Source organism: Vicia villosa, unplaced genomic scaffold (assembly GCF_029867415.1).
Source record: "Vicia villosa cultivar HV-30 ecotype Madison, WI unplaced genomic scaffold, Vvil1.0 ctg.000162F_1_1_1, whole genome shotgun sequence".
Taxonomy (NCBI): Eukaryota; Viridiplantae; Streptophyta; class Magnoliopsida; order Fabales; family Fabaceae; genus Vicia; species Vicia villosa.
In genome coordinates this window covers 428,500-500,588 of record NW_026705044.1, presented here as the reverse complement: position 1 = coordinate 500,588, position 72,089 = coordinate 428,500, and the positions used below count along the sequence as shown (strand labels likewise).

The window sequence follows — 72,089 nt, the reverse complement described above, 5'->3', positions numbered from 1 at the left end:
AATCATGCATAATGATGCAAGAAGGTTTTTAGATGAAGTGAGAGATAAAATTATGAGCAATTTAAAGTAGTATAGTATAAATTGCAATGAGTACCTTAGTTAAGTTCTCTTGTCTCAAATATTCACTTGAATTTCTATGTTCAACCTTCTTGATCGACTTCATCATTGATATGCATGACACTTTTGATCCTTTTCTTCTTTGATAATATTTGTCCTCATCAAAACTAGATATAAGATATTTTCTTCACAATCTCCCCCTTTTTGATGATGACAAACTCTTTGAATTATTGTTTTGATAAGATTGAAAATTCTCCCCCTAACTTGTGTGTGTCTCCCCTTTAATTTGTGAACTTTGTAATGACAAAGTCAAACTTTTTATGTCATTATTTTGGTACCTATTTTAATCCATGCAAAGATTTGACAAGCTTACACGCTATTTGTTCATTACCAGGAAGTATATAACTAGGGCCGGCCCTGGGCCAGGGCAAGCAGGACCACAGCCCAGGGCCTCAAAAAAAATGAGGGCCTCAATTTTGGGGGTGTATTTAAGAAATTATAATACTAAAATTATAAAATATATACGTTTCGCGAAATCAATAAACAAATTAGTGTTTATAGCCCAATGGCGCAGTCAATGCCTTGGGAGCTAGCTTTCATCAGTTCGATTCTTACTGGGGTCATCTAAACTTTCAATGTTTTTTATAGAAATGCTCCATTTTTACATAGCTTTCTCAAATTTTAATTATAATAACTTGTATATAATTAATTGTACATTTCTTTCTTGATACATTTAAAATCAAATTTTATACTTAATTTTGGTAACCCTTGTAATTTTATTTTAAAGTGATTTAGTATAGATTATAGAGACTATTTATATGTTATAATAACTAAGATTTAATATTTTTTATCTTGTGTGAGTTTTTTTTTTTCATTTTAAAGACGAGTAAAAAGGGCCCTATTTTTTTATTTGTCCGGGGCCTCTAAAAAGTCGGGACCGGCCCTGTAGATAACTTTCTGGTTTCTCCATAGAAATCTCCTCAACGAGATCTCCATTTATGATTATTGTTTTGACATCCTTTTGATGAACTATAAGTTCATGCAAAAATTAATGCAAACAGTACTCTAATTGTTGCCGTCTTTGCTACTATTGCATATGTGTTCAAATAATTTAACACATACCTTTTGTCTAAACTCTTGGCTATTAATCTAGACTTGTATGTGTTTAGTGTATCATCTTTATGATACTTCCTTCTAACATCCACTTGAATCCAATAGGTCTTGATCCTTTAGGTAGACCAACAAGTTCTCAAGTATGGTTCGACATCATTGCATTCATTTCATCTTGGATAACATCATTCCAAGAGAAGTCCCCTGAAATTACATCTTCATTGTAACTCTTTACGATCAACTTCCACTTGAAGAATAACAGGAATATTACGAACAAAATTCTAACACTTTTCTTTTACTGGATACAAGAAAATATGCCGACAATCAATTTTATTCGGTCCTAGATTCTTAGCCTTTAAGACTTTCTGCTTATTCTAAGTTCGATTTGTTTTTCAACAATCATTGACAAACTTTTGATTTGTGTTTCAACAATCCGCGGAGAACTTTCCTCACAAGGTTCTTCATTTGTCGAAAACTTGAATTCTTTATCCTCCACGATAAGATTCTCAAAATTTCACATCTCCGAATTTAATAATTATTTTAGACTCCAAATCCAAAAGTCTATATAAATCGTGATCCATCCTTTGATGATCTTTATGTCTTATAATAACAAGTCTCTTTGAATACAAACATGTTATTCACAACGAATTCAAATCAAAATTCAATTATATAGTTTAAAATCATAAACTTTAATAGATTTGACTATTTTAATAATCAACCAATCCATTCTTCAAAATTTTAAATTTTAAATTTATCCTTTATGGATTTACATATCACTACAAGATTATTATCCTTTATACAAATACAAATTTATTTTAGAAAACTCGTATTTAATTTTAAAATCATTTTCAAACAAGTTCAGTATCATGAAACATTTCTAACGGTATCCATGTTAAATTTTATGTCATTATTAAATGAAAAGTAACTGTGACATAACGTAACATTATCATTTCAACGGATGCTTCTTCAAAGACATTGACAACACTGCACCATGTATTGGTTTAAGATTACGCATCGTGCTGAAACTATAATCATGTGATGCTTATATTATGTGCACCTATCATTACATATCGATTGCACGTGCATTCTAAGAATGATCAGAATTGAAACTCATTTTCTTCTTACCGTTTGAAACAATGCGTATGCATAGCAGTATGGCAAATGATTTACAACAAACACTATATTATTACTAAATATTTTTAAATGTTTATAAAGTACAATTATAGGATACATATAGATATGTGAATTCATTTCTAATTAATCTTTTATTTAACCAATTGTTAAAAACAGTATATATATTTCCACGCAGTGTCTAAGTTAGAGCAATTATCTTATATAAAATATACTTAACACAGGTTATGAAGTATGTATATTAATGCAGCCAAATCAAGATTCAAACAAACAGAACCATGCATTTAGAATATTAGAAAAAACATAGCCGGATAGATTTATAATAACTATTATTTTTGTGTTTAGAATATGTCCACGATACAATAGTTCCTCATTTGATGTTTGAAAAGAAAGGCCTCGGTTGCCATTAAATTGAAATACTATAAGATTGTTAGAAAATTAATTTCAATTGAATGGAATCGAGGCTAGAATCGTGTACGGAACACTTTCTTTATAGTATTACAAGCACTCCCAATTTGTCTTGGAGTTTCTACGCAGGAATACCCAGGATAATTCAGCCTTCTCGAGTCTACACAAGACGGGTGAAAACTCGAATGTAGCGAAGAGTGTCTGGAATTTATTCCAAAAGATTTTCAATTTTTTGTGATTGTTATTTTCTGAATTCGGAATGAATTATTTATAGGCCACATTGGTATTGTTTCACAAGGTAGTGACCCTTGGTGAAACAATCTCTTTTACCAAAAGTTACAAAACTTGGCCAAGAGTTGCATGTTTTTATTCTGCAACACTTCATGAAGTATTGTCGACTTTCAAATTCAAAACTAATATATTTTTCTTGTCATTTTGGAACATTATCATATTATTAATTATTATTAATAATTTACAACAAAAACAAGCCTAATAGCAAAGCCCAATGCCACTTTTTGAGGTGTCTTTCTCATTATTACTATATTACACAACAATGTATTTCACCTCTACAATTATGTTTTTAGTAAACTAACACGCTTACTAATTGAATATCGATAAGCTTCGAAGTATTTGTTCAATTAGGAACTACATATAAGATATTCAAAGTTTTAAACTATATAAATTTCACAAACCTTATTGGGGTTAGTTACGCTAACAAATTCCAGCTTATCCACTAAATTTCCTTAAGAAAGATGCAACTGCATGAAACATATCATAATTCAATAACTTAATAAATAAGTCTTATATATACTCCATATATGATCACACAATCAATTGTATTGTCTAGGGATGTTTGCATTGAAACTGATCCAAATAAAAATAATAAATCGATTACAAAATACGATCTTTTAAAAGATTTTTCCGCTTGACTGTACTATCTTTAAGAATGTTCTTTCAATTATTATTCTTCCAATCATTGGTTTCGCATTTGAGATGATTTGAAACTTGATCTGAGTTCTAGGCCTTTGTCATACCCCAATTTTTGACCCTAAGATCATACATCATTTGCATTTCAATCATCAATCAAGATCACAATCTTGAGGTATCATTTTGTCTTTGAGGGGAATCATCAAGCACTTTTAGCTTTTTATTTGTTTTATACTAACCAAAATCCAAGAATATGTATTTTGCCTCTTTTGTTTATATTTTACAGGTAAAAGATCGGGCAAAAATCAAAACAGTGCAAGAAAACAATTTTTGGAAATTTGAAGGTGGAAATCGATTTCCTACAGAGGTAAATCGATTTCCTGAGGCGAAAATTCAAAAAAATTAAGGAGGGAAGCATGACATCACTTTGGCACCAATTTTCTTTGATCATTTTTGTCATTTTACCAATTTTTCACCTCACCAAAATTAATTCCCTTCATTAAATCCCATTTTACCATTTTTACCATTTAAATACCATTTAAACACCAATTAAACACAAGTTAATTACCAAATGCAAAAAGACCAAATTGCCACTACTCTTGCTCCCATCCTATAAATAGAGATCTCTACTCCCTCATTTCTCAAGCTTGGAGAGCCAAAAAATTGCTTGCAAATTCATTTCTCACCCTTTCCAAAACCCTCACCCAAAGTTCATTTTCATAAAATTAGTGAGATTCACATTGAATCTTACTAGTTTTGAACTAAACCTCCTACATTTCTCTCTTTTCTTTGTTTGTTCATCTCCAATTTTGAAGGATCTACACACTTTGTGCTTGTTCTTGAAGCTATTTCAACATTTGATTCAAGAATTGGTAAATTCCTAAACTCTAAGATGTAGATCTTTGTTGCTTGTGTTTAATGCATCTTTGATGCTATATTGGTCCTATTTGATGGTGAATTGATGGAAAATTCGTGCTCCAATTGATATGTGATCATAAGGTGTTTGTATGCTTGCTTAAGTCAAGTTTTATGCTTCATAATGCTGATTTTTTGAAAGCTGCGTGCAGGAAATCGATTTCCCTCTGTAGGAAATCGATTTCCACCTAGTTTTTATGCCAATTTTGAATTTTGCACTCAGGAAATCGATTTCCTACAGAGGTAAATCGATTTCCAGTGAGGCAGAATGCTTGTTTTTGCTATTTTTGACTTGTTTTTGGTTCTAACTCTTCTTCTACTCCATTCTTTTGATATTTTCTTTGAATCACAAGTTAGAGGCCTAATTTCTCTCTAATATCAATGGACTTAGGGCGTCGATAGGATGAGAATCCAAATCCGCAAAATTAAGTGATTGAAATTATGGATGAAATGAGCTTTTAATGTGGTTCCATCTTTTGCTTCTTTTTATTTTGATCGATGAAAGTCTTAATACCTTGAGAATTCTTATGGATTCTTGGTAAAGACTAGATCGCTCCTTATTTTTCTTTTCGTGCGGTATTGCTTTCGGAGAGTGATCTACATATCGCTTCTCTCGCATTCATTAGCACATAAAGTTTTGACCGGCCTCGTTGTAGGGTGATTTCTACATAAATCACTTGGCGATCTGCCTAACATAACGCAATATTTCGTGTCCTGAATAAAAAAAGATCAAACATGGAAGAGAATTGTATGCGGTTGATTTAAGACTTATGGAGGTTTATCGTGTAGTCGCTATGATTTTATCAAGCTTCTGATAAATGTCCATTGAATTTGAATCCGAGAACATCCTTCACTCACCATCGATCTTTATTACTAACTTTGATAACATACTTGACAAGTTTCAAGATGGTTATCTTTAACATCTAACGATTGACTTTAATTTCCGTATTTTTAATATATCGCTCTTTCCTTTTTCGCTTTATCGCTTTATTTTATCATTTCATCATGTTTATGTTTCCGCCATTTTCTCTTGTCCATTTGGACGTTTATATTCCGCTATTTTCTCTTTGTCCATTTGGACACTATGTTTATGTTTCCGCTATTGGTTACTATCCCGAGCATTATGGAGATTTGGACTTATAGTACCTCTGGACCCTTATTTTGTTGTTACTCCGTCGTTATTCTGTCTGTCTGGCATTGGATTGTTGTCTGTTTGTGCATGCAGGTATTTCCTTGAAAGCCCTTGATGGTTAATTCCAAGACATTGATATAAGGACTTTACCCGAAAACAGCCGTTACTCTGCCCAATTTCCGTCAGAATTTTAATGTGCTTAATGCGAAGTGGTGCTAAGATAATAACTTCATCTGAATCCCCAAGTTGTAATGTGTTAGTTTAGTGTTGATATTCCAAAGGATGGGAAATCTACCTTGACTCATAATGTCAAGTGTTGGCTTCTTATTTCGGTTAGACCGTTCTTTTCCTTAGCTTTTATTTTACGCATTAGGATAGCCTCTTCATCTCCTCCCCTTCTTAGATTTTCAAAATCTTCTCCCTTTTTACAAAACCTTCTTATGTTTGCAACCTTTTCAAAACCTTTCGTTTAAAAATATCTTTTGGCCCTTAGTGGCTTTTCTTCAAAAAGTTTAGACACGATTAATTGTTGAAAGAAGTGGCGATACCCCACGATTTTGAAATTGATTGATATAATGAGATCTTTTTCGCGTGAGAGAGTGTAATACGGTGAACTGACTTTTTATCGATCGAAATGTCGCAGTTAAGCATGAGTCGCCACCGACTTTTATTTTATCCAAACAAATTCAGAAAGGCTAAAAGAAACAGAAAAAAACCTTTTAAAGAAATCTAAGTTCGGGGGGTAATTTATGCAAAGGGAAGGTGTAAGGCACCCTTTGCATCCATGGTTTTCCATGGGCTCTTAATTGCTTTGCTTGCTCGTTTTCAGAAAATGTAGATGAAAGAGGAAAAATGGACTTTAGCTCGTAAATGAGCGTAGCCAGTTTTTTTGAAGAATTTTGAGAAAGAATATAGAAAATAGAGCATGGCAAGGCAATTAGGGGCAATTAACTTAAACTCAGATGATAGGTCTCTTTTTAGCCTTTCAGAATGAAAGGGTCTATCCTTGCCATAAGAGGGCAGGAAACCTTTCGTTTGGAGGTAGAAGGGTCATCGAAACATCCTTTGCCATAAGACTGTCCCATGCCATAGGAGGGCAGGTAGTCTAAGGTAAGGATCAGAATAAGCCTTATTCGTAGGCAGCCAGAAGATACCTCAGCCTTTTTCGTAGGCAACTTCCGAGGGTCGAGGTCATGTTAGTGTATCGAAGGCAGCATCATTTAGGGTTGCATGACCTTTATTTATCGAGGCAGCATGGCTGAGGTATCCTCGTATTCGAGGGACATGGCTTATTCTGCAAAAAACACAAAGGCAACAGGCAACACAGGCAACAAGGCAACAGAGAGGTTACCCCAAAAGAGTGCGTGTGTGCATCAATCATGTGGTTCAATTCAGTTATTTATCTTGTAATTAGTGACTCTAATCCAGTTTAAATTTGCACTCCCTAAATTACTAACCACGCAGTATATAAAGCAATAAAGGGGAGGGGAAAGTGAAACCAGCGGATCCCCGACAGGGTTTGGCACAAGTAATAATAAAAGCCATAAAATAAAATAGGGTTTAGGATTACCAACGACGTAGCTTTGGCATTTGACAAACCCTGAAAAGGAAAAAGAAGAGACCGAAAACAGAGAGTGAGTGCACTATCGGTTCGTAGGCGAACTTTATTAACCATAAAAGTAAAAATAATGAAATTAATAAATAAAATAATAATAAAAGACACTTAGCTTCGAATTTGATCTGATACGGTTGGCGGAAAGCCTCGGGAGTAACCCTGAAAAAGGCAAGGCAGAGATAGTGAAGGCAAGACAAACCCCTGATTTTAAAAGAAATTAAAATATGCTTTAAAGATAAGATACTTAGCTCTGGGTTTTTGATCAGGCGCGCTGTCGGAGCGAACCATGTTGATAACCCTGAAAAGGCACAAAAGAAATATATTCAGTGTAGGGTAAACCCTAATTGGGATTCAAATCGAGTGTAATGGTAAATTGATTTAATTAATTATTGGTCTCGCGACCTAATTAATTAAATTAAATGAAAGAAAATATAATCAGGCAAAAAACAATTTTTATGATTTCATGGATGAAAAAGAGAGAAATAGGAATTATTAAAGATATATATAATCTATTTAAAATAAATAAATAAAAATAAATATATTAAGAAAATAAAATAAATAAAAGTTTTTTAGAAGATAATTAGTTTTTATGGGAGAAAAACAAATAAACAAATAAAAAACAAATAAATAAAATATATAAATATATAAAAAAGGAAAAGGATTTATGTAATTAAATATATATAAAAAAAATTAAAAAAACTTAGCTGCTGATTCTGTGTGGCATGGTTGAGTGTGCATGCAATGATCCTTCAACCTAGTGTGTTGGATCTGGATGCTGATGATCTAATGACTGGGTGCTAAGGGCATACGGTGGTCTCGCGTTTGAATGGACCACTTGATCCGTAATCAAATGAGAATAAGAAAAATAGTGTCTGAGGCTAGAGTCGAACTGGCGCCCTCATCCCCAAACACTTTGGACGTTCATCTCAACCACTGGGGCGCTTTTGCTTTCCTGTTAATTATACATATGAACGAAATAATATATGAAAATTGTTTAATCAAAAATTTAAAACAAAACGCGCCACAAACTTCTTCTTCCTCCTTCGTAAATCTGTAAAATGGCACGCTTCTTGGCCACGGTTTTAGGCGTGTAGCCATAAACCTCCACCTTCAAATCCTGCGAATCACTATCAATAACCACAAAACAAAAACCCAGATCGATCATGTATCATGTCACGAACTCTAATTGAACAACCCAGAAAGCATAGGAATATCGACACAAACAAGAATATGCAGTCAAATTACGTTAATGATGCATAAATTATAGGATTGGATTATTGATAAAAACGTGCAAACCGTTGTGATGGGGGATGAATTTCTTTGTGCTTCGGTTGATGAATGCTATTGGAATACGTCCATGAAGCATCTGGAAATTGATTGGGATCCTTTGTTTTAGGTGAATCGAACCGGAATTTTGTATGCCATATTCACGATTTGTTTGAGTTTTGGGATCGGGTTCTGCTACCGAATTCTCCTCTCGCGACTTCGTCCTTTCCTGCAAAATAAAACTTTGTACAAAAGATTATGTCAATTTGTTAGTGAGTCCTGCGTCTGGTTTGAAAGGCTTAGGTTTGTACGAGCTTTGTGTGACAAATCAATGGTCTTAGATTTTGAAACAATGTTTAAATTTGTTGTGTCAAAAAACTGAACATGGTGATGATGGGCGTGAGAACAGTAAGGAGTATGGTTTTTGTGTTGACTTCATGCTTGAATCATACAAAGAAAAATACGGTTAGAAAAGTTAATGGAAAACATAGGTATATGAGAAAGTGGTGTTGACGGTGAAATTGAAAGTGGTGTTGACGGTGAAATTGCCAAGAATGTTACGTGAAAATTGGTGAAAGCGAATAGGGTTCCCCCCTCCCTCTCTCTTGTCAAAATATTGTTATATATATAGAGTAAAATGTTAGGTCTAATAAAATAGGAAATAATCAAATGATTTACACCATATAATCAAAAATTAAAATCAAATTCAATTTGATTTCAATTCCTAATATATTGGATCAATTACATTAATTTATTCCTAAAAAAAAATACAACATCTAAAAAATGAACAAATCTTTTTACATTTTTTATTTATTTATGATTTTTTTTGGATAAAAATGGGAAAACATAAAAAAATGATATTTAAAAAAATGCATGATTTAAAAATTCGAAAATTAAGAATTAAAATGATAAAAAATGCAACTTTTGATATTTTGCGATTTTTTTTTTGTAAAATGCATAATAAAATGGAGTTAGTAGCAAATAAAAGAAAAAATGTCAGTAAGTGAGATTCGAACTCGGGACCTCTTGCTCTTGTACCTTACTTCCTTACCGACCAGGTTATGTCAATTATTTGAAATAAAATGCCATATGAAAATATATATGCGGGCAAATTTTGGGGTATGACAGCTGCCCCTGTTCAATCTTCTTATACCTGAGGATGTAGATTGGCATGTGTGCCTGTCGGAATTTGAAGGTAGAAGAGGATTGAACACTAGAATACCCAGGAATTTGCCCTAGTTGGAGCAGGGACTTTTGTCGGAGATGGGCTTGAAGATGCCATCCAGGTGTTTGGAAAAGATATATGATTGAGATGGGCTTGAAGATGCCATCCGACTTGATATACTTGAGATTCAGAATGTGTCGTACGTTAGACTGTTTCTGAGGAATAGGCTTAGGTTGAGTCGTACGTTAGAGTGGGTCTAATTTGCATCCGTAGATGTCTGGAAAACTGTGCGTTAGGTCGAAGAATAAATCGTGCGTTAGACTATTCTCAATTGCATCCTCAGATGTCTGGAAAACCGTGCGTTAGGTCGAAGAATAAATCGTGCGTTAGACTATTCTCAATTGCATCCTCAGATGTCTGGAAAACCGTGCGTTAGGTCGAAGAATAAATCGTGCGTTAGACTATTCTCAATTGCATCCTCAGATGTCTGGAAAACCGTGCGTTAGGTCGAAGAATAAATCGTGCGTTAGACTATTCTCAATTGCATCCTTAGATGTCTAGAAAACCGTGCGTTAGGTTGTTGGATAAGTCGTGCGTTAGACTACCCAATTTGCATCCGTAGATGTCTGGAAGGCCGTGCGTTAGGCTTTGCTTTGAATAAGATCCGAACTTTTGTAATGTACCTGTCAGATAATATTCACTTGGTAACAATGTCAGTTTTATGCAATGTTTATGATGTATGTAATGAACGAGATGGAAAAATAAATGGAACGCTTTGTATGTTATGTATGAATTATACCCGTATTCAATGTATGAATATGCATGTGATGTATATGATGTATGACTGATGTTGTTCTGAGAAAATAAATCTCTGTATCATTGTGATTTGAATATTTGATCTTGTTTTGAAGAGGTGTAGCTGGGGATTTATGACTTCTGCTTGGGGATGAGTAGCATTTTGATGGATCCTGACTGGGGATGAAAGATATTAGTAAACCATGTTGGAGAAGAGCAAAGTGTTGGAGAACCGGTGGTGTTGAAGATGTAAACTCTGTTGGGGAGCCATGTCTTTGTTGGACGAGAGCATTTGAAGATATCTTCTTAATGATTACTCTGTGGGGATGTGATTTTGTGAACCTGGCTCTGTGGGGAGACATGGGTGTCTTGAAAGTTGCCCCCAGTATCATAGTAACTTACTACTTGATTCAGGACACGCCACTGAGTATTGATCCAGATGTTGGACTGGACTTGCATAGATTTGCCCCAGCTAGTAGGAACTTTGGAAAGATTCGCCTCGCGAGGACTTCATGAGATGTGTACTATGGGCGACATGCCCCTATAAACTTAGGGCGGTGCTCCTGAATATTTTTGCTTTTGAGAGTTTCTCGGAATCTTGACTTGATTGCCCCAGATTGATTGGGAAATAGTTTGAAACCTACTTGGGATGTATGCCTTTCGATTGTTTGGTATTTGAGAGATTCTTTGAATCTTGACCTGATTGTCCCAGATTGATTGGGCAAAGCGTGTCATGCCCCTTGTATACGTAGGAGACATTGCTTCTCGGAGTAATCTTGTCTGTCAGGATAACTTTCAGTCATTAGTTGTACCCTGTGCAAGTTCTTTCTGATGCTAACATTTGAAATTATGTAGCAAAATATGTTTAATAATGAATTCATGAGATGCAATGCATACGTTTGTCTTGAGTTTTTGAAAAACATTTAAAACAGGAGATGTGAAAAGCGTAATATTTATAAAAACATGATATTTGTAACAGCGTGATGTTTGTAAAAATGAAATATCAACTCATCATTTTTTGGTAAACCTTAAGGAGTCAGGATACCTTTTTAGTGACAGTATACTTTCGAACTAACCATGCTTCAGTTAGGACTTTCAAGGGTTGTAACGTGGCTTGGTTCGCGGTTTAAGAAACAAAGGATAAAGGCTCAAAGTTTATTTGTACCCACCCCTCTTCGTGATGATCTTCGGTCCTAAGCTCAGTTAATTCAACTTATGCCTTCAGGTTCCAAGAGACTTTTGGATTTGCACCTTTGATAATGACGATAGTTCACCAGCAAAGAGAACTTTTGAGATGGCAGTCACTTCTTTATTTTGGTAGTCGCAACATTGTGTTGTTCAGGAATTTATGGACTTCTCTTTTTTCATCCTTTTGATATCCCTACTTTTGCCTGAACTGTCTATTTTGAGCTTACAGTCAGCGGGATGCCTTGATTTTTGCCTAAGTCGTCTTTTGATTTTTGACTTAGCAGGCTTTTCTTTGTATGTATGTTTTTTCGTTTTTTTTTTGAAAGATATTGACTGCTTTGTTTGATGATTGATGAACCATCATTGTCTTTTGATTGACATCTCCAACACTTCTTTGATGTGTGTGGTTGAACGTTTGTGATTGAAACCTTTGTTGAAAGGTGTACTGAATGATTCTCTTAAAATAGAATGCACAGTCAAATTAACTGAGAACTACCCTGCCCCAGGTTATGATCAAGGGTTTTAATTAGTACAAGAAAGAAACTTCTACTTCTTAGGCTCAAAGGGGTTGACAAGGGATTAACGTCCTTATATCTCCACTGTTTAGGAATTGAAACAATGCCTGTACATCATCAGCATAGTCCACTCAACAGCATACTGTATGAGGTTGCGGTATCGTTTTCGTCATCCTCCCTCAAAAGGCTTACAACTTAGCAGGAGTTGAATATCACAAAAAACATATGCAGAATAAAGACATAATTAAAAATGAGTGATAACGAAATAATTTATTCAAGACAAACATATGCAATGCACTGATGATGATTATTAAAACAGATAATGTCTATCATAATTTGAATGTTTAAACAAACAGAATAGAAATTGCAAATGAAAGTAAATCTAATGATCTAAAGTTCATCCACTCTGACATTAATCAGTTTTGTCATGACTAGGCGTGGAAACGGTGATCGCCACAGGAGTCTTTGGAAGATTGAACTCAACTTCGCCAGCATCGATCATGTCTTGGATCTTATTCTTCAGTGTCCAACAGTTATTAGTGTCATGTCCAGGACTATTAGAGTGATATGCACACCTTGCATTAGGATTATAACGAGAAGAGGAAGTACTAGGATTCCTCGGAGGGTCCTTCAAAGTGATTAGCCCTTTCTTCAGCAATTGTTGCAACGCTTCGGCCAGAGTCATATTGATCTTTGTGAATTGACGCTTAGGTGTATCTGACTTGCGTCTTTGTTGTGGAACCATTGTAGAGATCAGAATTGTCCCCATAGATTGGTTATGTTCATCGCGACCTTTCCAGTTGTACGCAGCATGAGGTCTCTCAGGTGAGTGGAAATCAATGATCTTGTCATCGATTAAATCTTGAATTTTGTGCTTTAACTGCCAACAATTTTCTGTGTCATGCCCAGGGCTATTTGAATGATAAGCACATCTCGCATGGTACTTATACCCAGGAATGGGGTTGGTAGGAAATGAATATGGAGGCAGTAGAGTTATCAAGTTCTGATTGAGCAGTTGTTGGAGAACTTGAGACAATGGTATATGTAATGGAGTAAATGACCGCTTAGGCTTGGATCTCTGATTATCTTGACCACCTTGATGCTTATGTCGATTCTTCTCCTTCTCGATCAGAAGTGCCTTCAATTCTTCCTGCCCCTTGGCCAAGTGAAAGATTACTTTTTGGAACTGGTTATTCTGAGCCTGAAGATTTTTGACAGATTGTTCGAGATCCATGATGCTGAAATAAACAGCGAGGGAGGATGAGAGGCCCATTGTAATAAACCTGTTATGCGATGTTATGGATGCGAATGCAATGTTTTCAAGGATCTATAGGAATTTAGTTAGCAACATTAGAAAATGGTTTGGTCGCGTCTTTGCCTTGAAGAAATCTGAAATTTTGTCTTTGAACGTCTTTCTTTGAGAATCAAGCTCACCATATCGAGTGGGTCATCGCTTCTGATTCGGGATACTTCTAAATTTGAAGGTACGTGGCTAGAGGAAAATAAATCCTCTTGCCCCTTGCTAAGTACTGAGTCTTTGAATTGGAAGGCATGTGGCTAGAAGAAAATAAATCCTCTTGCCCCTAGATAGGAATTTAGTCCTTGATAAGAGCAACTGAAATTGCGCGCCCTAAATTCCTAAGATCCTTGAAAGGGTTAGTTAAATCATGTTATGCTTATGATGTCATGATGTCATGAATGTTATGCGAATGCAATTCATTAAGCATAGTGTGAGATAATAAGGGCAAACACGTCCTTTTAACAGAACCTGCAAGGAAACATAAGTTAGTATGTTATGCGAATGCAGCTCATTAGGCACAACATAGAATAGTGAGGGCAAACAAGTACTTTAACAAAAACCTGCAAGGAAACAGAGGTTAGTAGCAAACACAAACGAGTCACACAAGTGCCCTTAGGATTAGAGGCTTGCTTGAAGTTCGTAGGTAAGTACCCTCCCCACTGACGTTTAGTTGGTTCAACCTGTCCTATAATAGTAACCGGGTTCTATGGTGCTCATATCCCTGATCTTTCTCGTGGGCATTGTCTCAACATAGCGCACAATCGGCCAGCCAAAAGCATCCCTTGAGTCCAATCTCAATGAGTGTAGCATCGAGTATCAACCAGCTTCAGTCAGGAATCCAAAGCCAGCCATCTCGCTACTTCCTATAGGCCAAAAGTCAAGTTCAACTAAGGTTCTAAGGGCGAATTAGTGCTTATGACACCACGCGGTAGCCAAACGTCTCCTCGATCAGTTTCAAGGGCCATCAGGACAAACCAAAGCGTCGCACTAACGGTGGCAACCAGTTCAACCATAACGATACATGTCGTACAGCTTCCCTGGTCTCATGCCACATACTTAAGGTACACTAGATCCGGGTGTAGGACCTTTCACACAGCAGAATTCCCAAAACAACCTTGAAAATTAAAACAAGCAAAACAAACAATAGAAAACAATTAAAGTGAATCCTAAACTTTTAAGGTAACCCCTCTTTTATCGAATTTTATCCCCAGCAGAGTCGCCAGTTCTGTAATACGGTGAACTGACTTTTTATCGATCGAAATGTCGCAGTTAAGCATGAGTCGCCACCGACTTTTATTTTATCCAAACAAATTCAGAAAGGCTAAAAGAAACAGAAAAAAACCTTTTAAAGAAATCTAAGTTCGGGGGGTAATTTATGCAAAGGGAAGGTGTAAGGCACCCTTTGCATCCATGGTTTTCCATGGGCTCTTAATTGCTTTGCTTGCTCGTTTTCAGAAAATGTAGATGAAAGAGGAAAAATGGACTTTAGCTCGTAAATGAGCGTAGCCAGTTTTTTTGAAGAATTTTGAGAAAGAATATAGAAAATAGAGCATGGCAAGGCAATTAGGGGCAATTAACTTAAACTCAGATGATAGGTCTCTTTTTAGCCTTTCAGAATGAAAGGGTCTATCCTTGCCATAAGAGGGCAGGAAACCTTTCGTTTGGAGGTAGAAGGGTCATCGAAACATCCTTTGCCATAAGACTGTCCCATGCCATAGGAGGGCAGGTAGTCTAAGGTAAGGATCAGAATAAGCCTTATTCGTAGGCAGCCAGAAGATACCTCAGCCTTTTTCGTAGGCAACTTCCGAGGGTCGAGGTCATGTTAGTGTATCGAAGGCAGCATCATTTAGGGTTGCATGACCTTTATTTATCGAGGCAGCATGGCTGAGGTATCCTCGTATTCGAGGGACATGGCTTATTCTGCAAAAAACACAAAGGCAACAGGCAACACAGGCAACAAGGCAACAGAGAGGTTATGTAACACTCCACTTATTTTCATAATTTAATTTAATTAAATTAATTGAATTATGAGGAATTAAACAATTGGGCTTGAGTTGTGGTTAGTAAGGAAGGGGGTGCATTGGTAGGCCCTATTGCTAAGTAAAACAATTTTATTTCAATTTTAATAAAATAGGAGGGGTTGTGGAATAGAGAGGGTTACAGCATTTTGGGAAAAGAAGCCTGAACGTGAAAAGAGAAGAGGAGCGGAGAAGTGCAACCGAGGAAGAACGAAGAATCAACCTTCAGGTAAGGGGGGACTCTTCCGTTTATCTTCTATTATGGGATTATAGGTGGTAGGATAGGATTTGATCATGTTATTCGGATCAATTGGGTTATGCTTAGGTTGTGGAATTGTTAGGTTTTGGGAGGATTGATGCATAATGATTATATTGATCATGTGTTGGTGATAATTGGATGTTTGAACGTATTATGAATGTGTTATAATATGTGCTATTTCACTGTATGCGAAATCTGGTTGGGATGAGATTTGTATGGTAGTGATTCGGTGAAAGAGGGACGAAATCGCAGGCTGATTTCTGCTATTCGGAGCGCAGGAAATCGCCAGTTCGCGCCGCGTCCAGGAGTTGGCGCCGCGAACTGCGTGGCAGAAGGCCAGGAAGTTTTGTTGTGCTCAGTACGCGCCGCGAGAGTATGGCCGCGCCGCGAAGGCGTAGTTTTTATTCGTTCCGCGCCGCGAAACCTTGTTTGCGCCGCGAAGGCGTTGTTCCTATTCGTTCCGCGCCGCGAACCATGTGTGGCGCCGCGTGCTGTTAGTTGTTGCGACTGTCCATTTTGAAAAGTTTAAAAATGTGTAACTTTTAAACCGTAAACCGGATTTTGGTGCCGTTTCGAGCACAGTGAAGCTAATAAAATAATTTATATACTCAAATGGTGTTTTGAGTTGTGGCTTGAATTATTTTTAAAACACCGATGTTATTTGTTGTGGTAGAATATGTTTATAGGTACACTAATGAATGTCTTACCTGTATGTTGTTGTGGTTATAACTGGTGTTTATTATACATGTATTATTGGTATGAAATATGTGTTTTATTGATGATTATGACATTAATTGATGTATGTGGGTGATGAGCATGTTATGGTTGATGCATGCATTCATAATCATTCGTGGCTGGTCCTTGACGATGGTGGATCAGTAGTAGCTAATTCCCATTGTGTGGAATTAGTGAGTGGGTGTTGCCGTATCCTTGACGATGGTGGGTCGGTGAGTTGGGTTATCCCAGATTTTGGTACCACATGCATGTAGTTGCATTGCATTAGGCTGTTTTGGTGTTATAACATGAATGGAAGATTGTCCAATGTTATAATATGTGTTAATTTGGTTGTTTGCTTACTGATTGTATGTTTTGAATCTGATCATAACTGTAATTGGGTGAATTGCATGTGAAATGATATTTTATTATCTATATCTTATAACATTAGTTAAATGTGAATGAGACTCACCCTTACTGTTGTTATTTTTCAGATTAAGGAGTAGCTCTCGTATTTGGTGAGGATTAGCTCGTCAAGTAGTTCGTTAGAGTCAGTTGGGTCCGTGTCATGCTCTGGTCGTGTAACACTGGGGGCGTCGTTTAGAGTTACTTGTTAAACTTTTGTTTTGGATGGATTTTATGTTAACGCCTTAAGTCTGTGACTTGGCTGTTTGTTATTCAGATGTTAAAGATAATTCCGCTGTGTTAAACATGATGATCTGAATAAATTTGATTGACGTTCTCTTTTATGGCATGACATGAGTATTATTGTTTAATTATTTGGAAGTTGTAATGCCCTTTTTCATGTTTACTCTGATTATTATTTATTATTTATGCGGGGTATTAGAAGGGTGTTACAATAGTGGTATCAGAGCATTGTCGGTCGTTTGAGTCAGAGTCTTAGTGTCGGTTAATCCCTCGTATACGATTAGTGTAAGGTTGACACTGTCGATACTTCTTGTTCTAATAGATATTGTTTGATATTTAGCAGAACAATGGCCGGAAGAGGAGGAAGAAACGATGATGCTATCGCTGAGGCTCTGGGCATGATTGCTGGTGTGTTGGGAGGGAATGCCAATGGAGCTGGAATTGGTGCTGACAGGCAGCTGAATAGTTTTCAGAGGAACAACCCTCCGTTGTTCAAAGGCACTCACGATCCCGAAGGCGCCCAGAAGTGGTTGAAAGAGATTGAAAGGATCTTCCGGGTGATTGATTGTGACGAAAATCTGAAGGTGAGATATGGGACTCACATGCTGTCTGAAGAAGCTGATGATTGGTGGATGGCTAGTAGGGACGAACTGCAAGCTGCAGGTGTTGCAATCACTTGGGCTGTGTTCAAGAGAGAATTCTTGCGGAGGTACTTTCCTGAGGATGTTAGAGGCAGGAAGGAGATTGAATTTTTGGAGCTGACACAAGGTAACATGACTGTGCCGGAGTATGCGTCTAAGTTTGTGGAGCTAGCAAAGTATTATGTCCACTACAATAATGATGAGGCTAGTGAATTCTCGAAGTGTGTTAAGTTTGAGAATGGTCTCCGCGATGAGATTAAACAGGGTATCAGATACCAGAGGATTCGCAGGTTTGTCGATTTGGTTGACTGCAGCCGAATCTTTGAAGAGGACAATATTAAGCTGAAGTCGTCGCACTCTCGCGAGTTAGTCGACAGGAAAGGGAAAAAGCATATGGATCGTGGTAAGCCGTATGGTAAGGGTAACCAGAAGGCTGGAGGTTGGAAGAAGCCTAGTGGGGGAGACTCTAGTGCCCCTATCAAGTGCTTCAAGTGTGGAGAACCTGGACATCGCATTCACGAATGCAAGAGTGAAGAAAAGAAGTGCTATAGATGTGGGAAGGCAGGTCACATTGCTATTGAGTGCAAAGGGAACACTGTAACTTGTTTCAACTGCGGGGAAGAAGGTCATATCAGTCCTAAGTGTCCTAAGCCGAGGAAGAATCAAGCTGGTGGTAAGGTGTTCGCCTTATCTGGTTCAGAGACTACTCCAGATGATCGGTTGATTAAAGGTACGTGTTTTATCCATGGCACTCCTTTAATTGCAATAATAGATACTGGAGCAACTCACTCGTTTATTTCATTGGATTGTGCTAAACGTCTGAACTTGGAAATATCTGATATTCATGGAAGTATGGTCATTGACACTCCTGCGTCGGGTTCAGTGACTACTTCGTTCGCTTGTTTGAACTGTCCAATTGATATTTTTGGTAGAGAATTCGGAATGGACTTAGTGTGCCTTCCGTTGGAACAACTTGATGTTATCTTGGGTATGAATTGGTTGCAATTTAATCGGGTTCATATCAACTGTTTCACGAAAACGGTTATTTTCCCTGAAGACGTCATTGTTGAGGACTTAGAGATGACGGCTAGACAAGTGGATAAAGCAATGAAGGACGGAGCTGCCGTGTTTATGTTGATTGCATCCATGGAAGTGAAGAAGAAAGCAGTGAGTAGCGATTTACCAGTAGTATGTGAATTTCCAGAAGTCTTTCCAGAAGATGTAAGAGAGTTACCGCCAGAGAGGGAGGTAGAGTTTGCTATTGAGTTAGTCCCTGGGACTAGTCCTGTGTCGATGGCGCCGTATCGTATGTCGGCATCTGAATTAGCAGAATTGAAGAGTCAACTGGAAGAGTTACTGGAAAAAGAATTCATTCGTCCTAGTGTGTCACCGTGGGGTGCACCGGTGTTACTAGTGAAGAAGAAAGAAGGTTCAATGAGGTTGTGTGTGGATTACAGACAACTCAACAAGGTTACTATCAAGAATCGGTATCCCTTGCCGAGGATTGATGACTTGATGGATCAACTAGTTGGAGCATGTGTGTTCAGCAAAATTGACTTGAGGTCGGGATATCATCAGATTCGGGTGAAGACGGACGATATTCAGAAAACGGCATTTAGAACGAGGTATGGTCATTACGAATATACAGTGATGCCATTTGGAGTAACCAATGCGCCGGGGGTTTTCATGGAGTATAGGAATAGAATCTTCCATCCTTTTCTGGATCAGTTCGTAGTAGTATTCATTGATGATATTTTAATATATTCTAAGAATGAAAAAGAGCATGCGGATCATCTTAGGGTGGTATTGGAACTATTGAAGGAAAAGAAACTTTACGCGAAACTGTCAAAGTGTGAGTTCTGGTTAAACGAAGTGAGCTTTCTTGGACATGTAATTTCTAAGGATGGTATCGCCGTTGACCCAACGAAAGTAGAAGCAGTGTCTCAGTGGGAAGCTCCGAGGTCAGTTTCCGAAATCCGTAGTTTCCTTGGTCTGGCGGGTTACTATAGAAAGTTCATTGAAGGTTTTTCAAAGTTAGCATTACCGTTAACTAAGTTGACTAGGAAGGGTCAAGCGTTTGTTTGGGATTCGAAATGTGAAGAAGGATTCCAAGAGTTGAAGAAGAGGTTGACTAGTGCGCCGACATTGATTTTACCGAATCCGGCGGAATCTTTTGTCGTTTATTGTGATGCTTCGTTGTCAGGATTAGGAGGTGTACTGATGCAGAAACAACAGGTAGTCGCTTATGCGTCGAGACAACTCAAGGTGCATGAGAGAAACTATCCGACTCATGACTTAGAGTTGGCAGCAGTGGTATTTGTGTTGAAGTTGTGGAGGCATTACCTATATGGTTCAAGGTTTGAAGTATTTAGTGATCACAAGAGTTTGAAGTACCTCTTTGACCAGAAAGAGTTGAATATGAGACAAAGAAGATGGTTAGAATTCCTCAAGGATTATGATTTTGAACTGAATTATCATCCGGGTAAAGCAAATGTTGTTGCCGATGCATTGAGTAGGAAGTCCTTGCATATGTCTATGCTTATGGTGAGAGAATTGGATTTAATTGAGCAATTCCGAGATTTGAGTTTGGTATGTGAAGACACTCCTACCAGTGTTAAATTGGGTATGCTGAAGCTGACTAATAGTATTCTGGAGGAAATCCAAGAAGGTCAGAAGAATGATGTAGAGTTAGTCGATAAGTTGGCTCTGATTAATCAAGATAAAGGAGGTGAATTCAGAATCGACGAGAATGGTATAATAAGGTTTGGTAATCGTGTTTGTGTTCCTGATGTTGCCGAATTGAGGAAGAGTATTCTTGAAGAAGGACATCGTAGCGGATTGAGTATTCATCCTGGTGCTACCAAGATGTATCACGACTTAAAGAAGCTGTTTTGGTGGCCTGGAATGAAAAAGGAAATAGCTGAATTTGTCTATGCTTGTCTGACTTGCCAGAAGTCGAAGATTGAGCATCAGAAACCGTATGGAGCTATGCAGCCGTTATTTATTCCAGAATGGAAGTGGGATAGTATATCTATGGATTTTGTTTCCGGTTTGCCGAGGACGGTGAAGAATTGTGAAGCTATTTGGGTTATTGTAGACAGGTTGACAAAGTCTGCCCATTTTATACCAATGAGAATGGATTACCCAATGGAGAAGCTGGCTCAATTGTATATTGAGAAGATAGTGAGTTTACATGGTATTCCTTCGAGTATTGTGTCGGATAGAGATCCAAGGTTTACATCCAGATTCTGGGAAAGTTTGCAGAAGGCTTTGGGTACTAAGCTGAGATTGAGTTCTGCTTATCATCCGCAGACGGATGGACAGACAGAAAGAACTATTCAATCGCTAGAAGATTTGTTGCGTGCTTGTGTGTTGGAAAAGGGCGGTGCTTGGGATAGTTATCTACCCTTGATCGAATTTACGTACAATAATAGTTTTCACTCGAGTATTGGTATGGCTCCGTTTGAAGCTTTGTATGGTCGGAGGTGTAGAACGCCTTTATGTTGGTATGAATCTGGCGAAAGTGCCGTGATTGGACCGGAAATTGTTCAGGAGACAACAGAAAGGATCAAGATGATTCAGGAGAAGATGAAGACTTCTCAGAGTCGGCAGAAGAGTTATCATGATAAAAGAAGAAGGACACTTGAATTTCAAGAAGGAGATCATGTGTTCTTGAGGGTAACTCCTACAACTGGTGTTGGTAGAGCACTAAAATCAAGGAAGTTGACTCCGCGATTCATTGGTCCGTTTCAAATTTCGGAGAGGGTGGGAGAAGTGGCGTATCGTATTGCGTTGCCACCGACGCTGGCGAATTTGCATGATGTATTCCACGTATCACAGTTGAGGAAGTACATTGCTGACCCATCTCATGTGATCCAAGTCGATGATGTACAGGTAAAAGATAATCTGACAGTTGAGACCTTGCCCATGAGGATTGAAGATCGAAAGGTGAAACAATTGCGTGGCAAGGAGATAGCGTTGGTCAGAGTAGCTTGGGGAGGACCAGCAGGTGGGAATGTGACTTGGGAACTGGAAAGTCAGATGAAGGATTCCTATCCAGAGTTATTCGCCTAAGGTATGTTTTCGAGGACGAAAACTATTTAGTGGGGGAGAGTTGTAACACTCCACTTATTTTCATAATTTAATTTAATTAAATTAATTGAATTATGAGGAATTAAACAATTGGGCTTGAGTTGTGGTTAGTAAGGAAGGGGGTGCATTGGTAGGCCCTATTGCTAAGTAAAACAATTTTATTTCAATTTTAATAAAATAGGAGGGGTTGTGGAATAGAGAGGGTTACAGCATTTTGGGAAAAGAAGCCTGAACGTGAAAAGAGAAGAGGAGCGGAGAAGTGCAACCGAGGAAGAACGAAGAATCAACCTTCAGGTAAGTGGGGACTCTTCCGTTTATCTTCTATTATGGGATTATAGGTGGTAGGATAGGATTTGATCATGTTATTCGGATCAATTGGGTTATGCTTAGGTTGTGGAATTGTTAGGTTTTGGGAGGATTGATGCATAATGATTATATTGATCATGTGTTGGTGATAATTGGATGTTTGAACGTATTATGAATGTGTTATAATATGTGCTATTTCACTGTATGCGAAATCTGGTTGGGATGAGATTTGTATGGTAGTGATTCGGTGAAAGAGGGACGAAATCGCAGGCTGATTTCTGCTATTCGGAGCGCAGGAAATCGCCAGTTCGCGCCGCGTCCAGGAGTTGGCGCCGCGAACTGCGTGGCAGAAGGCCAGGAAGTTTTGTTGTGCTCAGTACGCGCCGCGAGAGTATGGCCGCGCCGCGAAGGCGTAGTTTTTATTCGTTCCGCGCCGCGAAACCTTGTTTGCGCCGCGAAGGCGTTGTTCCTATTCGTTCCGCGCCGCGAACCATGTGTGGCGCCGCGTGCTGTTAGTTGTTGCGACTGTCCATTTTGAAAAGTTTAAAAATGTGTAACTTTTAAACCGTAAACCGGATTTTGGTGCCGTTTCGAGCACAGTGAAGCTAATAAAATAATTTATATACTCAAATGGTGTTTTGAGTTGTGGCTTGAATTATTTTTAAAACACCGATGTTATTTGTTGTGGTAGAATATGTTTATAGGTACACTAATGAATGTCTTACCTGTATGTTGTTGTGGTTATAACTGGTGTTTATTATACATGTATTATTGGTATGAAATATGTGTTTTATTGATGATTATGACATTAATTGATGTATGTGGGTGATGAGCATGTTATGGTTGATGCATGCATTCATAATCATTCGTGGCTGGTCCTTGACGATGGTGGATCAGTAGTAGCTAATTCCCATTGTGTGGAATTAGTGAGTGGGTGTTGCCGTATCCTTGACGATGGTGGGTCGGTGAGTTGGGTTATCCCAGATTTTGGTACCACATGCATGTAGTTGCATTGCATTAGGCTGTTTTGGTGTTATAACATGAATGGAAGATTGTCCAATGTTATAATATGTGTTAATTTGGTTGTTTGCTTACTGATTGTATGTTTTGAATCTGATCATAACTGTAATTGGGTGAATTGCATGTGAAATGATATTTTATTATCTATATCTTATAACATTAGTTAAATGTGAATGAGACTCACCCTTACTGTTGTTATTTTTCAGATTAAGGAGTAGCTCTCGTATTTGGTGAGGATTAGCTCGTCAAGTAGTTCGTTAGAGTCAGTTGGGTCCGTGTCATGCTCTGGTCGTGTAACACTGGGGGCGTCGTTTAGAGTTACTTGTTAAACTTTTGTTTTGGATGGATTTTATGTTAACGCCTTAAGTCTGTGACTTGGCTGTTTGTTATTCAGATGTTAAAGATAATTCCGCTGTGTTAAACATGATGATCTGAATAAATTTGATTGACGTTCTCTTTTATGGCATGACATGAGTATTATTGTTTAATTATTTGGAAGTTGTAATGCCCTTTTTCATGTTTACTCTGATTATTATTTATTATTTATGCGGGGTATTAGAAGGGTGTTACAGGTTACCCCAAAAGAGTGCGTGTGTGCATCAATCATGTGGTTCAATTCAGTTATTTATCTTGTAATTAGTGACTCTAATCCAGTTTAAATTTGCACTCCCTAAATTACTAACCACGCAGTATATAAAGCAATAAAGGGGAGGGGAAAGTGAAACCAGCGGATCCCCGACAGGGTTTGGCACAAGTAATAATAAAAGCCATAAAATAAAATAGGGTTTAGGATTACCAACGACGTAGCTTTGGCATTTGACAAACCCTGAAAAGGAAAAAGAAGAGACCGAAAACAGAGAGTGAGTGCACTATCGGTTCGTAGGCGAACTTTATTAACCATAAAAGTAAAAATAATGAAATTAATAAATAAAATAATAATAAAAGACACTTAGCTTCGAATTTGATCTGATACGGTTGGCGGAAAGCCTCGGGAGTAACCCTGAAAAAGGCAAGGCAGAGATAGTGAAGGCAAGACAAACCCCTGATTTTAAAAGAAATTAAAATATGCTTTAAAGATAAGATACTTAGCTCTGGGTTTTTGATCAGGCGCGCTGTCGGAGCGAACCATGTTGATAACCCTGAAAAGGCACAAAAGAAATATATTCAGTGTAGGGTAAACCCTAATTGGGATTCAAATCGAGTGTAATGGTAAATTGATTTAATTAATTATTGGTCTCGCGACCTAATTAATTAAATTAAATGAAAGAAAATATAATCAGGCAAAAAACAATTTTTATGATTTCATGGATGAAAAAGAGAGAAATAGGAATTATTAAAGATATATATAATCTATTTAAAATAAATAAATAAAAATAAATATATTAAGAAAATAAAATAAATAAAAGTTTTTTAGAAGATAATTAGTTTTTATGGGAGAAAAACAAATAAACAAATAAAAAACAAATAAATAAAATATATAAATATATAAAAAAGGAAAAGGATTTATGTAATTAAATATATATAAAAAAAATTAAAAAAACTTAGCTGCTGATTCTGTGTGGCATGGTTGAGTGTGCATGCAATGATCCTTCAACCTAGTGTGTTGGATCTGGATGCTGATGATCTAATGACTGGGTGCTAAGGGCATACGGTGGTCTCGCGTTTGAATGGACCACTTGATCCGTAATCAAATGAGAATAAGAAAAATAGTGTCTGAGGCTAGAGTCGAACTGGCGCCCTCATCCCCAAACACTTTGGACGTTCATCTCAACCACTGGGGCGCTTTTGCTTTCCTGTTAATTATACATATGAACGAAATAATATATGAAAATTGTTTAATCAAAAATTTAAAACAAAACGCGCCACAAACTTCTTCTTCCTCCTTCGTAAATCTGTAAAATGGCACGCTTCTTGGCCACGGTTTTAGGCGTGTAGCCATAAACCTCCACCTTCAAATCCTGCGAATCACTATCAATAACCACAAAACAAAAACCCAGATCGATCATGTATCATGTCACGAGTCCACTGATGTCGCTAATTTCGACTAATTCGTTCTCTAACTCTCCGGCCCCAATTTGTGATGTCAGAACCCTAATCATGGTGAAACACCATACCTGCACTCAAACTCTAATTGAACAACCCAGAAAGCATAGGAATATCGACACAAACAAGAATATGCAGTCAAATTACGTTAATGATGCATAAATTATAGGATTGGATTATTGATAAAAACGTGCAAACCGTTGTGATGGGGGATGAATTTCTTTGTGCTTCGGTTGATGAATGCTATTGGAATACGTCCATGAAGCATCTGGAAATTGATTGGGATCCTTTGTTTTAGGTGAATCGAACCGGAATTTTGTATGCCATATTCACGATTTGTTTGAGTTTTGGGATCGGGTTCTGCTACCGAATTCTCCTCTCGCGACTTCGTCCTTTCCTGCAAAATAAAACTTTGTACAAAAGATTATGTCAATTTGTTAGTGAGTCCTGCGTCTGGTTTGAAAGGCTTAGGTTTGTACGAGCTTTGTGTGACAAATCAATGGTCTTAGATTTTGAAACAATGTTTAAATTTGTTGTGTCAAAAAACTGAACATGGTGATGATGGGCGTGAGAACAGTAAGGAGTATGGTTTTTGTGTTGACTTCATGCTTGAATCATACAAAGAAAAATACGGTTAGAAAAGTTAATGGAAAACATAGGTATATGAGAAAGTGGTGTTGACGGTGAAATTGAAAGTGGTGTTGACGGTGAAATTGCCAAGAATGTTACGTGAAAATTGGTGAAAGCGAATAGGGTTCCCCCCTCCCTCTCTCTTGTCAAAATATTGTTATATATATAGAGTAAAATGTTAGGTCTAATAAAATAGGAAATAATCAAATGATTTACACCATATAATCAAAAATTAAAATCAAATTCAATTTGATTTCAATTCCTAATATATTGGATCAATTACATTAATTTATTCCTAAAAAAAAATACAACATCTAAAAAATGAACAAATCTTTTTACATTTTTTATTTATTTATGATTTTTTTTGGATAAAAATGGGAAAACATAAAAAAATGATATTTAAAAAAATGCATGATTTAAAAATTCGAAAATTAAGAATTAAAATGATAAAAAATGCAACTTTTGATATTTTGCGATTTTTTTTTTTGTAAAATGCATAATAAAATGGAGTTAGTAGCAAATAAAAGAAAAAATGTCAGTAAGTGAGATTCGAACTCGGGACCTCTTGCTCTTGTACCTTACTTCCTTACCGACCAGGTTATGTCAATTATTTGAAATAAAATGCCATATGAAAATATATATGCGGGCAAATTTTGGGGTATGACAGAGAGCTAGTGGCATACTCGTTGATTTCCATCCGAGTTGGAGCCCTTCTTTCATTTGCGATGCAAAGAACTCGTTTGTTCTCATGCTCAAGATCAATGGCTGAGTATTTCTCTCTGACGACGATAAAGTGTTTATTCGTTTTTAAAACGTTTTCCCTTTTAGCGGAACTACATTAGCTCTGACTTTCCATTGCACCGAGGAGGTATGTAGGCACAAGGCTTAATGTCTTGGCGAACTTTCGTTTTATAAACAAACCCTTTTTTAGCACACACGACACAGATTTTTAAAAAGGTTCCTGTGGAGTACCACAGATATAAGGGGTGCTTAAAACCTTCCCCTTGTATAAACAACACCCGTACCTAAGATCTCTTCTTTTTGTTTTAAAAAACAAACTTTGGGTTTTCTTCGTTCTTTTCCCTTTTCCTTTGGAAATAATAAAGCGCGGTGGCGACTTTCACTAAAATATTGAGTCAAGTCAACATAATGGCTTCGATCTCAGATTTTCCCCGCTACAACCTTTAAGATTAGACTTCAGAGTCTAGTGAAAATAAAACTTCAGAGTAAATCTGTATTGTTTACTACAGAAACCTTGTCTTGATTATCCAGATGATTGACTATCATATGAACAATTCTTCAAAACTTAAAGATCGTAGATTTAATTAAAACCAAACTTTTCCCAACACTACTTAAAGATTGTAGATTTAATGAAATCCAAACTGTCCCAACACTACTATCTAACTTAACATGTGTATATTTTTAGGAAACGGATTGTCTAACGTTGTGGCGGCAACGTTACTCTACCTTTCGTTATCTATTAGCCTTTGGATCAAATTAATGTCTGAAACAATGCCACGTATGCCACTTATGTGATTTTTTTAAATAAATAAAAATGAAAAATTACACATAAATCCAAAAACAAATTTCCTTATACCATATCTCTGCTACCTCTCCTATCCAGAAGGGCATGGTTGTCGGCATCATCTTTTCAAGCCGGCATCATCTCTCTGCAAGCCAACACCATCACACCATCACAACGTCTTTCATTAAGATCACCTCAACTTGCATGTGCTTCATCTTCTCCAAGTTCATGGTTCCATGGCCGATAAGCTATATCTTAAAACTGAGCTGAAATTTTGTAACAATCATTCAAAAATAATGTGAAAATAATTATGATCTTTCATTTTGGCTAAACATACTAAAACTAAAAGAATTGCAAAATCTGTTTTTATTTATGAACATATCTACCATGGAAATATGGGAGAACAAAATATAACAAAGTTGGAGTTTTTATTGGTCATCATCAACTCTATAATGATGACGGTGGTCTTGGAAAAATGCCGGTGACAGCGGTGTATCCTGTGCAACATCAAGCCGGCGGAAGGTAACCCAACCCAACATATTCTGGGTTGTTGTTGCTAATGTCTTTTACTTAAAAAAAAATAGTAAAAAAGAAAGATATGTTGCATATTATGCACCTTTAGATTGATCTGACGGACAATTGTTTTTGAAAGTCAGTCTAACTTTCCCGCTCTAAAGTTAGACAATCCGTGTCCATATTTTTAGCCTGTATGTCTCACGTCAATTACGTAAGCATTCCATGGATTTTCCATTTTACAAATAACACATGACAGAAAGAAGAATGAAAAAAACGTTTCCAACTTCAAATTAGATTCCACTCCTTGTTTTGGTACGATAGATTCCACCCATTTTGAACCACACACACCATTACTAGCATTTTGTCCCCTATCATTATTTATCTCTTCCACGAACCACTAGCAACAGCTTCTACACTTGTTTATACTAACCTCACTGAATAATAATCTTAAATTCACACCTAATTAACCGTTTCGTACGACATATCACATGATCAATGTTCCTTAAAAACTTCAATAGCTTCACATAGCTCTGTACCTGCGGTTTCCAAGCCAGTGTTTCTCAAAGATCAATAGCCATGTCTGTGTCTTTACGCATTGCTGCTACCACTGTACTCTCCTTGCATCTCCTTCTCTTCCTTGTCAATGCTAACTCATCCATGGATCCATACAAAGTACTCAACCTAATCCTCAACCCAAACGGCACCGTCACCCGCTTACAAAAAATCCCACAATCACCTCCCTCATCAAATCCAAATCTCTCCACAACCGCACTCTCCAAAGACCTCGCCATCAACCAATCAAAACACACTTGGGCTCGTATCTACCTTCCTCACAAACCAAACTCCAAGAAGAAGCTACCACTCATTATCTTCTACCACGGCGGCGGCTTCATTTTCTACAGCGCCGCTTCAACTTACGTCCACAACTTCTGCGAAAACATCGCCAACAAAACTCTGTCCGTCGTTGTTTCACTTGACTACCGCCTCGCACCAGAACACCGTCTTCCCGCGGCGTATGAAGACTCGGTGGAAATTCTTCGCTGGATTAGAACTTCAAACGACGCATGGTTGACACGTTACGCTGATTACTCACGTTGTTATCTCATGGGAGAGAGTGCTGGAGGTAATATCGCCTACATCGCGGGTCTACGTGCAGCTGCAATAGTTGACGAGATTAAACCGATTAGCATCAAAGGGTTGATATTGATTCAACCGTTTTTTGGTGGGACCAAGAGGACTCCATCTGAGATAAGGCTTGAGAAGGACTTGAATTTACCTTTGATTGTTACTGATGCGTTGTGGGAATTGTCGTTACCCGTAGGCGTTGATCGTGATTACGTGTATTCTAATCCAACGGTGAATGGTGGAGATAAGGTTTTGGAGAAGCTTAGGTTGTTTGAGTGGAAGGTTGTGGTTTTTGGGTGTGATGGGGATCAACTTGTGGACCGTCAGAGGGGATTAGTGAAGTTGCTTGAGGGTAAAAGTGTCCATGTTGTTGGACAATTTTATAGTGGGGGTAGACATGGTATTTTCTCGGGTGATCCTTCCATGTCTGAAAAGGTGTTTGATTTAGTGAAGAGTTTCTTTTGATGAATTATGAGAGCATCTTTAATGGAGGTTGTTTAATGTAAAGTATGATTTATAAGTTTTGGAACTTATCATATTTATCATTAGAGTTGATACACGTGGCGTTCTCGTTGTTTAAAAATTTGTATAAGTTGCTTCATGAAACAATTCAAAAAGTGTGTTGTTTATCATTAAATAATATTAATTTTCATACGTTGTGGGATCAAATATAAATTGATTGGACCATATATAGATTGCTTATTGATATCACGATTGGAGTAAAATTTGTTTAAATTGCTTAGATGTTGCTTAAATGCAATGCAATCTGGCAATTTGGTCCCAGATAAATAACCCAAACAATCGAAATAAGTTCTCCCATTAGAGATGCTCCGAGTAATGTAGTTAATACTTTGTTATGTAGTTTGCATTTTGGATAGTAGTTAATCCTTTGTTATGTACACCTAATATATGAAATATATTGCTTCCAATTAGGGGTGGACAACTTTATCCCACCCAACTACAAATCGAAAAAACCGCATGAAAAAATAAACAATTAGACGGATGTGAGTCGGTTAGCGGGTAAAAATGGTGTAAACATTTGGGTTTTAATGAGTTGACTAGGGGTGACAAACGAGCATGCCCGTCCCGTTTAGGCCCGTCCTGCAAAAGTCTGTAAAAAATGGGGTAAAGCGGTCATAGTTAAGGATGCAGGTCTAAAACCTTAATCCGCTCTGCAAAAAAGTGAGGGTGAGGCAGACTAAGCCCGCAGATATTGCATCTTATAAACCTAAAAATACAAAATTTATGTTAACTTTGATCCGAGGCATGGCGGGGCAGTCGCCCTAGAGGGTGATGACCTAAAACCTTGACCCGCCCCGCAGAAAAATACAAGCAAAACGGGTATGCCCAACGGATCGAACTCGTTTTACCATCCCTAATTGACAAAAAAATTAGGCCATCATAAATAGAACCGATTCGACGCTAATTTGTAATAATACTCTCTCTTTCTCAACCTAATCCGCATTTTCTTTCATATTCTCCGGTACCAATGCTATATGCTTTCCCACTTTCACTTTTCTAAATTTATGTTTTTTCCATAGTTTTTTTTTCTTCTTCACATATTTATTAGTTAGTAAAATTTATCAGTCTTTGTGTTCTAAGAAACTAGCCATGTTCTTGTTCTCTTCTCCCTGTTCATTTCAATCTCTTTTCTCATATATTATTTTCCTTATTTTAAACATCAATAACATAATAACATTTGTAGTTGTAGATGTAGTGATAGTAGAACAGAATGATTATGAGAGTTTTATTGCCTCTGATCTGCAACCACCGTATATATATTTTTATCAAGCATTAGATATCTTCGAGTGTGATTTTATTCTTTTCGTCTTTTTTTCTTAAAACTTAATTATTTTGAAGGTGATTTCTTGAATTCATTTCATATGATTTTTTTATGGAATGAATAGTTTTTTTTTAAAAAATTTTAAAATGGTTAATCCATCCATCTCAAATCGCCACCGGCTTAAATTGTATTCCGACAAAATCCATAACATAAACTAATGAAAACTGTTTTTACTTTGGATTGATGATTTGTGGCCCATACTCGTCAGAATCCGACCACCGTCCACCCTACTTCCAATATTATTTGTAATTTGCAACTTTTCAGTGTTCCGTGTGATTCACATTTTGATATTTCGCCACATGTAATAGCTCTTGTTATGCTACAACGGGCCCGTTTGTTTTGGTTTTTTTAAATGATTTTTATAGTGTTACAAAATTTTGTATAAAAAATTTTTACCAAAAAACTTTTTATAAAAGCTTCAAATGAAAATTTGGTTTGAATAGTTATCCTTAAAATGTGATTTTAGATATTTCATCTATTTATGGAAAAAAAATTGGATATCAAAATTTCAAAAAATCACTTAATTTTGAAGCTATTTCAAATAGATTTTCATAAAAATCATTTTTGAAATACAACTTTTTGAAAAAATTGAGATTTTGACTATGTTTTGGTCTTAATAATGTAAGCTTATGTTATAGGATGTCAAAATGAGTGTTTCATTTTAGAAAAAACGAATATAAAAAAACTTGTAATATTTTGAAAAACGGTTTTGAAAAATCTATTTTCAAAAATACAAAAAAAATCTATTTTTTTAAAGCCGAAACAAACGGACTCAACAACATGTGCTTTGTTGTATTAGGTTCAGATATGTCATTCCACCAAAGAAAAATGACTCCAATTGCACATGTTGGAAAACAATTAAGCAAAATCTATTCATTCACCTTTACAGTAAAGTTGGAAAACAATTAAACAAAACGTATAAATTGTTACACTGTAAATTTTGCAAAGGTCACACCTCTAGATGTGCTTATCGAGTCGAACAGAGTTTAAAAAAGGCGTGCTTAACGCATCAAAGATCGATTGAGGTCTCAAGTAATAAGGTTGTGACACATGCATCTGAGCTCCACGCCTTCTTCCCATGAAGCAATAGATCATGCACAATAGATTTCCTTACAAAGTCGTTTGCAAGCCACTTGTTGGGAAATTCTTGGACGTTCTCTTTGTTCCTGTTCTATTAGAGTCCGTTTGGGAGTTGGTTTTTGGAGGGAGAGGCTTTGGATGGTTGTGTCTATATCTTGAAATGTGGTTGATATTTTTAAAAAAGTTTTAAAACAATATGATTTTATATGTTAATGTAGTATATAGTTTTTAAAAATAACAAACACATTTTTAAGATATAAACGCAGCCCTCTAAGGCCTTCCCCTCCAAAAACCAACTCCCAAATTGACCCTTAAGGAGCCAAAAATGTATGGTGAAGTGATGGAAGAAACTTTGGTATGGTGGAGCAAGCTTCCGGTACGGTAAAGAGGAGGTGGACATGTAAGGTTAATATCCAGCGCTCAAGTTAGTAAGTGAGCAACAAAAGTGTATGGAAAATTATTGTTAGACCATATCTTAGGTCTCACATGTGATTTCTCATATATGAAGGTCAATTAGAGATCCCTTAGCTTCTTGGCGTGGAATGTGTGGAATCATTAGATAATATCTAATGGTGAATAACATTTATGGTGAGATCAAGTTCAAGTCTCCAGTTCGTGGCTGCACTATGTCGCGGTGGAAAAATTGAGATTAAGCTATTGATTAACAATTAACTTGAAAGTAAGAGTCGCCATCGAACTTTATTGTTTTCAAATGAAAGGGAAAATATTGATAAAACTCAACAAAAGAAAATATCTGAATACGGGGGTTGGTTATGCAAGGGGAATGTATTAACACCTCTCACATCTATGGTACTCCATATGAACCTCTAGAAAATCTGCGTTTAGGCTAAAGCGATATGTTTGCAAAAAAATCTTAGGGTGATGAGGAAAGAAATGTTTTTTGTATGCTTTGAAAGAGATCGCATCTTGTGCTTACGTACCCCTTTTGTGCAATAGGAAAGTTAGAGCATTTTTAGTTAGTGTAAAAAACACGAAGATTTATTTGTTTGTTTTTAATGGAAAAGACATTTTGTTGTCTTCGAGTGGAAAACACCACTGGTCATCCACAAGTATGAGGGAGTGTGTCTTTGCATCATCTTGATATGGAGAACTTTACTTGGATTTAATCAACAAGCATGTCTCGCATTCAAATAGAAAATATCAACAACTTCTACTTCAACTCTTAGGGGCTTAGGGTTTGTATCACTGCAAGAATTAGACTAATGTTTTTCCTTTCTAAAAAGGTTTTAAAAGAAAAAAAAATTCACAAAGACACAAAAGAAAGTTTTATGAAGTTTGTCTTTTTTTAGTTTTTTTGAAAGTGTTTGAATATGCTTAAGTATCTTAGCATTTATTAAGAAAAAGATTTGACTATCACTTGACAAAGTCAATGTTTATTAAGAAAATATTTTAAGTTTGAAAACAAGAAGGTTTTGAAAAAGAGAGAAGTTTTGAAAATTTAAGAATGGGGTAGGAGATGAAGAGACTATCCTTAAGCATGAAATAAAAGGTCTCGTTGTAAGATAGCCTAAGAGAAAGCCTTTGCGTGTGCAAGTGAACTAACCTTGAGATGGAGCAAGCATTTGACATTGGTCATTATAGAGAATATGTCAGTGGACCATTATTGCCAAGTCTTGAGAGAATTTTTATGGGCCTTGATGCATGTAAGAGAATGTTTAAGTATGTATACCAATTATAGAAGTTGATGGATGTTTTCTCAAGGGTCATTATGGAGAGTAGATTCTTGCAGAAGTTTGCAAAGAATTCACTTTTATATCAGATCAGCAAAAGGTATATCTAACTTGAACTGATATTTTATTCTCAATAGCACTATTTTAAGATACTAACTTGAACTATATATCTAACTTTGTTTTTAGGGGTTGTTACCTACATTAGAAAAGTTGTTACCAGGAGTTGACCAGAAATTCTGTGTAAGATACTTGTACAACAACTTCATAAAGAGGTTTCCTGGCAAGCAAATATTTTTTGAAGATTCCTCCTAGATATTGAAGTAAGACTATGTTCAATAATGACAATAAGTGTGATGTATTAGTAAACAATATGTCATAAACATTTAACAGTGTTATAATTGGACCAGGACAAAAGCCAAATGTAACAATTCTAGAGGAGATAAGAGGGAACCTTATGTAAAGATGGGCAACAAATAGAACCAAGATTGAAGTTTATAATGGTTTTGTACTTCCAAGAATTAAAAAGTTTCTGAAAAGACAAACTGAAATCTCAAGGTTCTTTATGGCTAGGTAATTTAAGACTCATTCCATTTAACAAAAAATTCTAATATTTGGCTAGCAACTAACTCACTGAGTTTTATTTGTGTACAAGGCTTGCTGGTGAGATGATTTATGAAGTGAGACACATAAATGTGACAGGAGATAAATTCATAGTTGATCTCAAGCAAATGTAGTGCTCTTGTAGGAGTAGGATGCTCACTGGCATTCCATGCTACCATACAATTACATGCATCAAAAGTAAAGTTGAAGACCCTATATTCCTTCCTTATATAGGAAGGAGACTTACCAGGCTTGCCATAAACCAATCATATATCCAACCAATGGTGAAAATGAATGGGAAGAGACCACATACCCCAACATACTGCCACCACCATCAAGAAGAGCATCAGGGGGGCCACAGAGAAGAAGAAACAAATATGGTGATGAAAATGGAAAAGACACAACACTTGTTAGTAGAAAAAAGGGCTTCCAAATAAATGATCAATGGGTAGTAAATCTGGCCACAAAAAATTCTCATGCCCAACTGCACCAAAACAACCTGAACAATCCCAAACGCAACCAACCTAACCATCATAAGTCCAAACACAACAATCCCAACCATTACAAGTCCAAACACAACTAACCCCTAGACTCCAAACAAGGCAATCACCAAGAAGATCCCAAACCCAAAATTCACAATCCTAAACACAACCAACCACAAGACTTCAAACAAGGGTGTCACAAAGAAGAATCCAATCCTAAACACAACCAACCACAAGAAATCAAACAAGGGTATCACCAAGAAGAACTCAAGCTACACAAGGTGAAAGACAACCAACCATAAGATTCCAAATAAAAGAGGCACTGCAATATTTCAGAGACCAACTGCAGCATTTCAGCCACCAAGGAGGACCACACATAAGCTACCCATTAAGAGAAAACACAATTAGTATGTTATTATTTATATTTTTATGAATTAGGATTATGTATTTTGGATGATGATTATGTATTTTGGATGGCTACTTTATGTATTTTGTTTGGCTTAATGAAGGAATTCAAGGCCTTCAATTTGTTTTGGTTAATTGACTTTTTCTATTTAATCAATGATTCTTATGATATTCTATGCAAATTTCAGGTCCATTGTTATTACAGTTAACTGAGTTGGTCACAAGTCATTTCAAGGTCTATCAAATTGTAAGACACAGTCCCTTAATGATCCTTTTAAAGTAACAAACATATCATTTAAGTCTTCTTTATTGTGCCAAATATGTTTAGACTGCATAATTTATGGTCTAGCAGAATATGTCCTTAGTGAGTTGTTCATAATTCGGTTTAAGGTATAGCAAAATTTAAAAGTGCTTAATTGAACATCAAATCGGACACAAACTAAACATCAACATTGAATAAAGTCACTACTACATAACATTAACAAAAATCAAAATGCATAATCACCACTAATTGATCAAAATAAACATCAAGACTACAAAGAACATAACTAAAAACATTATGACAAAGACTACCATCTTCAACGTCTTTAACATATTTTTGATCATCACTTTGGTATAGTTGTCATCTCCATGGATCTTCTTATCATCTCCACGAATCTTCTTAATGGCCCTTCTAAGTATATTGATTTATATATCTTTATCCTCACATTTTGAACATCTTGAAGATTGAGACTGTTGTATTCCATGTTGCACTTCATCATTGTACTCGTTTTCATACCACTCAAAGTAATTGCAGCCACAATTAGCACCATCACTCTTTTAACATATAATAGTTAGCACCTTCATAAAATACATAGAAGAATATAGGAATAAACGTACCACAAAGTATTTGCAGCCCCAAAAGAGCTTCCCAAAGTTTGGTCCTCTCTTGCTAATTGTTCGTATCACTACTTTAGCTCCACAAGGACATGTTGGTACGATTTTGCCATGAGTTACACTCGAAATAAAGGATTCACAGTTCTGACTACTTGAATTTGACCCATTTGTATCATATGAAACCATTGATGGTGAAGGGATAAGATGACCTCAATAGGAGAAGATGAATAAGAAACAAGAGTTTTGCATCTTTGATTCACGAAGAAGATGGTGATTTTGGATGATTACATAAAGATTAATAAAAAACATTTCCATGTCATCAACGTTACAGCCACCTTAAAAACATTAGTGCCACTTGTCCATTTTTGGAACATAATTTAAAAAAAGGGTAACCGTGTATATGTTAGGTAACTTAAAATACTGACTTGTAGCGAAACAATCTTAAAGGACAAACCTGTTATAATAAAATATCCTAAAGGACCCCTGGTGTAACTTTTTCTATTTTTGGAACTTATCAAATTGTAAACAAAACTACCAAGTGCTATCGTAAAAACTAATACTCCTTCATCTTGTTTCTAAATAAGACCACCTGCTTCTTATTTTTCTTCAAACACATCTTCAACGCTAACATCTTCCAACTCCAGGCCACTTAAAAACCATCCTATATATACTGAAGAACTAGCTGAAGGGTTAAGTGAAACCTACTCCACCCTATCAAAATATTCTTCGCAGAAAGTAACAAGAAAATAAGAGCTCTCCACCAACACTCGAACACCACCTCCAATCACACCTAGTGAGGATACTAAGACTCTAACCCTGCCCAAAGCGTAAGTCTTCCAAGCTATAGTATTAGAGTCCACCATAATCACTCTTCCAAATATGCTCCCAAGTTTCAAAAAGCATTCCTCACCCACAAGTGAATCGGTACTCCCATAAGTCTAAGCCATACTAATCTCTCATCCCGAGCTTTAGAACTGCTTCTCTCCAATACAGAGTCAAAGATCAAAGACCACAACTTTATCTCCTTAACCAGAAACACGTAAAGAGCTCCATCTATTACCTAAATAAACAAGACTTTAACATCACCCATGTAAGCAACTTTAATATGTGAACATCCATTAATTTAAAGGGAATCTCCAACCAACTCAAAATTCACGTGATTTGAAGATTCTAACTAAGGAAGGAAAGGCAAAGCTAAATTTACCTAAAGAAGGAACAACTTCAAGGAATCTAGATGGAAAAGAGATCAATCTCTCGGGAGGTGAAGGAAGAACCGAATTCACTTGAGCTCCACCTACAACCTCATTTTCAACTACTCCCACATAAAGATTCTTATGTGAAGACTCTCTCCTAACCATATGAATACTAGCAACAACCCGAGGTTTAGCTCTACCAAGTTTTGGCCAAGGTTTCACTCTACAAAAATTTGGCCGAAACACTCCCACCCACCACCTCGATGATCAAACATAGATTTGTTCACTCTAAGCTTAATCCCTCCCCAACACTAAACCTTTTCTAGTTGAACCTCTAGAAACCCTAGGTTTGAGACCTCCTTAAACTGAACAAACCTGAAACAATTTTCTATTCTATCTCTTCTAATCGGTAACCAAAAAAAATATGTCTCCTACTAGTACAAACCGAGCAAAAATCACTACAATAAAAACCTTTTTTTCACCTCGATTTATAAGGCGAAATAACAAAGGGCATCATAAAAAGATTCCAATTTAACCTACGATTATTGATGAGACGAGAGAAAAGTGTAATATACACATGGGTTCGAATCCCAACAATAGTAATTTTGTCGTTTAAAGAAAAACACACAACTTTACCTATCGATTAGACACATAACCGAGGTGATATATATATATATATATATATATATATATATATATTTGTTTACAAATTTTCATATATATTAAATTTTTATCAATACAAATTTTCATTATTTTATATTATTTTCGTTTAAACCTTCAAGTACAATTTTGCAGAAGAATCCTGAAACATCTTCATCATCATCCTTGTGAATCTCGGTGAAGATCAAATGCTGCAATTTGTTGCATATATGTATATTGTAATATGTTCTCAATGGTTTCTGAAACTAAATTAACAAAGGTTAGATAAGGAAAATAATTTATCATGTTTAAAGGCAAAAGATTATGTAAAGAACACAAACATTCAACCAAGACTATTTTCTACGCTTGCAATCCACCACAATTATTGTTTCCACTTTCCTTTTAGTTTCATTTTTTAAAAATCCTAATGTTTTATAATGAATGTTTGCAATTCATAATGTTAGTGATTCACATATATAGTGTGGCGCTAGCGTTCTAAATGACTCTGATGTTTCTTGTGGATTAATATGCTGGCAGTGTCTTGAGTGTTGATACTTAATAAATAGATGATAAATATTTGTGTATGGATGACAAAGAAACTCAATAAACTGGATTACCTTTCCTTCGGTTGAGACAAAAATCTGAGGTAAAAGGTTTTTTCTTTTTTAAATAGAAAATAAAATAAAAGAGGAACGTTTTCTCTTGGTGTCTAAATCCACCGAGGTGATATATTATTTCTATTGCACAAAAATGATGAATGAAAAAAATTGAAAGTAACATGTATTGTTTATTTTTTTTAATTTTTTACCATTCCCCAATTTTTTTATGTGTTGCAATAATCAAATAAAGGGCTATATTCTAAACAAAAAATTCACGATCTTGTTTTGTGAAACAACAACATTGCATTATGATTATAGAAAGCAATATATTACATAATGTTTTCTTTGACCGACAATATTGGAAATATATTTCTAAATGTTGTCAATCGAAGAAAGAAATATATTATAGAATGTCTTCTTTGACTAACAACATTGGAAAGTAATACCAAAATATAGCAATGCTTTTTTGTTTACCATTCAACGTTGTTGACAAGAGATGAAAATAAGAACAACAACAACAAAAATAACACCATTATGTAGGGGTGTTCATTAGTTCGGGTAAATCCGAACCAAACTAGAATCTGAACCAAATCATAATATTTGAGTGAGACACTTTTTTAGTTCGGGCAAAAACCAAACCAAACTAATGAAATTCAATGACCATTGGTTCAGACGTCGGATTTTCAATTTTCTACCCGCAAACCCAACTCAAACCACCATAATTAATTATCATGAAAATTACTACCAAACATTTAACTCCGATAAGAAAAAAGTAAAATGTCGTATGTAGATAAGTTATGCTATTTTAATTTGTTATTAGAAAATTGTTAGTGTAATGTGGTAATTGAGCATAGAGCTATGAAACACATTCATTATCATACTAACTCAAGTGACTAGTTATAGATTCAAAAGTCTTTATGTTAGATATTTTTCTTGTTAGATATTTTTGAATCTATTAAGGAAAAATTGCTAGTCTAATATTTACAAATGAACACTATTAATATTATTATGAAAAATTTATTTATGTAAATAAGCTATTTTTTAAAAAAAAGTTGTATTTTTTATCTACCCAATCAATCCAACCCAAACCAACCGGTTGTTTCTCGGGTCGGTTTGATTTGAGCTTTATCGCAAAATTTGCAAATCCAATTCAAACCAATCAATTTAGTTTTAATCAATTTGAATATCAGATTCTCTTAACACCGAATTAAACCGGCCTGCAAACACCCCTACCATTATGTGATATAAATTGCAAAAAATAGAAAAATGATTTGTAAAAAATTGGTGTTAGAAGAAGAACAATACAGAACTAAAGAATTTTTCTATCTTGTAATTCATCTCAAAGAATGATGTTTACGAGTATGCGGCTGTATACATGACTTAGTTTTAGGGTAAAACTTAATAAATGAATCATTTTATAGTAAAATCTGGATATCATACCCCTCGAATATTAGAGAAATCGATGAAATATATTATTTAATAATTAAATAAAAACTAAAATAAAAAATACCACTTTTAAAGAGATAAAAACAAAAACTGGAAAATAAAAATAAAAACTGCAGTTGTTGTGTTTCGAAACATGTACTCTGATTATTTTATCTCTCGATTTTGTATTTACGTAGAGGAAATAGATTATATTTTTTTGAAAAAAAATAACATTGTGCGTCTAGGAGTTTTACCTTAGTGTTTTATTGGGTGAGATGAAAGCGTACATGCCGGAACTGATTGAAAACCAATGCAATGCAACCTATACTAAAAGGAAAGCTAAGCTAAAATGCATGAATCTGTTTAAAATGCATGAAGATCGACTAGTTAGAATGCATGAGACAAGGAAGGGTTTGAACTCAAGATTGAAATATCTACCTATTGTTCCAAAGGAGAGCCGCATGAATGGTAATGAGAGATGATGACTGCTTGCTGAAAAAGCTAGAGAGAGGTGAGAGCTTCACTTTATTGCAACATGATAATAAGCTGCAGCAAGGTTATGCATGGATGAAGAGAAAACTCGCTGACTTAGACCAAGCCATACGTATGAATTCAATGCAAATGAACATTCTAAGAGAAGGATAAGATGAGAGTCTCTATCTAAGATATGAAGACTCCTAGACAATCAAATTCTAATCCTTACAGAAATCAATATCTTGGGTGTGTGCTCTCTTATGTGTACACTTTTGTGTTGAGAAAGTTGAAATATATAACAAAAACTGATTAAGAACTAAGAAACAGCAACAAAAAATAGTTTCAAATAAGATTCATTATAGAAAAATCTATATATACCAACACTAACATTTCACTTACTAAACTTTGCAGGAAAAAAAAAAAATTCCTCACGCTAAACTTAACAAAATTAAGAAAAACAATATGAAAAAAATGCTAATTTATATAAGTTTCAATATCAAACACAGCATCAGAAGGATCTAAACAAAACTCACTCTACATATAATATATTACCAGCCAATTAGAAAGGGCAAATATGAATATATCAATAACTGTAAATAGCCAGCAGATTGTATTTAATCACATATCCAGGTTTTAAAAGGGTCGTTGCCGCGAAAACGGCCACGATAAAACGGTATTGGAAGGTGCCGACTGCCGACACCGTTATTTACTATTTTTATGATGAAAAAGAAATTGTGTTAATTCATACCGCAACTACCACAGTGACAGATATTGAAAATGTTAAGAACAACTAAATGATGGATTAGTTTTGGAAAATTTCCTTCTTAGCTCAGATAGATCTAGACTCATAGAATCAATAACCTGTCAATCATGAAATCAAAGAGAAATTTCAAAATATTATAAAAAAGTTTTGAGTTTACTAATTAAAACGTTAACAATATATAATCTGTAACTGCTAGTACCTCACACTGCGCACTGTGGAGTAATCTGCCGTTGACTTGAATTGAAAAGCAGCTAACAACATCAAGTCCCTCTTTCAGAAGTTGTTCCAGCAACTTAGATAGTGGTACCCCTTCCTCTGTACTAATTTCAATTCCCACAGTTGTATTATTCTTGTTGATACTGAAACTACATGATGCATGGCTTTTGAGGCTTTGAAGATTATAATATTTTTTGAGTTCATCCCTTTTTTCACTTAGTTGTTTTATATCCTTCTTCAAGTGGTTTATATAATTCACTCCCTCATTCATTTGATCAGATATAGAACGTTTTCCCTGAAACAGGTAACCCTAAACTAAATTTTTTATTGTACGAAAAACCTAGAAAACTTTACTGAATAAAAAAGAAAAAGTTATTCACCTTGATGAATTCAAGAGGGAGAAGGGATCTAAGGGAAGCATGAAGGGTAGTCATTTCTTGTCTCCTTTGCTTCTCAATCTCCTTATGAATCATTTTCTTCTTATTGTCTTTGATAGGATTATGATTACTATCATGATTTGTGGTGTGATCTGCTGGTGTATAAAATAATTTCTTTGGTGGCCGGCTGCTACACAATTTTTTATGTGAAAAATCAACAACATAATCACAATCATCAAGAATCAAATCTTGGGAGATATTGTGATTTGGTGGGTGGTGGTTGAGACTATTAGATAAGGGGATCGCCAGTTCATTGCATCGTTGTAAAGGAAACATATTTGGTTTGGTAAGCTCAATGACTTCCCAAATTATTGGCAGAAGAGATTGGGTTTGGGGTAAGATATGTTAACTAAAGGGGCCTAGGTTGTAAGTTTATAATACTATAAAGCAAAGATTCTTCCATATATAATCCCCATTCGCCAATTAAAAGTGAAAGTCATATATGTTCAAAATATATATATATATATATATATATATATATATATATATATATATATATATATATATATATATATATATATATATATATATATATATATATATATATATATATATATATATATATATATTACAAAAATTACGGAGGAATGGAGCTTCTCATACACTACGCTGACGTGACACAGTGAATCGAAGGTTGTGATCACAATGCTTCTTGAATCAGAGGTATCTGTCTTCAACGATTTGAATCTCTTCTTTGATTTCTTTGGATAAAGTTTCAACACAAGTACTCATTTTGATTCTTCCTTTTCTCTGATTTTTCTGGATGAAGTTTTTTAGCTTTTATATTGATTCTTCTGATTCTTCCTCTTCTCTGATCTTTGAAAGTCTAAAAGCCAAAAGACTTCACGCATGTCAAGTTTCCTTCTAATTATTGCTTCTTTAATTCTTCACGTTTTCTTATCTTAGAAGTTGGAAAGATCTTCTGGTAGACTAGCTACCTTGAGCTGTTGAATGATTACATCTCTTTGTCTTTTCAAATTTATTTTTCCCCTCATATATATTCCTTTCACTTCTTCTTACGCATAATTTGATGTAATAGTGTGTACATTGTAGATTCCTAATGAATCATGTCATTGATGTTATTATTGTTCTTAGTAATTTGGTTCTTGTTGTTGTTGTTGTTCTCCATTACCGTTGTTCGTGTTGCTGTGGTTCTCCATCTAGTTCTAAAAATAATAAAAATGCTGGTGCTGGGAATCGAAACCACATGCAGTTAACTTTACCCATCGGTGTTTTAATAACCGAGGTAATAAGGGGTAGCTTTTCCTGACAACCTACGTTACCTCGCTTTCGTAGCCGACGTCAAATGCATTTTGCGTCCGACGTTAGATGTGTTTTTTATAGTAGTGAATAGAAAAATACGGATAATGGATTGTAAAAAGCTCGTACAACATTGAGTAGTGTAACTTGTTCTTCTAATATATAACTTAATTTATCATATAATTGATTTCTAACTCGAATTGAAAGTGTTCTTGTGCAAAAAATTAGATATATTGGAGCTTGCCCTTAGAGGTGAGGGAAGCTGGGAAAATGGTTGTTATTGTGTTGAGCTTTGAGGATTTTGAAGCAGTGAGCAATGTACTTTGTTCCAAGAGAAGTGTCTTGCTTATTCCTCTGTCGGGAGTCCCTTTTTATAGCCTCAGATTGGTCCCTTAAAGTCTCATTTATGAGGTGTCTCTGGGACTTTCATGGTTACAGACGTTTTTCACGTTCTTTATTATCCCGTAACAGTCAGGCGTTACGTCCGAGTTATACCTATGACTTTTCGTATGCCTCTAGCACGCGCCCTAATGCCTAGCACTGCAGCTCGTCTGGGTGCAATACTCGGCCAGGTGTAGTCCTCGGCGAGATGCAATACTCGGTTAAGTCAAGTTCTCGGCTAGGTAATACACCTTACCTCTCTCCGTAATACATCCCAGGTCGCGTCCTCATAAACATTCCGAGTATGGAACAGAAAGATTATACATTTAGCGGGAAGTTGGTGAAATAAGCATTTCACATATGTTATAATAAACTCAAGTAAGCATATCACCACAATTGGATTCTAGGACCGTAGTGAAATTTGCACTAAGTCTTTCACCACGGTTGGGATACAGAACCATGGTGAAATGTATTGAAATCTAAAAAATTATTAGCGCTGGTATCGAACCCCTGACCTCAACCTTTAACTACGGTTGTTTAATACAACTATAGTGATATGTTACACGCTACTGTATTTTTACCAAGGCTGGTAGCCCATGGTGGTAAATAGGGCATATACAACCACGCCTTATTTTACCATGACACTACAAAAAAAAAGCTCAGTAGTGACGTGAAAATCACGCCACAAATAGAAAAAACACTTCACAAACCAGTATTTGCGACGTGTTAAATTACGCCGCAGGAGGCAAGGTGGCAACTTTTAGTGACGTGATTTTCACTTCACTATTTAGTGAAGTGAAAATCACGTCGCAACATTTGGACCAGAGATTCATTCACTTTCAGTCAGAGCAGGCGTAGTAGCGTTGGGTTAGAAAAAGCATCTTCATTTGCGACGTGATTTTCATGTCACTATTTCGAATGATTTCACTAACATTGACAAGATTTCGAATGATTCTTGGAGTTAACATCAAATGCTTAAAATAGTGACTACAAAAATGTGATGTTTCTCGATGCAAGTAATGTGCACATATCGATCCTTCAACTCTAGCCTTATTTTTCACTGATCGCTTTGATTCACCCATGAACCTTTCAAACGGATACATCAACCTATATTGAACAGGTCCTCCAAGATAAGCTTCATAGGCAAGATGCACAGGTAGATGTTCCATGGAGTCAAAAAAACCTGGCGGAAATACTTGTTCCAACTTGCATAGAATGACTGGAATATTTTGATCCAACTTAATGATGTAGTCTAATTTTAAAGCTGAAGCACAAATATCTCTGAAAAATTGGCTAATTTCAGTCAGTGGATTAAACACATGTTTAGGTAGAGAACCGAATGCAATTGGTAGCAATTGTTCCATAAAAACATGGCAATCATGACTTTTCATACCATGCAACTTCCCAGTATTAGCGTCAGCACACCTTGCTAAATTTGAAGAATAGCCGTCGGGCATTCTCAATTCTTTTAACCATCGACAAACCGCTTTAGCTTCTTGAGAGGTCAGACTGAAACAAGCCTTCGGTTTCAACAATTTTCCATTTGGTTGAGGCTTCAACTCTAACTCTTTTCGATTGCACCATTTTTCCATGTCATGTCTCGCCTTCTCATTATCTTTCATCTTGTCTTTAACATCCATCACGGTGTTAAATACATTATCAAAAAAGTTCTTCTCAATATGCATAACATCTAGATTATGGTGCAACAAATTATCTTTCCAATATGGAAGGTCCCAAAATATACTTCTTTTTGTCCAATTGTAATCGACCCCATATCCTTCAATTCTACATGCCTTTCCAGTATCTGTAATTTTTGGTAGCCCACAAACTTGGTCCCATACAGCACCTGGTGACAATCGGGGCGGAGGCATATTTGTTACCTGTTTGTCTTTTATGAAATTTGTCTTGTTCTTTCTATACGGATGATTTTTTGGTAGAAATCCGCGGTGACATTCAAACCACGAGCTTTCCCCCCCTTTATCCAACGTAAACGCCTTGGTGTATCTCATACAATGCGGACAACCCATTCTGCCATGTGTACCCCAACCAGACAACATGCCATATGCTGGAAATTTGTTGATGGTCCACATCAAGGCAGCTCGCATAGTAAAGTTTTGTTTACGTGATATATCATAAGTCCATTCTCCACCAATCCACAACCTCTTCAAATCATCAATTAAAGGTTGTAAATACACATCAATTCCGGCTTTTGGACTCGAAGGTCCTGGAATGACGCACGTCAAAAACATGTACGGTTTTGTCATGCGCATCTCGGGAGGGAGGTTGTAAGGGGTTACAATAACTGGCCAACAAGAATACGCACTTCCCGACGCTTGAACATAAGGAGAAAAACCATCTGAGCATAATCCAAGCCTGACATTTCTAGGTTCTGCGGCAAAATCAGGATGTATTCGATCAAAGTGTTTCCATGTCTCGCCATCAGATGGATGCCGCATAGTGCCTGGACTTGTTTTGCTTGTATGATGCCATGTCATTTGACTTGCACTGTGCAGTGAAACAAACATTCTTTTTAACCTTGGAATTATCGGAAGATAAAACATGGACTTTACTGCTACACGATCTTGATTAGTGTTAATGGCTCTACTGCGAACTTTATATCTTGGACTCATACAAAATTTACATTCCTCCAACAATCCATCTTGAGTACCAAACTCATTGTCATAAAACAACATACAACCATTAATGCAACAATCAATCTTTCTTACTCTTAAGCCCAACTTCGACAACATTCCAATTTGACTTGGCGGCCAATAATCTCACACACATTGATAATTTTGAGTCAGACGAACCATCAAACAACGGCGTATTCATCTCATTCAACAACTGATAAAATCTCTGCGCTTCCTCATTCAGCATCTCTTCCCCATCAAAATCTTCAGGTTGATCATAGGTCACGTTCACACCAAAAGCATCCTCAACCATGTCATCGATATGATTAAATTTTTCCTCATATTCAATAGGCGGTCTTTCTTCATATTCCATTGGCGGACGACTACTTGAAGCATGCGTACTGCTAGTCTCTGTTACATTACTCGGCAATTTTTCACCATTAAACGTCCAAACCCAATAATTTTCTATGAAACCCCTTCTATACAAATGCCTGACCACTTCCTCTGGGTCACTAATTATAGGTCTACATTCACATTTAAGACAGGGATACCTAACTCCTCATTCGCTTCAACAACATTCTTGAGCAAACGCCCACATGATAAACCCGTTAACTCCTTCTATAAAATTGGGTTTAAGTGCACGTCTTCCTGGTTCCAATCTATCGTACATCAAACTACGATAATACAAATAATATTCCATACTGCACATATATCCAATCATTCTCTTTTTAGTAACAATAATTAAACATTTACTTATATCAACTATAAGTAAATAATTAAACATTTACTTATATCAACTATAAACAATATATTATTATATTATTTTTTTAAAACAAAATAATACTTCACACTATAATAAACATTTTTAAAACAAAATAATATATTATTTTTTAATAACCATGTAATAACCTTCTTTTAAAATGTTGTTTAAAAAATACTACTTCACACTATTTTGTTCTTAACAAACTTATTATTCCTTTTAATAAATATAAAATATAATTCTATTCTATTCTATTTTATTTTAAATATACATACATAATATATTTCATTTCTAATAACATTTTGTTTATAATAATTTATTTTTTAAACTTATATATAATATATTCAGTTTTTAAAATTATAATAATATTTATAACTATATTTTATATATTGTAAAATATTTAACAAAAAATCTGTTTTAACAGAAGATTTTACAAGCAAGATATTTTCCACAAAATTCAATATTCAATTCTGCACAAAGTTAAGATATTTTCTACAAAACTATAATCTTTTAACAATCTATTTTAACATTTAACTCTAATTTTCAATCTATTTTAACAATCTACATTCAGCTCTAATCATCAATTTTTTTAACCTTCAACTCTAATTTTCTACAAAACTAACATTCATCAATAAAAAAAAAACTGAAAAAAATAAAATGGCAAAAATACCTCTATCTTCCTCTGTTAATCTTTTAACAATCTTCAAATATCTTCTTCAAATGCTCCTTCAATCACAAATATTACACCTAAAAAAAAATTTAAAACAGAAAGAAATAAAATATACCAAAATGAAAATATTAAATAAAATAACATAAAATTAAAAAAGATTTGAATATTACCTTAACTATTTTACAATTGGGAAGGAAGAGGATGAAATTTAGTAAAATTTGAGAGAATGGGAGAATGGGTTGAGAGTTGAGAGAATGGGTTTCTGGAACGAGAGAGAGAAAGGCTGGGAAGAAGAAGCGTTTTGGCAAAGTAAGTAAACATTTTAGCGACGTGATTTCCACATCGCCACATTGCGAAATTAAATTTACGTAGCAACAAACCAACGGTTACAGCCCACCTGCTCCTTGTCAGTCAACTCTGGCATTGAAGTTTTTGGGTTTTTGCAATTTTAAGTTGCGACGTGATTTACACGTCACAACTGAATTTTGAAAAATTCAAACTTCCCCCCATGTGCTTATCTGACGCCAATTGTTTTTCAATTTTTTTTTAGTTGCGACGTGTTTTACACTTCACAATATTTTTTTAAAAATCTTTCTGACTCTCCCCCTTGATTAACGTTACTTTTTATTTTTAAATATTATAAATATGTTGCGACGTAACTGATTTATTTTACACACGTGAAAATCACGTCACTATTTCACGTAGCTAGGGACCACATTCCTTGTAGTGTGAACCACCTTCCGTAGTAGAAGTTTTCTCCCAATCGTGGTAAGATATGTAAGAAAATTAATCTTAAACCAAATTTCTTTCTGCTCTTGCAATCCATCACAAAGATATTTTCCATGTTTCTTTAAGTTTCAGAATTTTCATAGAAAATACTTTCATTATTAATGTTTGAGTTTTACAACATAGCGTCCAAGATATATTATGGTGGTGTTCGCATTCTGATTGAATTTATAGAGTTTCTTGTGGATTGATGTGTTGGCAATATCTTGAGTGTTGTTACTTTATAAATGGATGACAAGATTTCTTTGAGACAAAACTAGATTATTTTTCCCCTCGGATCTTACATAAAACCAATGTTATTTATTGTTAAAAATAAAATAGGGAATTTTCCAACTAGGTGTCTAAATCCACCGAGGTAATATATTACTTATATTACAAAAAATGGTGAATGAAAAAAAATGTAAAGTAACATGTATTGTTTTCTTTTTAAATTTTTTACCATTCATCAATTTCTATGTGTGTTGCAATATTCAAACAAAAGATTTTATTCAAAACAATTTTTTTAAGATTTTGCTTGCAATATATTATCAGTAAATGGATTTTACAACACAGCGTCTAAGATATATATATATATATATATATATATATATATATATATATATATATATATATATATATATATATATATATATATATATATATATATATATATATATATATATATATATATATATATATATATATATATATATATATATATATTATGATGGTGTTCGCATTCTGATTGAATTTATAGAGTTTCTTGTGGATTGATGTGTTGGCAATATGTTGAGTGTTGTTACTTTATAAATGGATGACAAGAATTCTTTGAAACAAAACTAGATTATTTTTCCACTCGGTTCTTACATAAAACCAATGTTATTTAGTTTTTAAAATAAAATAGGGAATTTTTCAACTTGGTGTCTAAATCTACCGAGGTAATATATTACTTATATTACAAAAAATGGTGAATGAAAAAAATGTAAAGTAACATGTATTGTTTTCTTTTTAATTTTTTACCATTCATCAATTTTTTCTGTGTGTTGCAATATTCAAACAAAAGATTTTATTCAAAACAATTTTTTTTTGAGATCTTGCTTGCAATATATTATCAGTATGATTAAGACTGAATTTCTCAATGTTGTTAGCCGATGAAAGCTATAAATTATAAAACGTTTTCTTTGACCGACAATATTGGAAAGTTATTCCAAAATATAACAATGGCCTTGTAATAGGTGGAAGCAGGAACAACAACAACAACAACAACAACATTATGTGAGATAGATTACAAGAACAGAAAAATGTTTTGTTTAAAGGTTGGTGTTAGAAGAACCCTTAAAGATTTCTTAACTAATTAAAAAATCTTAAAGATTTTTCTGTCTTACCATTTATCCAAAAAAATGATGTTTACTAGTTTGGAGTTTCTATGGGTCTGTTTGGTAAAAATAGCGGTTGACTGATAAGCTAGCTGATAGCTTATAGCTTATGACTGATGGCTGATGGCTGATGACTTATAGCTTATAGCGGATGGTTGAGACTGATAGCTTATAAGCTCATTGAAGTGTTTGATAAAATTAGCGGTTCAATTAACTTATAAATGTAAAATGACAAAGAAGATATTTAATATATAATTATTTTATTTTAAATTAAAATAAATTATAAGGGTTAAAAATGGATTTTAATTGAAATAATAAGGATAAAAAAGGAAGAAAAAGTAATAAGTTATAAGACATAAGGTAAAACGCTATTTGAGATAGACTCTGTTTGGTAAAAATAGCGGTTGACTGATAAGCTAGCTGATAGCTTATAGCTTATGACTGATGGCTGATGACTGGTGGCTTATAGCTTATAGCAGATGATTGAGACTGATAGCTTATAAGTTAATTGAAGTGTTTCGTAAAATTAGCGGTTCAATTAACTTATAATTGTAAAATGACATAAAAGATATTTAATATATAATTATTTTATTTTAAATTAAAATAAATTATAAGGTTAAAAATGGATTTTAATTAAAATAATAAGGATAAAAAAGGAAGAAAAAACAATAAGCTATAAGACATAAGATAAAACGCTATTTGAAATAGCGTCTGAAAAATATGCTATAAGCTAGTAAAATAAGCTATAAGCTCGTGATGAAAAGACCGTTACCAAACGGTTCTAAATTATCATACGAGCTTATAAGACATAAGACATAAGCTATAAGCTCGAAAACATGTATTACCAAACAGAGCCATAGCGTCTGGAAAATAAGCTATAAGCTAGTAAAATAAGCTATAAGCTCGTGATGAAAACACCGTTACCAAACGGATCTAAATTATCATATGAGCTTATAAGACATAAGACATAAACTATAAGCTCGAAAATATATCTTATCAAACAGAGCCTATATATGAGTTATGTTTAGGGTAAAACTTAATGAACGAATGTTTTAAAGTTAAATATGCGTATTTAACATCTCAAATAGTAGAAAAATCGAAGGAATAGATCTTTTAATTTTTAAATAAAAAAAGACACTGTTTTTAAGAAAATAAAAACATAAACTACCGTTGCTTGAATTCGAAGTATGTTTTTTGAATTAGTTCTCTCTTCGATTATCTACTCAGACCGAGGGAATAAATGATATTTTAATAAAAATAAGATAAAATATGCCACATCCATGAATTATAAAAAAAATTTTGCTGGATGAAGTGAAAGTGTTGACATAAAAAATAATATTATTTGTAGTAGTGTGTTTAAAATGCACGAAGAGTGTTTAGAATGCATAAGACAAGAAAGGGTTTGAACTCAAGATAGAAATATCAACCTATTAATCCAAAGGAAAAAGCTGCATGAATGGTAATGACATGAGAGGTGAGCGCTTAACTTTGTTGCAACATGATAAGCTGCCGCAAGGTTATTCATGAATGAGGAGAATACTGTAATAGAAGAAGCCATACGTATTCAGAAAAAACAAACATTCCTCATGCTAAACTTGACAAAATTGAGAAAGACAATAAGAAAAAAAATCCTGAAAGGGATCAAAGAAATTCAATATTTACATACACACAAGCAAACTCACTCTACATATAATATATTACAAGTATTTAGGGAAAAATATAAATATATTAATTAGTGTAAATAAGAATACAGATTGCATTTAATCAGAACAACAACTAAATGATGGATTCATTATGGAAAATTTCCTTCTTAGCTCAGATAGATCTACTACACTCTTGGAATCAATAACCTGTGAATCATCAAATCAAAGAGAAAATTCAAAATGTTATATTAAAGTTTTGACAAATTAAAAAAAAAAAAATCAACAATATATAATCTATATTCTGTTACTGTATGTATACCTCACACTGCATACTGTGGAGTAATCTGCCGTTGACTTGAATTGAAAAGCAGCTAACAACATCAAGTCCCTCTTTCAGAAGTTGTTCCAGCAACTTAGATAGTGGTACCCCTTCTTCTATAGTACTAATTTCAATTCTCACAGTTCTATCATTCTAGTGAATACTGAAACTACATGACGCATGACTTTTGAGTTTATCCCTTTTTTCAGTTAGTTCTTTTATATTCTTCTTCAAGTGGTTTATATAATTCACTCCCTCATTCATTTGATCAGATATAGAACGCTTTCCCTGATACAGAAATACAAAGAAGAGTAACCCTAAATTAAGTTATTCTAGAAAACAATAACCTAGAAAACTTTAATTATTAAAATAGATATAATACTTTACCTTGATGAATTCAAGAGGCAGAAGGGATCTAAGGGAAGCATGAAGGGTAGTCATTTCTTGTCTCCTTTGCTTCTCAATCTCCTTATGAATCATTTTCTTCTTATTGTCTTTGATAGGATTATGATTACTATCATGATTTGTGGTGTGATCTGCTGGTGTATAAAATAATTTCTTTGGTGGCCGGCTGCTACACAATTTTTTATGTGAAAAATCAACAACATATAATCACAATCATGAAGAATCAAATCTTGGGAGATATTGTGATTTTGTGGGTGGTAGTTGAGACTATTAGATAAGGGGACTCCCAGTTCATTGCATCGTTGTAAAGGAAACATATTGGTTTGGTCAGCTCAAAGACTTCCCAAATTATTGGCAAAGGAGATTGGGTTTAGGGGTAAGATATGTTAATTAAAGGGGATAGTGAGGGCCTTGGTTATAAGTATAATAATACAAAGCAAAGATTCTCTCGTATATAAACCCCATTTACCAATGAAAAGTGAAAGTGATATATGTTAAAAAATAAAAAGAAAGAAGTGAACGTTTAACTATTAAAGCCAAATATATATATATATATATATATATATATATATATATATATATATATATATATATATATATATATATATATATATATATATATATATATATATATATATATATATATAGGATCAAAATTGGTTATTTCTTTGTCCACCTCCCTAGGGGTGCTCAAAACCAAACCAACCCAATAGAAAACCGCAGACCAAACCAAACCAAACCGAAACCGCAAAAAACCGCATTTGGTTCGGATTAGTTTGGGTCATTTTTTAACAAAACCGCACGGTTCGGTTTGCGGTTTGTATTTTGTAAACCGAACCAAACCGAATCAAACCGCATTATGTTACAACCTAAATTTTACTTAACTCACATCCAACCCAAAATTAAACCTATTATACATTAGCCTTATGATTACGAACAATTTTCTCATCCTTACACATATAATTTCAGTCCCGATCTTCTCAAATCTCTAATAACATTATTTCACCTTCTTTGCCACATACATCTTCCCTCTTCTTCTATAATCTTTACTCTCCTATATTCTTTCTTTTTCACCTTCTCATTTTTATGTAAATGTTCCGTATTTCAGTTTCATTTTTATCGCACATCTTCTTCTCTAATCTCTCAACACTTTTTCTTTTTCTTTTTCACCTTCACTAATCTTTCGTCTCTTCTATTTTTTTTTCTCATTATAATAATTTTTATATTGTTTTATGCTATTATTTTATGTTTAATATTCCACTTTTGTCTAATTTAATTTTTACATATTAAATGGAAAATCGTTGTCAAAATATGACGAGTTTTGTTGTTATTTGTTAGTGTATGAATGTCTAAATATAAAATTATGTTGTCATATATATGTGTATGTATGGCTCAATAAAATATTTGTAAAAAATCGAACCGAACCAAACCGCATTAGTTTGGTTTGGTTCGGTTCGGATTTTTTTAAAAGCCAACCGAACCAAACCAAACCGCACTATTTTTTCTCTTGCGGTTCGGATGATTTTTTCGTCAAAACCGCCCAAACCGCACCGCGAGCACCCCTACACCTCCCTATGGGGGTCACCCAGCGAAAATCCCACTTTACCCCTGCTTCGGAAATGCATTTCCGAAGTATTTTTTTTTCTAAATTTTCTCAGACTTCGGAAGTGCACTTCCAAAAACACCAAATGGGGGGTGTTTTCGGAGATGCACTTCCGAAAACACCTTTTTTCAGATTTTAGTGTAATTCGGAAGTGCATTTCTGAATTATGCAGAAGTCTTTTTTTTTATGGTTTTCTAATAGTCCCGTACGAAAGATATATTGCACGTATAATATATACAAAACGAAAAAGCCGAACAAAACAAACGACATATCAACGTAAAATACGAATATAATAAATAAAATTCAAATAATATATACAGACCGAGTCATAGTGTGCGAAATATATAATCCGAATACAAAAAAAATAAACCTGAACCCCTACTGGATATGCCTAACCCTCTCTCCCTGGGACCTCCTCTGCCGCCTATATGCCGCTGCACGGCCCGCATCAGTGACGATCCTCTCCATCACAGCGACTGCCTCTGGACCGCCCTGATCAACGATACCTCGATCCAACGCGTCCCGCCCAAGCATCTATATCCGCTGGCAGATCGGCAGGAGATCAATGGCGTGGTCATCCTCGGCCTGCTGGTTCTCCAGGATCTCCTCGTGTGCTGGCCTAGGAGCGTCGGGAGCGTCGGGTCTCATCAAAGGATGTGACACCCGATAGAACCATGTGACATACCCCTCCACTCTGTGCCAGTCCTAGGTGACCCGAATGCGACGATACTACTCCGGGACCACATGACGCTCCCAATCTGCAAATATGTCAGTGAGCTGCACTCGGGTCAATGTGTCGGGAGCAGCCTCAAAAGTTGACCTGGGTATCAGCTGCACAAATCCAAACTGTCGCATGCACCGCTCAGGGAGATACCGCACCATGGTGTTGGTCCCGCATGCCAACCAGCCTGAATATAACGAGATGCTGTCAAAGGGGACAACATCAGTGTAGTCACTGAATGGCCTCCAACAGATGTCATCGTGCATCGTGCGGTCGAGGTACCCAGAGTATGGTCCCACTGCATTGTTCCCCCCTTCTGGAGAACGTATCGGGCGGCCCTGGGCATCTCGTCCTCGTACTCAGTATCAACGCGGAAGCCGTGGATGCGGGGGAAGTAGGAGATGATCCATCTCTGAAACACAAACACGATAATGTATAAAAAATAAATACGAAACATAAATAAATGTGAAACAATTAAAATGAAACGTACCATAAGTAGTGTACAGGATCCGGTCAACTGCCTGGTCCTCCAGTTGGAGGCCTCATTTAGCTTCTGGTATAGGTATACTAGAATAGCTGACCCCCAGTTCCACTGGTGAACGGTAGTCACGTCCATGAAGTAGCGGAGGTAGGTCACGTCGACGTATCTTGCACTCTTGTCCACAAAGACTACAGCGCCTACCACAAACATGAACCAGCACCGGAGAGCGCAGCCACGGTGATACTCCATAAATAGGACGTCATCCGCCTCCTCGAATTCGGCCGCCTCCACCAGGTGGTGCTCGAAATAAACTTTCAGTGTGGTGAACCGGATATGAGGCCCATTTATCGTCTCGCACTCTTAGTCAGCCATATCTGGCTCCATACCCAAATAGAGCGCCATCCACTCACTGGCTTCGATCCTCTGGATCCGGGAATGGTCCAGCAGCACCCCCCTAATCGGAAAGTGGAGAAGACACTGCACATCGTGCAAGGTGATCATCATCTCGCCAACCGGTAAGTGGAAAGAAGACGTCTCCCTGTGCCACCTCTCCACAAAGGCCCCCTGCATGCCGTGATTGATGGTGGTATACCCCGTCATACACAACCCACTAAGCCCTGAAGCTCTCACCGCGTCGTTAAACCACTGCACCTCTGGTTTAAAGAGATTGAAAACCTTCCGGATGTGGTTCACCTGTTTCAAAGTCTGTCTCTCTTGTTACAACAAAAACAAATAAAAAACACTGTTAATTAGACCGTTAAGAAAATGTTGAATAAACAGCTAAATTAAAAACGGTTAAATAATAAAGTCGGGCAAATTATAAAAAATACCTCCCCCCTAGATACGCCGAGCGACGTGCTCGTGGTAGGTAATCAGCAAGGTCGTGTCACTGGGCCCTCCCGGGTAACCCTCCTCCTACTCCTCTTCCTCCCCGTGTGGAGGGTCAACATCAGGTACCTCCTCCGCCTCGTGGTATGTAACTGCCTCCTCCTCCTCCTCCTCCTCTCGCTGGCGGGAAGAAGATACCTGAGCCAGACGACTCCTCGATCCAGATGCAGAAGTACCCTCGTCCATCTGCACGGGAACTCGCACACATCCCCGTCCCTGCGTCGACGCCAACTGCGCCGCCTGCTCGCGTCTAGCCGACGCAGTCTGGGTCTCTCTACCCTGTCTCATGCGTTCTGGGTTGTCTGCCATGTTCCTGAAAACAATTGAAATCAATAAGAATGCGAAACAATTGAAAAAACAAAAAAAAAAGTTCAATTTTGAACCACTTCCGAAACTGGGAATGGAGGTGTTTTCGGAAATGAACTTCCGAAACACCCCTGCGAAGCCAAATCCTGCAACATCCATGGCAGAACCCCAAATGCAACATCAAAACTAATTTTAATCAATCTAAACAACCTAAATAGCAGTACCAACCTACCCCAATATAATTTTTGCAAGTTCTAAACACCCTAATAGAGATATGAATCATGGATCTAAAAGTTGAAAAAATTGAAAAACTTACCACTAATAGAGATTGAGATGATTTAGGTTGAGATTGGGTCGCCTTTGGCAATCTCTGACTAGTTCACACACTTGCTTTTGCAGAAATTTTGAAGAGAGGAAGTTTGAAAGAAGATTTAGGGTAAAATGAATTGGGGAGGGGGGCTGTTTTGCTTAATCTGCAAAACGCGCAGTATTTCAGAAATGTACTTCCGAAATGCTGTTTTCGGAAATGCATTTCCGAAATAAGACAAATTTTGAAGAAAAAAAAGGCGCTTTCGGAGATGCATCTCCGAAAACACCATTTTTTTGCATTTCGGAAATACATTTCCGAAGTAAGGGGTATTTTGGATTTTTCACCAGAGGTGACCAAGAGAGTAAGGAGGTGGGTAAAGAAATTTTCTCAAAATTTCGGGTTAAATATATAGCTTATTTTAATATGACAAAAATAAGCTATATTTTTTTATTATTATTTTATTTTATTTAGGGTTAAATATATAAAATCCCCTAAAATATTAGGCGGTTTCGTTTTAAGCCCTTGTAATATTTTTTAAATTATTTTTATTAATATTTTTTTAGAAAATTTATTTATAAATTAATTATTAAAATGTTATTTGGGTCTTTAACACATATGACCCAATGACAGTTACAATGCAGCCCATTATTCTCAATCTATTTTCAAGTCATTAATGAATGTGTGTTTTTGAATTATATACACTGAAAATTGTTTACAATAAATCGATGTGGTACTCTGGCTAATGAACATAAAAAAAGACAAAATTCTGAACACAGCAACAACACATTAACACATCCACATACATTCTTCCATGTGAAAACTTCTTAATGCTATGAATGATAGTAAGTTAATAACAAACTAACATTACTTCTATATGTTCAAATTCAAATCTTTCTGCAAGAAAAGAAAAACATGTAAAAGAGTTTAACTACAATAGTGCATAAGTTTTCCATACCTCGCATCATGCAACTCTTCACCATCAACATCACTAGGCGGAGAAGCATTGATATCAAGAAGCTGCTCACCGCAAGCCAAACACCACCAGCCAAACACTCACCGTAAACCCACTCTCCAATACTCGCAGCAACCTGCCGACCACCGCCACCTCGAATCCCGGCGCAAGCCAAGTGAAAACTCCCGACCACTGCAAGGTATAATAATTTTGATTTTGACCTTCGATTTTACGTGGAGAGATGGTCGGGTGTTTGTGCAAGGGTGGGAAGATTTTTGTAGAAAAAGCAAGATTACACAAAAGGATATATGCTTATGAGAACTTGTGCTGCACGACGGAACAGTTGAAATGTTAAGGCTGCATGTTGTCAATGTTAGGAAGGAATGAACTAAGTAGTAACAACAGTGATGTCAAGTTGAAACTTGGTTATTTGTAAGATAGTTTTATGAAGTGTGTTTCTATAACTTAATTATGAAATGATTTCTGTTATGACTACATTGGAAAACAGTAATGCACAAATAACTCAAGCTTCAACATCCCTTATGCTGAAGTTGTAAGCTTCAACACCCCTGAAATAGTTGGGCGAAAACAAATAACTCAAGCTTAAATAACTCAGCATTTAGTGAACAACAACAACTTCAGTGGCAAGTTGGTTTTCAATGGCAATGTATGGTTTTTTCTTAAGTTTGAAAATAATAGAGTCTCACATCGACAGTTTTTTAACAAATGATGGAGTTTATATACTTGTTTTAACAATAGTTTGCAAAACTGCATTATTGGATTATGTAAAAAGATAAAGTACTTAAAGCCCCTAGTTAATATTTTAACAATTAATTTATAAATAAATATTAATAAAAATTAAAAACTAATTATAAATAAATATTAATAAAAATATTTTAAAAAGTAAATAAAATATAAAAAATTCAACGTGGATTAAAAAATTAATTAAAAAAAAATTATCACGTGGACTGCCACGTAGACAGTTAAAGAGAATATTTGCTGCAATGTGACAGTCAGAGAGGTGTATCTGAAGGAATCTGGAAATTGCGAGGGGTGTTTTAAAATAAAAAAAAAACTTTACCAGGGGCTAAAAACAAATCTCCCGAATATTACATGGGGTTTTGTATATTTAACCCTTTTATTTAGTATCACCGTTTGATCAATTTTTTTAACGGTTGAGATTTGATGTCAAATTAAACTTTGACACCTTGGTGTCATTTGATCTTATCCTTTTATATATATATATATATATATATATATATATATATATATATATATATATATATATATATATATATATATATATATATATATATTGGAACTTTGACTAACGATGAAATATGATATTAATGCAGCAGAGCAAGCTTATGATTTGATAAGGATAAGGAAGGCGTTGATATCCAAGGTTATCATTCTAACGTTCAAGATAATGAGAGAATGAGAAGTAATGTGTGTGTGTGTGTGTGAAAATGAATTTTATAATATTTTATTTGTGAGAGTCCAAAATAGTTTTCACGCAAGTGTCCCCCTCCCCGTGAGGTGACGTCTGTGCACAAACTCTTATAGGAGTTAACACTACTATAGGGCTTTTTATGAGTTCACAACGTGCATTCCGAGCATTTTGATGGGCGTTGATGCGACCAGAGAGCTCGCTATGAGTTTGTGAGAGGAATTCAAAGTGCTTTGATTGGCGTTGACGTGACTAGAGAGCTTTCTATGAGTTCCTGACGGGCATTCAGAGCACTTTGATGGGCGTTGATGCGATCGGAGAGCTCTCTATGAGTTTGCAGCAAGCGCTTAAAGCGCTTTGATAGGTGTTGACGCGACACGAGAAAATAAATTTGGAAAAAACTTCATGTTCAAATTCTAATTATTGGCTAAATATCCCATGTCTGATTGATACCGAGCCACGTGTTCGATAGTGGACTCATTGGTATCCCCTTCAAACTTAATGAACTTGGGGATTTTCCAGCCCCTTCGTAGTTGAGCTGCAATACATAATCAGATAATGCAGAGACAAAAGTTGGCCTATGTATGCCAACATTAAGGCAATTCTGAGCTAGGATTTCATCGACCATGTTGGCTATGTTTCCCAAAATTGTTTTGTTGGACATTTCTAATGACTTAGTCTGCATCTTGATTCCCATTAACTAAGAACACCTCTGGGTCATTTCTCCATACATCATCCCCAAAAACCTTGGGTATATGTTCGACTTATTTGGGAAGCACTTGTTATTGCTCTTGATTATTAGGCATCCATGTATTGTTTAGGGCCTCTAAAGTTTAAACAGGTCCAGGATTCTGGATTTGGGGTATTGGTCTAATAGGCGCTTGCGGAGCACCAAAGAAATCTTTAATTCGACCAATTTGGTGAGCCAAATTTTGATAACTATGTTTTATGCTTTGATTCAAGGGATTGAATGCAATACCAATTTGTTGTGTAAGCATATGAACCATGTCATGGTTACTTTCATCCATTTGTTGTCTCATGGACAAAAGGGAACTTGTAGTCAAGGCGGGCATACCTTGAGTAACATATTCTATTCCCCCTTGAGGTTGTGCCTTTCGACCATGGTTGCTTATAGAAGATACTGATGCTAAATATGGATTTAAGGGAGACACTACCGTTGTTGTGTTATCTGTAAACGTTGATGTGTTGCTCTGCAAGCCTTCTATCATTTCATTTGGCATGCCATATGTGTAACCCCTACTACCAGGGGGTAACTTAAAACTTGGGACATAAGGAAGCCTGAGGTCCTCTAAGACAACATGTGTATCCCTTGGGGTAGTTGGGATACTTGTCACTAGTGGTAACGAAACTACCACTTCTGGTAACAAAGTCGAAATCGATATTTGGCCTATAACAGGGCCAGTTACTACAATAGGATTAGAATTGCTCACACTACCAAGTGTCGATCCGATCGATTGTTCTGTATCTAGAGCATCATTCGGGAGAAGGGAGGTATTCTTCTTTGGACGTACGATTTCAACAAGAGTTCTACCACCCCTCAGACGCATAAAAATACAGACATTAAAAATATTGTGTTATTTGAATAACAATTTTTTATAAACGTAACAGTTCTATTGTGAAAGTTTAATTTTTTTTCACACAAATGAATCCCATCGGATGTGCCAACTTGTTTACTGGTGTTTTTATTAAGCACTCATGAGTTTAGTTCACTTAAGATATTAACTCGAAAAAACTCAAACACAAATTATGCAGAAAAATACAATAAAAAATGATTGGGAACTAGATTTAAATGTTTGTATAAAGACATACTGGACGTAAATTTTAACTACAATAAACTTTGGATAAAGATAATAAACCAAAAGTACAATAAAGGACATTAAATTAAGATGTTTCAATTAAGGAAACTTGGGAAAATGAAAGACAAGGACACAAATTCATACATTTCTAACAAACTGTTCCGTTCAGTAACTTGGGTACTTCAATTCTATAGAGAATAAATGAGATTTTTGCGACCAAGATTATATGCATGAACCTGCATTATATACTACTGTTAAAAGGTTAAGTATTTCCTTTATCGTTTCCTCAAGGATTGATGCGATACTACCACCGTTCTACAATTTAATGTATTTTGAGTTAAGGTTTTGAAAGGTTTTAGTGTCATAAGATGTAAAAAGCATGAAAGGTAGTTAAAGATAGTAAACTAGGGTTTAAAAACGATTTGGTAAAACTGTGTCAAGATTAGTTTTTGTTAACTTGCTTTGTATATACTCTAATGATCATGTGTATGAACATATTAATGATTAATACAACCACGTATCCTCTCGATACCGTTTATCGATAAAGCAATATCGTAAATATTATCATATTAACCGTCAGATGATCTCTCATGCCGACAATCAACATAATAATCTTTAAAACTTGATACAAGTGATTATCAACACACAAATATATCTCTAGAGTTTGTTAGATGAATATCCTTTAGGTCACGATTTGAAACATATCTCTCAATAGTGTATCAAAACAACATATAAACATGAATAACAAAGATATTCACCATATATTAATCATCAACAAGGTTCATACACAAAAGAGTTATAGTGAATTAAAGAGTTATTTTCTCTACCAGAGTAGATCGTTTGATCGAACTAGGTAAACAAACTTTCGTCTTTTTCTCGGCTTATTCTGTTACATTATTTGTGTATGGATTATTATTGTTGTAGACCATTTATTTTTGTTGCTAGTATTCTTTTCCTCACAAATTGATATTGAATTTTGTCATAATTCACAACAAGATTCACAATAAGTGGTGCAGTGAGCATAAAGCAAAGAGGTATGTTCTAGAACTCAAGCGAAATTTGTTATTTATAAGTATGTTTGATGATCTAGGCTTTGCACTAGAGTTCAACATGGAGTATTGAAGATTTTGCATGATGAAGTGATTATTTCTATAGGTTCTAAAATATATGGTCTATATATTTTAGAAGGTGCAAATATTTTCATTCATTAACTAGAGGAGGCTTTCATGACAAGGAAGAACTATGAGATTTGAGTTTTAAGGTGTTATGAATGCCTTGAGAAAGTTTCAAAGGAGTATAATAAATTTTGCAGAAATCAATGAATAAAAATGAATGTTACCGCTGAGTTGTTATTGAGCTTTTGGGGAACATCTAAGGTTAAAACAACTTACTTGGTTGGTAGAGAATTTATTTAAAGGGGGAATAGTGAAAATCAAGGGAGAAACATGGTAGAAACTATAACAGAGAAAACTCAGTTTGAGGTGGAGTTTCCTACTATGGATAATAGTAGTAGTGAGAGAATGGTTACAGAGATCTCTGTTTATCATTTGACTTGTGATAAGGTAAAGAGGGTTATTGTAGCATTTCAAAGGGACGATTATGCTAGCCTTCGATATTATGTTTTTAATGTGGCTGAAGGACTGCAAAATAAAAGAAGAAAAATCTTCTGGGAGGTACTTGAAAACACGTGGAGTCAAGGGTAGTTGAAAAATCATACTTTTAGGCTTGTTAAATTACATAGAAAGAAAAGGGTAACTGGAAACAAGTGGATGCAAGTGGGAAGATCAAGATTCAAGGGTTGTTTGAATTTGATCAAGGTTATTGATTAAAGTTTCACCTCGGTAGAGAGCAACAATTTTGTTGATTGTTAATTTAGTATCAACACGGTTTAAAGTCAATGTGGAGATTGTTGAAGTATATCTTATAAACTTTGTCGATGAAGAGAAAGAAACATGTTTTGAGATGGCCAAAAAAAATCAAAAAATCAAAAAAGTAATATGATCCGAGCGATTTACGGGTATCGAGTTCGGTCAGTTTTGTTCATGGATTCATTCTTTGTTAGAATATTTTATATTAATTTGGAGATCATATAAATTAATATAAAAAATATATTATAAGATATTTATAATATTCTAATTTTATAAAATATGTATTTATAATATTCTAAAAGATATTAAAAGATATATAATTATAATAGTAAGAGATATTATAAAATATTTATAATATTTAAGAGATATTATAAGGTTATAATAATATCTTTTATTCTAACAATTAAGGAGATATGTTTTGGGATTTGTTATTGATTTGTTAGATTTTGGCTATTATAAATATGTATCTCTTATGTCATCATAGTGTGACAATTTTAGAGCTTTAGGGAAAAAGGGAGAAATAAAGGTTTAGGGAATTTCAAGGGAAAACTTAAAAAGGCAAAGGTTTTTGGGAAACCTTTGGAGTTATATAAGGGGATTGGAAAATACTTCTAAACACCTTGGGTTTGAGTGATTCTTATATTGAGAGTTGTAGAGGTTTGGAAACACTTGGGTAGAAAATATGGCTTGTTTTTTGGGAACTTCAAAGGCTATTTTCTTGTAACTCATCTGTAATCTCTTGTAACAACTTTCTAAGTATAGTGAATTGGAGAACTGCTCTCTCCCCCAGAGTAGATCGTTTGATCGAACTGGGTAAACAAACTTTCGTATTTTTCTCACCTTATTCTGTTATATTATCTGTGTACGAATTATTATTGTTGTAGACCATTTATTTTGGTTGCTACTGTTCTTTGTCTCAGAAATTGATATTGAACTTTGTCGTAATTCACAACAAAATTCACAACAGATCCATATACTTGCATTAAATACTATTGTTATATACTTTTATGTTATTGATTAACCATACATATATGAGATATTTATATTCATCTATTTGCTCATATTCATCATATTCATACATACATGATATGAAATGAGTTAAGGTATGTTCTCCTTCACTTCTTAAACCTTATATTTATGTTTATGCATTGATATTTTTGTTTACACTTAACTCACTTTGATTGTATCCATGATACACATGTCATGTCTCACCCACCACTTGAGATGCTTATCCTTAATGATTGCTTGAGATGTATGATTCCTCATTGCTTCTTAAAATTCAAAGGATTGGGATAGTATTAACTAAAATTGTCAAGGTACTCACTCTATTTTCCTCCTCTTTTACTTTATGCTATGTATTGTTAAAGCTTAACACCTCTCTCTGTTTTTAAAACCTGGTTTTATACTGTTAAAGCTCAACCACTTTTAAAATCATTCCATGATTTGTATAGTTAAAGGTTAGCATGTCACCTTTGCCTTGTATTGTTAAAGCTTGGCTCCTTCTAAAAACTTGTTATGTATTGTTAAAGCTCAACACCCAAAAAGATTATTTTCACTTTGGCTTTTTATTTTCCTTTTAAGGGGAACTACAAGTGTTATGACTTCCCTATGACACTTAAGGGGTATGTAGGCACAAGATGTGATGTCTTAATGAGCATAATAAAATTTTTTTCTCACCATCTCACTCTTTTTTAAAAAATAGGTTCATGTAGAGTACTACAGATGTGAGGGGTGCTAATATCTTCCACTTGCATAACCAACCCCCGTATCTAAGATCTCTGTTTATTTTATTAGTTTTGATTTAAAAACTTCTTTGGGTTTTATTTCTCTCTTTTTCTCATTTCTTTTGGAAATAATAAAGCGCGGTGACGACTTTCACTAAAATACGTGTTGAGTCAATCAATGGCTCCTTTCTCAATTTTTTACCTCTAAAATATATAAGAAACGTTTTGTTATTTTGTATAAATGTGATTCCCTATTAGTTATAAGAAATAAATACTCTGCAAAATTATGTCTTATATGTTATATAAAAAGATAGAATTTGAGTTTTCGGGTGTCACATAGTAGGTATCAGAGTCGGTCTATCTATCAGGCCTTGTATGTTATGAGTCTTCTTTTCCCTTGGGTATGACATGTGTGTTAACACTCTTAATACTATATTTCCTTAAGCACTATTTAGATATATATTTCTTCGGATATATATATATATATATATATATATATATATATATATATATAGAGAGAGAGAGAGAGGGGGGAGAGATATTTTTACTACAAGAGTAAGTTATTAAAACTTACTCCACATCTTGATCATTAATTCTTTTCAATCTAATGGTTAAAAATAATACGACAGAGTTTTCTCTATCTATAGCGGGGAAAATCTAAGATCGAAGCCATAGGATTGACTCAACTCGTTATTTCAGTAAAAGTCGTCACCGCGCTTTATTGTTTCCAAAGGAAAAGGGAAAAGAACGAAGAAAACCCAAAGTTTATTTTTAAAACAAAAAGAAGAGATATTAGGTACGGGTGTTGATTATACAAGGGGAAGGTTTTGAGCACCACTCATATATGTGGTACTCCACAGGAACCTTTTTGAAAATCTGTGTTTTATTAAAAGATATCGTGTGCGAAAAGAAAGGTTTGTTTGAATTTTAAAATAAGCTCGGCAAGACATTATATCTTGTGCCTACAAACCTCCTCGGTGCAATGGAGAAGTCAGAGCTAATGTAGTTCTGCTTAAAAGGGAAAAGGTTTTAAAAGGAATAAACACTTTACCGTCATCGGAGAGAAATACTCGGCCATTGATCTTGAGCATGAGAACAAATGAGTTCTTTGCATCACAAATGAAAGAAGGGATCCAACACGGATGAAAATCAACGAGTATGCCACTAGCTCTCTCACGTGGAAAAGATCGCATTATATCAATCAATTTCAAAATCATGGGGTATCGCGACTCATTACAACAATTAATCGTGTCTAAACTTTGAAAGAAAAACCACTAAGGGCAAAAGGTATTTTAGCAAAGATTTTAAAAAGATTGCAAACATAAGAAAGTTTTTGAAAAAGGGAAAAGATTTTGAAAATCTAAGAAGGGGAGGATATGAAGAGGCTATCCTAAAGCATAAAATAAAAGCTAAGGAAAGAACGATCTAACCAAAAAAAGAAGCCAACACATGACATTAAGAGTCAAGGTAAATTTCCCATCCTTTGGACTACCAACACTAAACCGACGAATTACCACTTGGGGATCCAGATGAACTTATTATCTATAGCACCACTTGAACGCATCATAAAATTCTAACGAAAATCGGGCAGAGTAACGGCTGTTTTCGGGTAAAGTATTTATCACGACGCCTTGGAATTAACCATCAACTGGGCTTTAGAGGAAATACCTGCACACACAAACAGACAACAATCCAATGCCAGACAGAATAATAGCGGAATCACAGGGTCTAGAGGTACTAAGTCCAACAAGTCCAAGTCTCCAAAATGCTCGGGATAGTAACCAATAGTCCATAGGGCCTTATGTGTTTTTTTTTTAGATTTTAAGTTGATTATTAATGTTTTAGCACAAAAAAATAGAGTATGGTCCAAATGGACAAAAAGAAAATAACGGAAATAAAACGTCCAAATGGACAAAGAGAAAATAGTGGAAACATAAACAAAGCCTCCAAATGGACAAAGAGAAAATAGCGGAAACATAAACATAATGAATGGTAAAATAAAGCATAAAGAAAGAAATATAAAAAAAATATAATAAAGTGCGGAAATTAAAGTTAATTGTTAGTTGTTAAAGATGACCATCTTGAAACTTGTCAAGTATATCATCAAAATGTTAGTAATGAAGATCGATAGTGAGTGAAGGATGTTCTCGGATTTAAATTTAACGGAAGTTTATCAGAAGCTTGATAAAATCATAGCGACTACACGACAAACTTCCATAAGCCTTAAATCTACCACATACAATTCTCTACCATATTGGATCTTTTTATTCGGGACACGAAATGTTGCGCTATGTTAAGCAGATTGCCAAGTGATTTATGTAGAAATCACCCTACAACGAGGCCGGTCAACAATTTATGTGCTAATGCATGCGAGAGAAGTGATATATAGACCACTCTCCAAAAGCAATATCGCACGAAAAGAAAACAGGTAGCGCTCTCGTCTTTATCAAGAATTCATAAGAATTCTCAAAATATGGAAGACTTTCATCGATCAAAATAAAAAGAAGTAAAAGATGGAACCACATTCAAAAGCTCCTTCCATCTCTAAGTTCAATCACTTAATATTGCGGATTCGGATTTTCATCCTATCGACGCCCTAAGTCCATTGACATAAGAGAGGAATTAGGCCTCTAATTTGTGATTCAAAGAAAATATCAAAAGAAAGAAGTAGGAGAAGAGTTAGAACCAAAAACAAGTAAAAAAGGAAAAGAAACATAATGCTGTCAGGAAACGGGTTTCCCAAAACAGGGAAACAGGTTTCCTGTACACGTTTTTGGCAAAAAAACAGTTAGGGAAATTGATTTCCACAAACAGGGAAATCAATTTCCGGCACGGAATTTTCAGAAATCAACATTTTAAGGGAAAAAACTTTGCTCAAACATAACATCAAACACCTTATGATCTTAGATACCATTGTGCATGAAATTTCCATCAATTCACCGTCAATTAGAACCAATATAGCACCAAAGGTGCATCACACACAAACAACAATGGATCACATCTTGGAAAATGGAATGGATCTAGAGATTTACCAATCATTTCATAAACTTAGAATCTTCTTCAAGAACACACCACCAAAAGCTTTGATCTACTCACAATTGATGAAGAGAAAATGTTTTGATGAAAGTTTAGCTCAAAGTTAGTGAGGTTCAATATGGAACTCACTAACTTTTATGGAAGAAAAGAGCTTTGAGTGGGTTTGGAAAGGGATGAGAAGAGAAAATGCAAGAGTTTCTTTGGCTCTCCAAGCTTGATAAATGAAGAGGTGAAGGCCTCTATTTATAGGATTTAGGCTTGGGATTTATGGTGGTTTGGAGTTAGGATTGGTAAATGAAATTAGGTTTGGTAAATGAATTTGGAGCCAAAATTATGATCCAATGGTTCATATGTCATCAAATGAGGGTACATGATAAGATTGATCAAAATGATGTAGAGAATTGATTGTGCAATCTAGAACATTCACCCCACACATGAAAATGGTGACACACTCTTCAAAAGTTAAAAAATGCATTCATTTTTCCAATTTCGTATTGGTGCAATCAATTGCTCTCTTTGTGAAATCGGTTGCTTGCTGCAAATCTGACCCAAAAACAGTTGGTGCAATTGATCGCTCTCTTTGTGCAATTGATTGCTCTACACAAATCTGGCTTAAAAACAGTTGGTGCAATCGATTGCTCTACTTGTGCAATCGATTGCACAGAAGTCAGGAGGCAAATCTGATGCAAAACAAGTGAGTGCAATCGATTGCTCTCTTTGTGCAATCGATTGCTTGCTGAAAAATGCTGAAAAATGTCTTTTTTGATGGATATCTTGGATTAGTACTTACAAAACACAAACGTACAAAAGCACAAAGCAATATTTTTTGGTATTTTGGTTAGTATAAAAAAATTAAAAGGCTATAAGTGCTTGATGGTTCCCCTTAGAGATGATCACAATACCAAAGACAGAGCTTTGAGATGGAGCTCTTGATTGATGATCGAGATGTAAATGATGCATGATCTTAGGGTCAAAAATTAGGGTATGACACTATCCACATTTAATTACTTATTATTTTCAACCATTAGATTGAAAAGAATTAATGGCCAAGATGCGGAGTAAGTTTAAATAACTTACTCTTGGAGTAAGAATATCCTTCTAAATCCTCTCAAAAATTTATCCTTTTAAGGTGTTTTGCCAATCTAAGTGCGTAAATAGTGATAACATTAAAAGTGTCTTAATTCTTTATAAATTTCAAGACTATGATTTAATCTCCTATTCTTTTCACATACACATATTCTTCCCCTCTTTGTTCAAAATAATTCTCATCCCATTATTCGATCTAATTTGTCCGGTATACCAAAGCTTAAATCACATTTATCTAATTCTTTCGCCTTATCACTTGGCCATTTAGTCTCTTGTAGACACATGAATTTGATTTTACTCCTAACCATAGTGTCAACTATTTTCATAAATTTTTCAATGACTGTACCTATATTCCACGATCCAAAACGAATCCTACTCTCATGAATTAACTTCTTTTTCCACAGTTTTTCATGAAAATGAGAGAAAACTTGCTTATTTTTACTGCACCCTAACAGCTATGCAAAGTTCTTGCTTTTTTGACAGAGTACTCGAGCAATACAGTGTATGCTTACGGGAAACGACCTAGAAAAAAATCATTAAAATAGTAAGATGCAACAAAAAAAAATCTAAATTTGTGTCTTTTTTCAATTAGATTTGATATTAAAAAAAAATCACAAAATTTGTAACTTTTATACACTTCAAAATTCATTTAACATTCTGTGAAAAGATAAAGTTCCACATCATAAATTAATCACAAAGCCCAAGGTATTTTGAAAATTAAAAGGATTTTAGTTAGAGAAAATTGATAGTATTTGGGAGTAACTAAAGGTACTTAAGTTAACTCGAAATATCTTGATGACAAAATCAAGATCACATTTAATCTAAACTAAAGGGAAAACAAACTATTGAGAAGGAATCAAACTCTTTACACTAATTAAAGTTTCCAACATTCACACACAATAGACACCAATATCACTTAGGTTAGATACAGTGGTCTAAACAAAAGGAAGAATACTCAAATAAATAATATAAAGAACTTTAAGATAGTCTTCTCCGAATAGTAGGGTTGTTGTTTATTGGTTTGTTTCTTCTTTCCAGCTACACAATAATTAGGATCACTCCTTTCAAATATATATCGTGTAATCAAGCAAAGATCTACTATAGACAAAGATCTGATTTGGGACAATTAAGAATTATTAAAGGGGATAAAAATCTGCCCGGAAAATGGCCGAAGATCAGAAACAGCATAAAATATCAACTACTTTGGTCAATGATGAGAAGAAAATCATTCGTAAGGAAGTTGAGAAACAAAGAAGGATGCAAATGTCTATTCTATGCTCATCACTCAGATCTTCACTTCCTTTTCACCTAATTAAGGTCTTTCATAAACTTAGGTTTTTTCTCTCTTATTAATTAATATCATGTAATAATAATCTTAATATTGTTATAGGGAAAGCGTTCAGTATCAGATCATATAGGTGAGGCTGCAAATTATGTCCAAATTTTGAAGGAAAAGGTTAACGTACTCGAAAAGAAAAGGGATAAGCTCAAGGAAACTATTAGTTCAACCATGATTGAAACTGAAAATGAATTACCAGCAGATCCTTCAAATTTAGTGAAGTGTGTTAACATTAATCAAATTCCAGATGGGGTGGAAATTGTTATATGCCGTGGTTTCGAGGATAGCCCTTCGCGTTTATCAGATTTAATGAAAATAATAGTTCAAGAAGGATGTGATGTTGTTCACTGTGTTACCAACCATGTTAATGGGAAGATATTTCATACTATTAAATCCGAGGTACAGTAGCTAGCTAATTAACATTTAACCTACTTATTTAATTTTAATATGTCTGTTAATTACTACTCTAGTCTACTCTAGGGTATATGAATCTGAGTTTGGACAATTTTACTTATGTGCAAAAAATTTAATTAATAATGAGCATATATATTGTTGAATAGGTGGAAGACTTGACACACTTTGATCTTGCTAGGCTGCAAAACAAACTGGATCAGGCAATCTTATTGTCAAGGTAGTCATGTATAGCATGTCATGAGGAGAGAACCAAGTGCTATTTGTGATATCAGGACTATACATAAAAATATGATCAGTATTTTCCTTCTTTGATTAACTTGTACTTGTAATGTCCGTGCTTTTGATGCCAAAAAATTTCTTACTAAAGTTAATATGTGTGACTATGATTAGGATTCTCAAGCAGCCTTCAGTTGATTTATATGTAATGAATGTTAGTACTGGTGTTTCATATTTCTTACTTCCTCCGTCCAACCATGAGTGATCTATTAGAAATAAACTGATGTCGCAAAATGAATGATCCATTTTAATTTCTAATACATTTTTTCCAATTCTACCCTCTAATTATTAAAAAATTCATCATTCTCAATACATGATAAGGGTACTATAGTAAAAATAATATTATCTCCCTTACTTTTCTTAATCTGTATAAAATAGTGTGCTGGATTACTCATTGTGGAATGGATGGAGTATTTCTTGCCTTAGCCTGATGCCTAAGACCATTAGGTTTACACACCTACTTTATTTCTCTTTGACTACTTACTCATCTATGTTTGATCCGTCTTTTTTTTTTTCACTTTAACTTTAGTACTTATTGATAAGATGATGATTAGAATGCATCAATTTGTGCATGCAGTTCTGACTAGTTATACTAACTAATGTCTGGTTAAAAATCATTATTGTGATTCGTAGTATCATATTAGGTGTTATTGTATATTGCAACTTAGAAGGTTCTTATGGTTATTGTTTTTGGAAGATCAATGTGAAACCTAATTGCTATTCTTACACTAATTTTTTACACCAACGTTTACATCCGACACTGTTCATCGTATTTATACGGTGAACAGTATTTTTTAAATAAAAATTATTTTATGAACAGTAATATGAATAGTGAAAAGTACGTGAACGGTAAACAGTGTCAACGTTGGTTAATACAATATAAAAAATTAGTTAATGAAGTGATCAAGTTGGTTAATAAACGTCAATATATTAAAAATAATTTAGTAGTAAGACAAAGTTGGTTAATACACTGATAAAATTGGTTAACAAACTCCCAGATATTAAAAATAATTTTTATTAGTAAAACAGAGTTGGTTAATGAAGTATAAAATGTTGGTTAATAAAATTATGAAGTTGGTTAATAAACGCCGAGATATCAAAAATAACTTTTAGTAGTAAAACAAAGTTGGTTAATAAAATGTAAAATGTTGGTTAATGAAGTTATGAAGTTGGTTAATAAACGCCGAGATATCAAAAATAACTTTTAGTAGTAAAACAAAGTTGGTTAATAAAATGTAAAATGTTGGTTAATGAAGTTATGAAGTTGGTTAATGCCACAATTTTATATTAGTATCTCTTAATCTAGACAAATTAAAAAATTTATATTTAAAAAAATTATTATAATAATATTTCACTGTTCACGACACTGTTCATAAATATTTTTTTAATTAAAATAATACTATTCACCGTATAAATACGATGAATAGTGTGGGGTGTAATAAGTATTGGTGTAGAAATTGAGTGTATGAATAACATTTCTCTTGTTTTAAGGAGGACGGGTTGGACCTATTCTCTTAGGCTATGTTTGCGAGTTTGGAGGGAAGGGGAGTGGAAGGTTTCCAAAAACGAAATTTTAAAAAAATATAGAAAAATATTTGATATTTTTTGAAAAAATGATTTTGTTTAGAATGACAAAGGAGTCATTATCATTACTAATTTGTTAATTTTCAAAATAGTATAACAACCTAAATGATATTTGGAAAATTTATGTAAGCCCTCCAAAATCCTCCAAAACCCTCATTCAATACAATTTTTGAGTTCCCCATTTTATGATATTTTTGGTGTTATGAATAAAATCAAACTCTTCAAAACCCTCCTACCCAAA

At 35.0% G+C, this 72,089-nt stretch overlaps 3 protein-coding genes and 1 pseudogene across 3 annotated transcripts; 2 read left to right on the top strand and 2 right to left on the bottom strand.

Annotated features, from left to right (window-relative positions):
• Nucleotides 1-28,123: 28,123 nt before the first annotated feature.
• Nucleotides 28,124-29,714, top strand: LOC131624770 (carboxylesterase 1-like). Its single transcript, XM_058895687.1, has one exon. It carries the CDS (start codon nucleotides 28,513-28,515, stop codon nucleotides 29,524-29,526), a length of 1,014 nt encoding a protein of 337 aa, XP_058751670.1. The 5' UTR covers nucleotides 28,124-28,512; the 3' UTR covers nucleotides 29,527-29,714.
• A 9,050-nt stretch (nucleotides 29,715-38,764) lies between these two features.
• Nucleotides 38,765-42,141, bottom strand: LOC131624756 (transcription factor bHLH118-like). The gene is made up of 3 exons (XM_058895674.1): nucleotides 41,728-42,141; nucleotides 41,331-41,642; nucleotides 38,765-41,229 (listed from the first exon to the last, which is right to left on the bottom strand). The coding sequence occupies exons 1-3, from the start codon at nucleotides 42,058-42,060 to the stop codon at nucleotides 41,149-41,151; spliced, it is 726 nt and encodes a 241-aa protein (XP_058751657.1). The 5' UTR covers nucleotides 42,061-42,141; the 3' UTR covers nucleotides 38,765-41,148.
• Nucleotides 42,142-51,274: 9,133 nt separating this feature from the next.
• On the bottom strand, nucleotides 51,275-52,357 carry LOC131624755 (transcription factor bHLH118-like; annotated as a pseudogene).
• Nucleotides 52,358-69,284: 16,927 nt separating this feature from the next.
• Nucleotides 69,285-70,459, top strand: LOC131624754 (transcription factor bHLH36-like). The gene is made up of 3 exons (XM_058895673.1): nucleotides 69,285-69,552; nucleotides 69,626-69,973; nucleotides 70,135-70,459. Exons 1-3 carry the CDS (start codon nucleotides 69,400-69,402, stop codon nucleotides 70,207-70,209), a joined length of 576 nt encoding a protein of 191 aa, XP_058751656.1. The 5' UTR covers nucleotides 69,285-69,399; the 3' UTR covers nucleotides 70,210-70,459.
• The last annotated feature ends 1,630 nt before the right edge of the window (nucleotides 70,460-72,089 follow it).

Bases quoted from the DNA above. Each gene is read 5' to 3' on its own strand.
- LOC131624770 (XM_058895687.1), top strand. From the start codon at position 28,513: ATGTCTGTGTCTTTACGCATTGCTGCTACCACTGTACTCTCCTTGCAT.
- LOC131624756 (XM_058895674.1), bottom strand. From the start codon at position 42,060: ATGTTTCCTTTACAACGATGCAATGAACTGGCGATCCCCTTATCTAAT. The intron at 41,643-41,727 runs GTGAATAACTTT...TACCTGTTTCAG, and splicing joins TCCCTCTTGAATTCATCAAG to GGAAAACGTTCTATATCTGA. The intron at 41,230-41,330 runs GTACTAGCAGTT...CATGATTGACAG, and splicing joins TCCACAGTGCGCAGTGTGAG to GTTATTGATTCTATGAGTCT.
- LOC131624754 (XM_058895673.1), top strand. From the start codon at position 69,400: ATGGCCGAAGATCAGAAACAGCATAAAATATCAACTACTTTGGTCAAT. The intron at 69,553-69,625 runs GTCTTTCATAAA...ATATTGTTATAG, and splicing joins TTCCTTTTCACCTAATTAAG to GGAAAGCGTTCAGTATCAGA. The intron at 69,974-70,134 runs GTACAGTAGCTA...ATTGTTGAATAG, and splicing joins TTCATACTATTAAATCCGAG to GTGGAAGACTTGACACACTT.